This window comes from Papaver somniferum, chromosome 6 (genome assembly GCF_003573695.1).
Source record: "Papaver somniferum cultivar HN1 chromosome 6, ASM357369v1, whole genome shotgun sequence".
In the NCBI taxonomy this organism is placed as follows: domain Eukaryota; kingdom Viridiplantae; phylum Streptophyta; class Magnoliopsida; order Ranunculales; family Papaveraceae; genus Papaver; species Papaver somniferum.
In genome coordinates, this window is record NC_039363.1 from 50522913 (window position 1) to 50595001 (window position 72089).

General features: G+C 37.9%; 3 protein-coding genes across 3 annotated transcripts; all 3 read left to right on the forward strand.

Annotated features, from left to right (window-relative positions):
• Window positions 1–16725: 16725 nt before the first annotated feature.
• On the forward strand, window positions 16726–21322 carry LOC113287524 (acyl-coenzyme A oxidase 3, peroxisomal-like). Its single transcript, XM_026536303.1, has 12 exons — window positions 16726–17648; window positions 17891–18116; window positions 18209–18381; window positions 18461–18560; window positions 18719–18793; window positions 19136–19266; window positions 19565–19700; window positions 19780–19899; window positions 20050–20196; window positions 20277–20381; window positions 20467–20568; window positions 20866–21322. The coding sequence occupies exons 1-12, from the start codon at window positions 17152–17154 to the stop codon at window positions 21112–21114; spliced, it is 2061 nt and encodes a 686-aa protein (XP_026392088.1). The 5' UTR covers window positions 16726–17151; the 3' UTR covers window positions 21115–21322.
• A 10755-nt stretch (window positions 21323–32077) lies between these two features.
• LOC113285651 (RNA exonuclease 4-like) lies at window positions 32078–34908 on the forward strand. Its single transcript, XM_026534458.1, has 9 exons — window positions 32078–32236; window positions 32324–32399; window positions 32495–32609; window positions 32694–32778; window positions 33518–33626; window positions 33704–33792; window positions 33886–33950; window positions 34053–34131; window positions 34270–34908. The coding sequence occupies exons 1-9, from the start codon at window positions 32186–32188 to the stop codon at window positions 34393–34395; spliced, it is 795 nt and encodes a 264-aa protein (XP_026390243.1). The 5' UTR covers window positions 32078–32185; the 3' UTR covers window positions 34396–34908.
• An 836-nt stretch (window positions 34909–35744) lies between these two features.
• Window positions 35745–37592, forward strand: LOC113290796 (UDP-glycosyltransferase 79B30-like). The gene is made up of 3 exons (XM_026540385.1): window positions 35745–35954; window positions 36083–36554; window positions 36651–37592. Exons 2-3 carry the CDS (start codon window positions 36090–36092, stop codon window positions 37590–37592), a joined length of 1407 nt encoding a protein of 468 aa, XP_026396170.1. The 5' UTR covers window positions 35745–35954; window positions 36083–36089.
• The last annotated feature ends 34497 nt before the right edge of the window (window positions 37593–72089 follow it).

Consider the following 72089-nt stretch of genomic DNA (forward strand, 5'->3'; position numbering starts at 1 on the left):
TTACAGCCCTCAATCGTGTTATGTCGGGCAACCGACTTTTTCCTGTTACAGAAGCCACGCCAGGAGCCCAAGCTCTTTCAGGGAACGGTGCCGAAAAACACAACTGGGGACTGCTGATCAAGGCATATCTAAGAGGCGATGGGCTCGAAAACGCACTGATCGACGCGGCCTCTGACTTCAATATCGTTGCCATCAAGACTCTGAAAACTGCAAAAATTTTGAAGCAAGAGGCTACCCACTCCCCATCCGTGGTCAAGAATTCGGAAGGAGAAGCAATGAACGCATATGGCTACATTAACCTTGAGATCAAGGTGGAAGACGCTATTACACATAGAAAATTCCACATTGTCAAAGAACTAAGTTATGACATGATCCTGGGGCGCTCGTGGGTATTTGACAACAAAGCAAAATTGGGAGCATCCCCTATACCATTGTCGACACCCGAAAGAGTTTCCAAAAAGTCGTCCAACCTGCTTCCGTATCAAAAACTTACCAATGGAACTCGATCACCCGGAGAAAGCCCGTTGGCGCTCGCTCATAGATTCCAAACACAATCGAAGATGACGAGACCAAGAGTCAAGCGGTTACACGACGCCCAAAGTTTCAAATTGGAGACATGGTAGTCAAGGAAACCTCATTTCAAGTCGGAAATATAATGGTGAAGATATCTGTTCAAACTGATTCACCCGAAGAAATGGAAGACGAGCCATATGTGGTGGCAAATGTTCTTTTGGGAGGTTATTGCAAACTCATCAACACCAACAAGTTGGAAGGTGTAACGGTTCACTCGCGATGGCTCAATCCCTTCAATACCTAAATCACTGTGCTACTTCCTCCTCCAGCGTTCTTCCTTTAGTATTTTCTTCAGCAATTTCCCTTTCCACTCAATATTTGTATTCCCTCCAAGATGAATGCACCGCTTGCATTCTTAATTAGGTTTCCGATTTCTATTTAAAGCATACCTTTCCTTTCAAACGAGTTTTCCGGATCTCAAAGAAAAGAGAAAAAACACCAAATAAATCCCGAATCATCGTGAAACCACTACCCATCAAATCACGACCAGAAAAGCCGAAACCCTGCAAAAAATACCTTATTCGAAGCTCTGAAGGGAAGAATATACAAGAAACCATTAGACGACAGAAAAGATATGGAATGTCAAACAACTTATTCTGATGGAAGGATTGGATATTTCAAATAATAGGTTTTTTCATTCAAAGATGTGAAACCGTGGAAACTAGATGAAAAAAATACTACCTAGAGAAGCCCTGAATTTGCCATGAATACAAAAAAAAAAAAAATGAGTCTGTGAAACATCAAAACAGCTACACGCCAAAGAGAAAAAAACAAGAAAGAAACTGGTCATCGAAAGCAGATGCACGGATTGCCAATGCCTCTGTCAGAACCCTTTCAAGCACTTTCCCCAACAATCTCTTGGGTAGCAAATGTTCCATCCAAAATCCGCCTCAGCAACAACGACTCCAGCATCCCGTCCAGAAGCCGCCTCAGCAGCAGCAACCTCAGCATCCCACCCGGAAACCACCTCATTAGCAACAGTTTCCGTCTCCTGCCCGACATCCGCTTCAACAGACGTCCCAGCATATGCCACCATGACTTCTCCAATGCCACCGACAGCAGTTTCATCATCCACTCCAAAAGCTGCTTCAGTTTCATCAACCTCAGCGTCGTCTTCCTCGGAAGATTTTTCAGTAGCTTTTCGAGGATACCCCGGTTCATCCGCATCAGAATCAAGGATTATGACACCGTACTGGACAGGAAAATTAAGATGGCTCTTCCCTAGGAGATTCACAGACTTATTCTTCCGCCGTTTCAACCGAGAGGCGAATCGTTCAGCCCTAGCACTGTGTTGAGTAGAAGTTTCGTTTCCCTAAAATCTATCAACGCGCCGGGATGGTTCGTCACCTCCCCGCTTCTCCTCCATGCCCACCGAAGCCATGAAAGCCTGAGCACGCATCCGCACTCCGCATAGATAGGTGGAAGGCATGTCTTGAATGATTTCACCAGCCTCACGAAACAGAGAATCAATTCTGTCCAGTGCCTCCTCATGAGAAGAAAACTGGTTTTCGCCGATTACAAAGCTTCTCCTCGAAGAGTCAGAGGTGCGGTTGTCACTGGAAGATCCAATTATGTACTAAAAAATCAAAATATGGGATAAGTTTTTTCCCTATCTGCACCGGCAATCTACATGAACAAGAAAACAGAGTGAGAAACCAGGAGAAATCACGAGACGATACCTGTAAAGAGGATATACGTGATTTCAATACGATCTGTACGAACGAAGGATTCAAGATCGCCTCTTATATTCAGCAGAGAGATGAAATCCGAAAAAGGAAAACTTTATACTAGTCGTGATATCGGGTGGAAAAGATATTTGTCTATGCGAGTCAATTAGGGTTTGATAAAAATAAAAAAAAAGCGTAGAAATACGTGTTTGGAACATGCTGGCCTGCGTTATCGCTTCTTCTCTACTGCCATCCCCGGAACTTGGAAGCGAAACTGGTAGTATAACATGAGGAGGAGAGCTAACATCTTTCATATGGACGTGATACTTTTGGATATGAATAAGGAAAGGATTTCTTATCTGAGCCACGCATGGAAAGAGACAACCGGGCCTGCAAGCGACGCCAACAGTCCGCGTCACGCAAAGCCAAAAACCCGCGCCACGCCAAGCAAGCGCAGTGCCAAGCCAGCGCTCATCCCAAGCCAACCCAACGCTAACGGCTCCATTCCTAGCCGACCAACGCCAGCGGTTCCGTTTTAAAACACACCATGCCAACGGCTTGCCAAGCCAAGCAAGCAATGCCAACAACTCTGTGTTCCCCATCTTAGCTAAGCTGACGCCAATTGTTTGCATCCGGGAAAACAACCACCACTACCACTCCGCGGCCTAACTAGCAGCACCACGAGCAGAATATACGCAAAGCCACCAACACAAGAATCACGAATTCTCCTTACCTATCGAAAAGGTTAGACGGATCTTCCTGACCATCTTTTCATGACTTGCCATTTCGATTTTGTCCTTGTCTGTCACCATCTTATGCTTACCTCGCAATAATGCCCCTGTTCCGATCTAAGCAAGGGACTTAATATTGATGGTGGTTTTTAGCTTAGGGTTAAAATCATAAAACCTTAGTCAGACAGTGACGTCACACTTGAGTAATAATGTCGCCACTAGCACATTTATTAAACCATTCAACATGTCTGCGTAAAATTACCAGGGTACCTTTTTTTTATGTAAGTGCCATGCTCCACGGCAGAACCCTCGTTACTGACTGGCATCATCTCTATACATACCAGTCGCGCATGCTATCCGAACGTGCCAATCACGCGTGCCACATATTTTAAACTATGGTTTCGACACGCTAAACCCTAATAGCCGTATCTCCGCGCCAAAGGCATGCCAACCATGCCAGCCGCACCACTGTGCCAATGGCATGCCATGCCAGCCACATCTCCGCGCCAAAGGCATGCCAACCATGCCAGTCGCACCACCGTGCCAATGGCATGCCATGCCAGCCACATCTCCGCGCCAAAGGAATGCCAACCATGCCATCCACATCTCCGAGCAAAAGGCATACCAACCATGCCAGCCGCACCATAGTGCCAATGGCATGCCATGCCAGCATCATCTCCGCGCCAAAGGCATGCAAACCATGCCAGCCACACCACCTTTCCAATGGCATGCCATGCCAGCCACATCTCCGTGCCAAAGGCATGCCAACCATGCCAGCCGCATTACCGTGCCAACGACATGCCTTGCCAGCCACATCCCCACGCCAAAGGCATACCAACCATGCCAGCCACACCTCCGCACCAAAGCCATGCCTCCATGCCGCTGGCTACCAAATGAAGGGTTGCAACAATCAACGACCACACTTCTTTCTGAGATGCAAATCTCAGCCGTCCAAGTTCGCCACCAAACGTGTGGCAATTGTTGGCTCAATGCCAAGCCCTAGTTTTGGTCGTGCCTAAACTATGCCAAAACCCTAATTTTGGCCGCGCCTAAAACTATGCCAAAATCCTATCTTGGTCGCGCCCAAAACATGCCAAAGTCATGCCAGCCATGTCTCCTTGCCGCTGGCTGCCAAACGAAGGGTTGCAACAATCAACGGCCACCCTTCCTTCTGAGATGCAAATCTCAGCCGTACAAGTTCGCCACCAAGCGCGTGGCAAATTTTGGCCCAATGCCAAGCCCTAATTTTGGCCGCGCCTAAACTATGCCAAAACCCTAAATTTTGGTCGCGCCTAAAACTATGCCAAATTTCTAGTTTGGCCGCGCCTAAACCATGCCAAAGCTATGCCTGCCATGTCTCAATGCCGCTGGATGCCAAACGAAGGGTTGCAACAATCAACAACCACCTTTCCTTCTGAGAGGCAAATCTCAGCCGTACAAGTTCGTCACCAAACGCGTGGCAACTTTCGGCCCAATGCCAAGCCCTAATTTTGGTCGTGCCTAAACTATGCCAAAACCCTAATTTTGGCGCGCCTAAAACTATGCGAAAATCCTAGCTTGGCCGCGCCTAAAACATGCCAAAGCCATACCGACCATGAAACCATGCCGCTTGCTACCAAACGGAAGGTCGCAACAAACAATGGCTATCCTTCCTCCTGAGATGCAGATCTCAGCCGTACAAACTTGCCACCAAACGACTTGTGGCAATCTCTTGGCTATGGTGCCAAAACCCTAATTTGGCCACGGTGCCAAAGCCATGCCAACCATTCATGCATGTCGCTGGCTGCCAAACGGAAGGTTGAAACAATCAACGGCTATCCTTCCCCCTGAGATGCAGATCTCATCCATACAAACTTGCCACCAAACGACTTGTGGCAATCTTTGGTTGCACTGCCAACTCTTTGGCCACGACACACACTTAGTCATGCCAATTATTTGGTCAAGGAACCAAACCCTAATTAGCCACGCCAAGAGCATGCACAAGCCATGCCAGCACTGTGGCCACGCCACTGGCTACCAACGGAAGGTAACCACAATCAACGGCTAACCTTCCTATCAAGATGCAAAATCTCGGCCGTCGAAGGTCACCACCGAACCAGCAATCCTTTCAATCTTAACTTTCCAAACAATAGCAACATGCTACAAGTTTTCCAAGAAAACACTCGAGACATCAAAACATTTCACAAACTGGGGGATGCTCATCAGGGTATTGGTCTGGCGGTTTACAACGTGCGGCGTACACTACTCCCGTTACAAGAAAGTGTCATAAGAGTGAGGCGGTTAGTAAATACAAGGATTAATGGTGAAATATTTTCTTCATTATGGAAACATAAATTCCAGGCGTTACCCGTTACCGCTTTCTTCCATTTACTCAACCGTTTCCACTTCTTCCGAGACCAGGGTACATTTCTTGCGACTTGTATAAATGGGTCTCACCTATTTCCACCAAACACAAGTTTTTGGTCAGTAGAATACAACACTCAAAAATCACTTGTTATCTTTCCCATCTGTTAGCTTTCCACTTTCTAATACAAGTCGTCAAACAACTACTCTTCCCGAATTAACTATTCTGGTCTCAACACTCTCTTCGCTTCCCTCCCTAGACCAACCCTTCTCCTTTACTTTGTGACCGAAGCAAGTCTAGAACGACAATTTATTGGTTTAGGCCGGATTTGTACAGATTGATCTCTCTTGCAGGACATTGTTTAGGGTTTAGACTCGTTTCTCACCCACACACTCGAAATTACCAAAATCAGCAGAAACTGTTTTCGCCCTCAAACAGATACCAAGTGTGAACATCTATGGAAAAATTCGAGATAATACGGAAAATGATATTCACTTGATAATAGGATCAATATCAAGTGTGTTGGAGCATATCTCGGTCGAACCCACCAAGCGTTGTTATGTCAAGCTTGGTTATCATATTTTAGCGAATCAAAACTCATTTTAAGATCCGCTTGATTATGTACTAGAGTCAGCTTCTTATAGGTTAGCTTGAAAGTATTAGTATATGAGACATTACAAGTATTGCGAAGACTTGAAGAAGTAAGAAGTTACAACGACAACATCATCCTTCCACTTGATGTTAGTGATATTTGACTTGAATTGTTTCATTCCCTAACATATCTTTCAAGTCGTGCATATTGAAAACGAAACTGCGAAGCATGAACATTCTAGATAGACATAGAATTAAGGAATACAATATGAAGTTTATTGCTTAACCATTAAACTTTGTAGATAAGATATCGACATAATCGTTTAAATGTTATTGTGTTTATGTATGGGTATGAGGTGAGGATTTAATCCTAGGAAACAATGTTTTACATGTGTTTTAAGGAAGTAAGATCATAAACTTGTTTATGAATCGAAAATAAAATCGCCAGGCGTTATTGGGATTGTTATTCATTGCATATCTTGTGAACATCCAATATGTGTGATTTAGTATAACCGCTCACGACTTGTTTGTGTTCTTGGTAGAACTATTCACAAAGGCCTGACTTATGTATTGGTATGACTTTTATTAGTGAAACCGATCTTAAGTAATCAACTAAGATGGTATGATCGAGTTTGTGATTTGTTTGACCGAATATGGGTAAAGGGGAACCGATCCTATAAAGAGGTGCAACACATCACAAAGGGGAAGCGATCCTTGTATGAGGTGCAACAAGTTTGTAGCATAAAGGGGAACCGATCCTATGGACATGTGCAACACATATAACTTAGATATCATATATATGTGGGGAACCGATCCTAGTACCTAGTCAACCGAATTTTGGAAAGCTAGTGTGACTATGCAAAATACTCACATCCAGGTAGAACTGAAACTTGTTTTGGTAGAACCGTTAAACCCATGATTTGTGATTGATTGTTTCTTAATCAATCACATAGTTCTTGAAAGTCAGATGAACCAATTCTAAACTTGTCTGGAAGTGTGGCAAATCGGTTTCAAGGTTCTAAGTATGAAAGAGGACTTACAAAGTAAGGATGTCGACATACTTTGAACACGTAGAATAATGTTTATCTTTCATTTGTCAAAGTTATTCCTTAATAGCTACAGGAAGAAAATCCCAGGATCGAAATATAAATAAGTTAAGAATATTTTAATTAAGGTTGTTAATTTTATTTTAGGAAAATGAGAATTAGTAATGTGCATTTACTAGTTGAGATTTTCCAAAGAGATTTTCGGTCATTATTTTGGATAGAGCATTTCCAGGAATTATGGAAACCGAATTTGTAATATATTGAATATCTTTGAGAATATTTTCGGTTTTGGAAATTCCTTGGTGTCCAAACTTCCTTGTTTATAAATACTTAAAGTTTGCATTTCTAGCAAACTAATCCTTCGTGACAGCAAACTTCCTCGGTTGTGTTGTTACTGGTGTAGCCGCCTATTCGGAGAGGAGAGTAAGCTAATTAGGCGAAATCTCTTACGGCCGCGCAGTTTAAAGTCCTCTTTGGGATTGAGAAGCTCTACGAGTACCGTTGGTGGGAAACTAGATAATTTCGGTTTATCTTGTGTTTTCGATTGATTTGATTTACTAACGGTGGTTGAACTTTGATTGCACCTAGTTTGTTTATGCTTGAGAATCTTCTCTTCTGATATAAGATTCACTCAAACTAGATCAAAATTTTGACAGGGATCTTTAGACTGTTGTTAGTGCTAAAGACGATCTTGTGATAATCCATTGTTAACAGACTCCGTTCTATGCGTGATTGATCACAAGAGATTCAAGTTGTTGTGTGCAAGTGTTTATTGAAGATCTAAGACGATTTGAAGACAAAGAAGATATTGAAGATTTCTGATTTGGGGTTCATAATCTTTGGTGTGCACAATACTTGTTTCGGTATAAGAGGATCCAAATATAATCGGTTTATCCTTGTGGTAAATTGGATTGATTAGTTGTGTAGATCGGCATCAACACAATTATTTGAGATTAAAAATATTGTTTGCAAAATCTTAACAATTACCTTTGGTAGTTGAACATAAGATAGATCTAAGAACCTGACGAAGGAGTTTATGTTAAGATAAACAGAAGAGCCTTTGTTCGACTCACATCACTTGGTTGAAGAGAGTTGATACCAAACAGATTTGTTGTTCCTTTACTGTCTGGAATACGAACCAAATGAATTGTTCCAAGTACGTGACTTATTCATAAGTTGGGGGCATGGGAATACATACGGAACTAGGTGAACTATAGGTTTAGTTGCTTGGTCTCAACTATACGAAGTTGGTTTAATTTTGTGTAGCGGCTTAATCATGAGAGTATTCAATTCTGGACAAGATCCAAAGGTTTTTCTGCATTTGCGGTTTCCTCGTTAACAAAATATTGTTGTATCATTTACTTTATATTTCCGCATTATAATTGTTGTATTATAATTAAAGTAAATTACACAAACGTTTAATTCCTATTTACTTGATAAGAAATCCTATTGTGTTTGGTTAAGTCCGAACCTTTTTATCAAGTAAACATACTTCGTTGTTGTATTGTCTCGATCTCGTATAGACGATCACATGAAGTGTGAACCGATTAGTTGCATTGTCTCGACTCAGTCCATAGACAATCACTTTCGGAGAAAGAACTTATAGGTAGGAAAATTTTTAGCTTGAGGTATATTTGGGTACCCTCGCCTTTTTCAAAGTGATTAGGATTAACACACAATAATATTATTTACTTAATTATAATAATAATTATAATTCGGAAGTAAAGTAAATAACACACACAAGATTTTGTTAACGAGAAAACCGCAAATGCAGAAAAACTCTGGGGCCTAATCTAGTTTTGGATACTTTCAGAATTAAGTCGTTATATAAAGAACAAAATCCAACTTCATATAGTTGAGACCAAGTAAACTACCCCTAGTTACTTAGTTTCCTCATTATGTATGCATCTTCGACCTTTTGGTCAGCACGTGAATCTCAAGACAGAAATCACTATCTCAAGTTGATATATTTCTTTTGATCGTATTCCAAACAGCAAAGGAATGAATCTGTTTGGTAACCACTCTATTCAGTCTTTCGTAAAAGATCTGTTTTTGAGTTGTTAACAAAGGTTCTTCTGTTTAATTTAATAAACTCCTTTGTCTGTTTAGATCAATCCCAAAACTTGATTACCGAAATAATCAATTTTCGTATTTGCAATCAATCAATATAGAACTCAAAGAGTAACTATAAAGTGATGTCGATCTTACACAACTAGATAATCACGAGTCTATCAAAGATAAAGAAGATCTAGTTGGATCTCAGCCGATCAAAGTGTGTGCATAAAATTCACAATATACAAAAACTAACAAGAAAATGTTCTTCGTATTCAAATATCTAATTTCCTTCTTAATAACTTGCACAAGACAAACTTGAATCCTCTTGTGATTAATCACACAAAAAACGAAATCTGTTAGCAATGGATTATCACAAGATGTCTTTAGATGCGACAATGGTTTTAAAGATCCCCTCGATATTTTGATCTAGTTTGAGTGACCCTTATGTCAGAAGAGAAGGCTCTCAAGAATAATCAAACTAGGTACAATCAAAGTTTCAACAATTGTTAGTCAATCAAATCAATAATCGAAAACCAAAATAACAATGCAATTATCTAGTTTCCCACCAACGGTACTCGTAGAACTTGTTGATCCCACATGAGTCTTTAAACGAGCGGTCGTAAGAGATTTCGCCTAATTATGGTACTTTCCTCTCCAGATAGACGGCTCCACCAGAAACAACACGAACGAAGTTTTCCTGGCTCTTAGGATAGTTTGCACGAAATTCAAACTCAAGTATTTATAGACTACAAGGAAATTCCGAAACCGAAAATATTCTCAAGATATGCATTAAAGTACCTAATCCGGCTTCCTATTTCCAATTAAATGTCAAACAATATTTCCGAAATCTCTCTTAGAAAGTTTCTATTATTAGTTTAGCACATTAACTAATAAACCTTTTCCAGAGGATATGCTTTAATTGCTGGTAATTAAAACATATATATTTGAAAATTATAATTAAATGTTTTTCAAAATTTTGGTTCGGGATTACCTTGAGCATCAAGGAATATGTTTGAACAATTAATGATAAAAGTTCTACACATGTTCAAATAATGTCGACATCTAAAAGATTCCTATCTTAGCAAACCCTAATTCCAAAAATCACACAAAACATAAAGAGATATGTGAATATTGGAAACTCGGTTTTGCTCTTGGGACCATGACTCACAATATAAGTTGTGACTGGTTATACCATGCTTCCCAGTGTAGGTCGTGACCGGTTACACCTTACTTCCCAAAGTAGGTTGTGATCGGTTACACCTTGCTTCCCAATGTAGGTTGCGATTGGTTACACCTTGCTTACCAAAGCTAGTTAGGATCAGTTACACCTTGTTAAACAATATTGGCTATGACCGGTGACACCTTGATTCTCAACCTAAGTTAAGACCGGTTCTACCTTGTCATCTTGCATTGGACATCCAAATATTATTCAATGAAGAACCGGACTAACACACTTATGATTTCCCTTTCAATTATGAAACAAGTTCATACATCTACTTCTTTAAACCAATGTAATAATAGACAGTTTCCTAGGATGAAATCGCACCTATATCCTACACATAATCAAGTAACTAAATACATAGATTATGTTGATGCCGTATTTAGAAATTCAAAAGATAAGCGTTATACTTCGTAATTCAATATAATTACTTGATACTTTAATCACAATGCTATGACCAAGTCTAATCACTAGAGTATCTTAAATATAGCTTCGCATGTTACGTTTTCAATACAAAGCGACTTGAAAGATGTGTTAGGAATGAAAACAAGTCAAGTAAGTATTACTAACCTCGAGTGAAAGGATGATGTCTTCATTGGGGTCGTTACTTCTTCGCATTCTTCAAGTCTTCAGAGTAATACTTGTAAGTCTCAACATTCCTAGAGTTTCTAGTCTAACCTAAACGAAGTTGACTCTAGCAATTAATCAAGCGACTCTAGATGAGTTTTGATACTAAAATATGACAACCAAACTTGACATACCAACGCTTGGTGGGTTCAACCGAGCTAGCTCTAATAACATGGGGTTGCAAACCTACCCCTATTCCCGAGCTCAAATATAAAGGGTTTGCGAACCTCTATAGTTTGCAGAATTCAGACTGACTAGGTAATACTTACAAGTATTGTGCACCTTGGACAAAGCAGTTTCATATCTTTGATAATTAAATATGAGACTTTCCCAATTGCTAGTCGTAGACAATATGCACTATTGCTTGGAAAATTTTCAAATGATCAACTTGAAACAAAAAAAGTTTGTGAACAATAAATTGTTCTAACCAAGATTGCTAAGGGTCTATGAACATCCATTGCTTGAATCACATTTCTAGAGTTTAACCAGAACAAGCTTGAACCAAAAATTTCTTATTTGCAATATTAAATGTACTAAAATCGCACGACATAGTCTCATAAGATAAAAGGGTATATGCCATGAGTAAATAGGATAAGTCAGTCTTCACATACCTCTTTGTTGATGAAGTTTTCGCAAATATCTTCGGGTTTTTTCAGTCTTCAATCTTCGAGGGTTACTCAGTGATGTCTGATACTCAAGTACCATACTCTAATCCTAGTATGAGGCTTGGCTTTAGTAGACTAGAAATATGATATAGTTTTGTGCATCTACCATCAATAACAAGTTTGAAATAGAAAAACTTGCGAGTTCAACCGAACGATGCTCTAACCCAAAACTTCAAGTGCTATCCAAATTATTGCTACAAGCTCGGACAAATGCTGGATATATGGTTAACCATAGATATGCTTAAGGGTAAGCCATTAAAAATAAAACTATAGTGCTCTTTTCCTCGATTTAGTGGCCACATTTAGCCTATAACAACCATTATAACATAATAATATATATCTCAAATCTAGTTAGTTAGTTAAGTTTTGACTATCAAATGCTTAGATACGCAACATGCGTTAGCTAAGTCATGGCTTGCGGAAACCGGGTCTTCTGCCAATTATAATTGGACGAATAATATCCCACCAAACATATATTGTATTATTCTTTTAGGATGTCCGAGTTAAAATGTATCTACAGGATATTTGTTTCCAGTCAGTGATTATCCGAGCGAAAACTTACACCTTGTTTGTTTGCAGCTGACTCATCTGAGTCATCTGGATCTGAGTCGTCTGGATCTGAGTGAAATCACCTGACTCATCTGGATCTGACTCACTAAGGCCTGAGTCCGAAAATATGTTTGTTTTGTGAGTCAGACCTGACTCAGCTGACTGGATTTTTTTGGACAGAAAATTCCCTTGTGCACGTTTCAAACCATAACATTTATCACTACTGAAACATCACAAATTGTTCCATTCCAGTCTAAACAACTTCCCTTTTTGATGGAATTAAACATATTAAACATCATAAAACAATAAAATCTAAAGATTAAAGTCCTACAAACATAAAAGAAGAAACAAAATCTAAAGGAGACTAGCTATCTCGTCACGTAAGTTGTTCATATATATTTGCTCTTGTCGTCCAAACAGACGAGGTGCATTTTCTTCCGTTTCCGCTTCCACTTCGACTTCCACCTGTGTCTCATTCATATCAAATGTCTCATTCTCATATTCTTTAAATAGCCAATCATCCAATGCATTACGACGTAGAAATTTATGTATTGACATGCAAGCAATAACGATATATCTTTGAGTCTCAAATGAGTAAGAAGGCATTTTACTTAAGATGAGAAATCTTACTTTCAACACCCCGAATGCTCTCTCAATCACATTCCTCAATCGAGCATGGGCTTGATTAAACTTCTCCTCTTTTGCCGTTGGAGGTACTCTTCGGTAATCACCTATCCAATACCTTATGTTGCGATACGGACACATAAACCCTTGTGTATGAGAGTACGCAGCATCACATAGATAGTATTTGTCTGCAAATTTTCAACAAAAAAATTATGAAGTCATGCTGATGAAACTGCAGCAAGAGGTAACATACATGCTAGTCCAAAGTAAGGAAAGAAAAATGAAACTGAAGCGTAAATCAATAAGGTATGACAATGCGAATGACCAAAGTGTAAAACAAGAATCCCTGTCAACTATATTGAGCAATATTATGTGGCAAAAGAGGGGAACCAGGACTTCACACACTCATATTAACTTATTCATGGCATGGCCAATGTAATGTTTACTGAATTCAAACAATCCAATCTATGCCAAACCCAAAAAGAATGATCCTAATTCCTAAGTAGAGTTCGGTATTCATTTCACGAAGTTTGCTTCAAAGAAGTTCCAGAAAATCCATACTCAGTAGCTTGTGCCAAACACTGGTCAATAAATAGCCCTCTAAATTCTGGGACGCTCCTAAAAGTTATCTTATTTGCTTTCTCATCTTCCTTTTTCTCCATAGAGAACTAGCATAAAGTAAAACAAATACAAGATGTGGGTAATTTGAAACAAAAAGAGTGTGCTAACTTTTGAGAATTACCATACAAAGTAATTTACCAGTAGGCATGATCTTTATGCATTCAGGATATACGGGTTTAAAATGAAGATAAAATATTTGACAGCGAAAAGTAAAAGCAATGGTTGGCACCAGATCCTCATTACTGTCCTAATATCAAAAGAGAGATTCGCCAAAAGAATGCAACTAAAATCACAACTTCTGACCATTAACTCAGTTTTTCCTTCCTACTTTGACAGTATATGCCTACTGAAATCACTAGCTTGAAAATGTATGAAGAAACTGACATGACAGAAAGCAAAAAAGGTTTTAGCACACCTTTACCCAGCACCCTTTCTTAGATATCATTGACACAACAATTAGATGTTATATTGTGTTCATGCACGAAACCAAATACTATGTAGCAACAAATTAAAATGTTCTTTTATGTTACTGCGAAACACAAACATGTATATTTTAGAGTTTTTCACTCATTCAAGTCCATATACACCTGTATATCAACTAAATAATATAGCAAATACTACTCCAATTGCTTTTAACTTATAACTAGATATACAAATGTAACAAACCCAATAATGGAAGTCATAAAAAACGACATCAACAATTTCTGGGTAAAGCTAACTGATCTTGACTCAAAACTCTCAATAATCTTTGAAAGGTAGGACATGACATCAAAATCCATATAAGATGATATACTCTATCATGCATAATGATCAAGTAAAACAGTCCTCTCTTTGGCATTTTCACAAACAACAAAAAGCTAACAAAAACAACCATCAAATACTCAAATTAGGATATCAAAAAAGAAACCCAATATTCCAAAATCATCAAAAACCCATATGAAAATGATAGAAAGTATATGGATATCGAAATTATACCTGATGTCGATTCTTCTAAAACAAGTTGATGAGTTGAAAGTGATAAGTTGAGAAATTAGTTGCGAGTGATGAAGCAAACAATCAGTAAACGAGATCTGTTAAGAGAGGATGAAGAAGATAACTCTCTGAGAAGAAGATCTACGTTTTTCCACAATCCTCCATTTCTGCTCTCGAAGGAAAACCTTGACGGAAGAAACGAGAAAGAAAAGACGAGAAAAAATGAATATCTGATTTAAAGGAAAAATGAAATACTCAAATTAGGATATCAAAAAAGAAACCCAATATTCCAAAATCAAACCATATGAAAATGATAGAAAGTATATGGATGTCGAAATTATACCTGATGTTGATTCTTCTAAAACAAGTTGATGAGTTGAAAGTGATAAGTTGAGAAATTAGTTGCGAGTGATGAAGCAAACAGTAAACGAGATCTGTTAAGAGAGGATGGAGAAGATAACTCTCTGAGAAGGAGATCTACGTTTTTCCACAATCCTCCATTTCTTCTCTCGAAGGAAAACCACGAAAGAAACGAGAAAGAAAAGACGAGAAAAAATGAATCTCTGATTTAAAGGATCAAGGGTCTTTTTGTACATTCTTACGACTCAGTGGTTTGAGTGATTGAGTCAGTTGCCTCTTCACACCTGACTCTATAGGTCCCGAGTCAGGGGTTGGCAGCGAGTCATCTTGTGAGTCAGGAGTTATAGAAAATGCAAAACAAACAGTCTGACTGCTGACTCAGCGCGAGTCAGGGGTTGAATCAGACCCAGACGCCGAGTCAGCTGCAAACAAACAAGGTGTTAGTTTTCCGGCTAATAGCCAAGGCCCATAACACAAGCTTCGCTATCGGGAGTACTAGTTTATTTGAGAGTGTTCCAAATTTTAAATAAAAAAAAATATCCTTTATCTTTGGAGTGGCGGTGAAGGATCCAAGAGGAATGAAAATTTTCTTCTGGCCCGGGCTAATGGCTTTTGTCAAGGGCATTTTTTTCTTCTTTTTTTCTTTTAAGCTTGTGGATCTAGAGGTCAACCCAGACAAGTTATCCCTCTCGTAATTCTGCCCATATGGATTCGTGGTACATCCAAGCAATTTAAAACCCCGTCATCAGTTGCTGAATGTACATTGTTTCCCTAACCTTTAACTTAGCTAAGTCAAAAATCGACTCCGGATACACCATAATGCTTGCTCTTATTATACAACTCTTTTTTCAGGGGGTTGTCTGATCACCAAACACAACTTTGGTACCAAGGGGTTGTAATAAAAGCCCCGGTTTTGGGGGATACCTTTTTTTTTTTACAAAAATCCGAACAACGACGAATTCAAAGCTAATATTTTAGTATCATGTTACTCTTATAAAGCTCTACGTTCACACATAAAATGAGAGTTTTCCAAAATATGAAACTTTATCGTCCACAAATTTTCATTTCAACCTTTAATCTTCAAGGACTGATATTTAAAATGATACTTTTTGTTAATCAACCATTAGTATTTCATTCCATTAAGAAACGTTTACACGATGGTTTTCAAGAAAAATGAGTACATCATAAACATAAAAGAAATACAATAAAATATGCAAAACGTAAATAAATCGCGAAGAGAAAGAGCGATCTACAATGGTAGCACCCAATCTTGTACAGAGAGATTGAAGAAGGAATGGTACTCGAAATCACGGTTCGACCATGATGATTGATTTTCTTCTTAGAAAAGAGATACTCCGATTAGAGAGGAGTGATTTTCTCAAAAACTCATGTTTAGCGAGAAGCCCGAAAAACTCTAGATCTATTATTCTGTTGAAGAAGAACTTGATCTTGCCTCCGTCAAATCGCCCGATGTACTTGTATCTAAATCCCCGAATAACGAACAAATATACAGAAAGAAAAACTAGAAAAATGTAGATAAAATCGCTCTACTAGCGAGGAAAAAAATCGCCCCAATAACAAAAAAAATATTATTCAAAACGCAAAATAAAACTAAGAATAAAAAATCTTTGAATATGATAAAGTTTTCTTCATGGTTTGATTTATGAGAAGGGAAAGAGAAAGGAGAGAATATATATATTCAAAATGATAGGCAGGGAGAGAGAAAGAAGAGAATATATACATACAAAATGATAGACGGTAAGCTTATAGTCTCTCAATCACCCATTCTTTCTTGAAATATACAATTTTACACGAGGAATATATTGACAAAAAACTAACTTCAAACTTATCATCATTTGGTTTCCTTTTTTACGAAAAGTGATGTCAACATGGCATGATAATTTTCAACCATGTCATCCGATCTGCCCAAATAAAATAACTACACTACTGACTAACCTCGTGTGGTAAGTTAGGAGGCCTCGGCATCCTTAACATCATCCGTAAGACAGAAACAAACCAGCCTTCTAGATTGTCCAACTTGTCACGAACTTGTCAATATTCCACCGTAACAGTATGGCTGATCTCATCCAATTCAGTCAGGATAAACTTTGCACATTCCAAGAAATCAAGAATACATTTTATTAAAAAATTACTGTGTAATGAATCTTCACCAACTAATACAGTACTGATTAGGCATCGTTGTAACGATTTTCTCAATTTCTTCCTTAATAATAAGACAGTAACCAACTTTCCATTACACCCTTCTTGAATTTTTTCTCCTTACTTATCACCTCTTGTGATTTTAATAAAAAATGATAAATTAAAGCTATCACTGACAACGAAATTAATCCATCTTCAATTCAAACCCAATTTAGCATTCCAATATTTGACTCTCTACTTATCAAAAAAAAGATATATAACTTCAATTTCCCCCAAATCTCTATTCTCCCCCTTTCTTCACCTCCAGAATCAAATTCACAAACCACAAATTCTTGATTTGATCATTAATGGCTTTTTCATCGTCTTCATCAACTTCTTTAACAGATCAAGTAGCAAGGAGAGCTAGAATTTTAACAAGCCATCTCAATCAAATTACAACTTCTTATTCTTCACCCTCTCTTGAACGATCAGTTTGTTTAGAATACTCACCAACTGAAATTTCCGAAAAGATTAATTTCGATACAGCAGAAATGAGAAAATTATTAGATGATCATAATTTTGACGATAGAGATTGGTTATTTGGATTATTAATGCAAAGCAAACTATTCTGCCCTAAAACTTCTGGTGGTAAAGTATTTGTTACACCTGATTTCAATCAATCAAAGGAACAACAAAGAGAGGTGACTATGAAAAGGATTGAGTATTTGTTAGATCGTGGTGTTTTTAATGGTTGGTTAACCAAGACAGGAGTTGAAGCCGAGAAAAGGAAGTTTGCTTTGTTAGATGTCATTGGTATTTATGATCATTCTCTTGCCATTAAAGTTGGTGTTCATTTCTTTCTCTGGTATGCATATCGTTCCATTTGAAGTTTTCATTCTTTGATATCCACATGAAGGGTTTAATTGCACAAATTTTTACTTTTACCTCTATCATTTTATTTCAATTTCTAACAACAAGCATAAAGTAGTCTCACATCATATGAGGTCTTGGGCTTCTGCAGTTAATGCCTTGGGCAACCCTTCCCTTGTAATTTGCATTGCATATACATTGTTACTTAAAACATGCTATATTATGTTGTGGTTAAAGGGGAGGTGCTATCCAATTTTTCGGCACTAAGCGGCATCATGACAAGTGGTTGAAGGATACTGAAAACTATGTAGTTAAAGGTTGCTTTGCGATGACTGAGTTGGGACATGGAAGTAATGTTCGGGGGATTGAAACAATAACAACTTATGATAAAAATACTGGAGAATTCGTCATTAATACACCTTGTGAATCAGCACAGAAATATTGGATTGGTGGATTAGCCAATGTAAGGGAGCTAGACTATCAATGAAAATAGATCTCGTGCTGTCCTGTTCATGAGTTTATTCTGACATGTTCTTGTTCTTATGATTTTTATAGCACGCAACACACACAGTAGCCTTTTCACAGCTTTATATCGACGGGGTTAACCAAGGAGTTCATGCATTCATAGTCCAGGTCAGAGATGCAGATGGAAATGTATGCCCTAACATCCGGGTAGCTGACTGCGGCCATAAAATTGGGCTGAATGGTGTTGATAATGGCCGGATTTGGTAAATATTATAATTTTTAGCCTTCTTTTTGGTTGATGATGTGTAAGATATTGCTGTTGATGCTGACTTCTGTCCCTAGGTTTGACAATGTCCGGATCCCTCGAGAGAACTTGCTAAACTCTGTAGCAGATGTGTCCCCGGATGGACAGTATCTGAGTGCAATTAAAGACCCAGATCAGGTGATAATATTAACATTACATGTCACTTCTCCAATTCACAGTGTTTTCTGGTTGCTGTTGTTTCTTACCTGTTTTTGTCATTTGAAGCAGAACTTTTGTTTGGTTGGTTAACATTACCCCTGCTACAACATAGTAACACAAGTGTGTTTATGTTCCAGAGATTTGCTGCATTCCTTGCCCCACTGACCTCAGGCCGTGTAACCATTTCAGTTAGCTCAATATACCAATCGAAGGTATGTGTAACACCAAGCTCAATATGCTTATCTTGTCAAACCAAGCTTTTTACATATGGTAAAGGGCTTGGGTGCGAAGTATTTTGGATTTATGTGACACGTTTTCTTGAGGGTGCTCAGTGTTTCTGTAGCCCAGAGCCCATATTTTCTATCATATATATATACTTCTTTCCATTAATGAATTAATTTATTGATTGACCTAGCAAAAAAAAAAGAGAAAAGAAAATAAAGAACACACACCAAGTGTACGTCCTTTGGCTGATAGCTACGCCGTATATCCATGAGGATGACCTCATGTTTATACCAATCTCACTTTCTTTGTCTGTTCGTATTTCATTCCAGATTGGCTTAGCAATTGCCTTAAGGTACTCTTTGACAAGGAGGGCTTTCTCTGTTTCACCAAATGGGCCTGAAGTTCTATTGCTGGATTACCCTAGTCATCAACGACGTCTCCTACCTCTTCTTGCAAAAACGTAAGTTTCTTGCTTTTTCTACTTAACAGTTTTATTGAGCAGTAGCCTGAGCACACTTTAGAGGGTTAAAATTGATAATAAATTATTATGTCAATTATGCATAATGAGGTGTCATCCTTGTCTTTGTCGCCTCGTCAAGTTCCACTGTCAAGGGTTTTGACTGTTCTACTTTATATAAAACTCGCCTATAAAATCTGACACAATCTATCTGGCTGAACATGCTTTCGATATTTTGCAATATGGTGAAACTTATCTTTTTTAATCTAACATAACAAACCACATGATATATGTTTGGCAGATGTGCCATGAGTTTCGGAGCAAACTACTTGAAAAGGATGTACATTAATAGGACTCCACAAGCAAACAAAACCATTCACGTTGTTTCCAGCGCATTCAAGGCTGCTTTCACCTGGCATAACATGAGGACCCTTCAGGTGAAGTCAGAAACCAATCTATATTTGAATGTCCTCCAGCATGGAGATTTCTGATTCCATCTTATTGAACATGTATCAGGAGTGCCGTGAAGCTTGTGGAGGGCAAGGTCTGAAGACTGAAAATCGCATGGGTCATCTGAAAAGTGAATATGATGTGCAGTCTACCTTTGAAGGGGACAATCATGTTTTAATGCAACAGGTAGGATGAAATAAAATTGAGATGTTTGTATTGACCTGCATTACATCTTACAGGTGATGCAGACTTCTCATGATTCTTAATCATCTGGTTGATTTGATACTTTTAAGCTTAGCTGGTCCAGACTCTGAAGCAGTTGAATTTGTGTATCAGGTCAGCAAGGCCCTCATTGCAGAATATATAGCAGCTCAGAAAAGGAAGAAACCATTTAAAGGGCTAGGATTGGAACACATGAATGATCCCTGCCCTATTATTCCTGCAGAGCTCACAAGCTCCATTCTCAGGAGCATCAACTTCCAGGTACTAGTTATGTTCCTAGAATCCTGTTACAGCAGTTATTCCAATCAAATTTTATTGAAATAATCAATTAATTTCATCAGATGGATATATTCTTCTTGAGGGAGCGGGATTTGTTGCACCGTTTTTCTTCTGAAGTATCACAACTTCAAGCGCAAGGTGAAAGCAAAGAGAACGCGTTCATGCTTGTAAGCGCACATCTCTCTCTCTGGCACACAACATTCACATACTCATATCATAACATTTTCATCTGCTTTATTTGTGCTACACCAGACCTACCAGACGGCAGAGGACTTGGCAAAAGCTTTCACGGAAAGATCAGTACTACAAACCTTTGTGGAGGCTGAAGTTGCTGTGAGTGATGGTGCGCTTAAGGTAGGACTTGTTCATATAGTGTTAATCCATTTATAAAAATAAAATCCATCTAGGCTGACCTAGATGTCCTTTCATCTTCTATAAAGCCACAAACTATATATAATATAAAGACAAAACGCAGTTCCTACTGGAATCCCAACTAGCAACCGTAAATAGGTCCATGATTATGGTACCATCAACAAATAAACCATAACTGGGAGACCGAGGAGTTTTTGAGGAAGCAGAGGCCCTGCTTTACAAGGAACACAAGTTATGTACTTACCCTATTCATTTCATTTCATTTTGTTTGTTGTGCAGAGTGTGTTTGGTCTTTTGAGGTCAATGTACGCCTTAATCAGCATAGAAGAGGACATATCATTCCTCAGATATGGCTATTTGTCACCAGATAAGGACGCCGCTGTAAGGAAAGAAGTGACAAAGCTATGCAGTGAATTGCGACCCCATACTCTTTCGGTGGTAAAATCGCTTGGTATTCCCGATGCTTTTCTCAGTCCAATAGCTTTTGATTGGGTTGCTGCAAATACTTGGTCTCCTGCACAACAGTAAACCTGAAGGGCAGGGCTCCAATTTGGTTCCAAGTATCTTTGCTGTTGCTTGAAGCTTTGTGTTGGTAATAGAAACATGCCTAAATTATGCAAGTCCCAATAATGTTAGCAAATTGATGCCTTAATATTCTCCATTTTACTTATAAATTGACATCAGCACATTGTAATTCTTAAATGTCAAGAAATAAAATTTACCCGTGTTACAACAATACGCCTAAAATAAAAAACCAGCCGTATCGATACGTATTTACACGGATACATGTACTAATACTCCCAATATTTCAAGATACAACTCAGTTAGAAAACTTTGACTAAATATTAGAAAATTTAGATATTTTACTAGATTCTATGAAAAGTTTTAACTATAGTGACAAAATATTAGTTCCGAATCTGTTCAGTGATCTTGCTCTAGACTTTCTTCCTTCTTATCGAAACTTTTTCTCTCTTCAGTGAGGTTAATCATACAAATTATATTTTAATCATGCACACGTGTATGTATTTTGTTAAGTTTCTATCTTATATATAATATATTTATGTTTAACTATTCATCAATGTTGAGTATGCCGTATCGTTGTATTTTAGTTTTTCAAGTTGGTGTATCATAGTAGCGTATTGGTATCTTGTATCCGGTACCGTATCCGTATAGTTGCAACACAGAAATTTACTGGTTTCTACTCATTGATCATATTTGTAGGGAATATAGATTAACTTTGCTGTCTACTGGAGTTTGTCCGATTAGCAGTTCCATAAAAATTAATTCTATTAAATTAAGCTCCTCTTAACAGTTTCTCCTCTACCCGATATAACTGAATTATGGCAGGGAAGTGAAACATAAGATTTGTTTACAGGAAATGGGCTATATAGCCAAAAACACAAGTTTTCTGGGCCATATGGACTGGTAGAAGTTTCGTCTGGGTAAAATGGACAGTTCAACTTTTTAATTGAAACTGACCCAATTACCCTTTTGTAACTGCACGTTCTCCGTCTCCTCAACAAAACCACGTTCTCCTTCTCTCTTCAGATGAAAACCGCCAACATCCTTCTTCTTCATCTTTTCACAAACTATAAGAGGAACAAATTCGTCCACTGTTTCCCTAAACCAAAAACCATCAGAAATCGATTTCCTCCACCGTCTCCTAACCATCAACAGTAGCAGATTCATCAGAAACCATCCGAAAATCAGTTTCCTGCAATACTTGTTATGCATAACTGCTTATGCAGTAAAAGCAACTATGCATAACTGCGTAGCTTATTATGCATAACTGCTTATGCAGTAAAAGCAAACATGGTGAACTGCATAACTTATTATCTATCCTGCATGTTGCTTGTCATGCATATCTATCCTGCATGTTGCTTCAGAAAAAAAATTCTTACTCATAATTAAAATATCAAATCAACAACAGCAAAGACCAAATTTAAAAAATCAAGTCATATCTATCCTGCATAACATCTTAGGCATTGTTTAGAGTATCTGCATAACTTGTTATGCATAAATGGTTATGCAGTAAAAACAGCTATGCATAACGTTATGCATAACTTCTTATGCAGTAAGAGCAGCTATGCATAACTGCGTAACTTGTTATGCATAACTGGTTATGCAGTAAAAGCAACTATGCATAACTGCGTAGCTTATTATGCATAACTGCTTATGCAGTAAAAGCAACCATAACTGCGTAGCTTGTTATGCAGATCCAAAATTAACTGCATGATTTGTTATGCATTGTTTAGAGTATCTGCATAACTTGTTATGCATAACTGGTTATGCAGTAAAAACAGCTATGCATAACGTTATGCATAACTGCTTATGCAGTAAGAGCAGCTATGCATAACTGGGTAACTTGTTATGCATAACTGGTTATGCAGTAAAAGCAACCATAACTGCGTAGCTTGTTATGCAGATCCAAAATTAACTGCATGATTTGTTATGCATTGTTTAGAGTATCTGCATAACTTGTTATGCATAACTGGTTATGCAGTAAAAACAGCTATGCATAACGTTATGCATAACTGCTTATGCAGTAAGAGCAGCTATGCATAACTGCGTAACTTGTTATGCATAACTGGTTATGCAGTAAAAACAGCTATGCATAACGTTATGCATAACTGCTTATGCAGTAAGAGCAGCTATGCATAACTGCGTAACTTGTTATGCATAACTGGTTATGCAGTAAAAGCAACTATGCATAACTGCGTAGCTTATTATGCATAACTGCTTATGAAGTAAAAGCAACCATAACTGCGTAGCTTGTTATGCAGATCCAAAATTAACTGCATGATTTGTTATGCATTGTTTAGAGTATCTGCATAACTTGTTATGCAGTAAAAACAGCTATGCATAACGTTATGCAGTAAGAGCAGCTACGCATAACTGCGTAACTTGTTATGCATAACTGGTTATGCAGTAAAAGCAACTATGCATAACTGCGTAGCTTATTATGCATAACTGCTTTTGCATAACCCTGTATATTCCAAATCAAAAACTAAAATAAAAAATTAACAAAGATTAATCTTCAAATTCATAAAAAATCATCAACAACTAAAAATTACTTCAAAATCGACAGAGAAACTTCAATTGGACAAAAACCAAATCAAAATTATTTCAATTGAAATTTACCGTTCGACGCTATTAGATGAAACTTCGATTCAACAGTTGAAACTCCAATTGAAAACTTCGATTCAACAGACTATTCAACAATCATTAATCACCATGATTGATCAACCAGATCTGAAAAAGACACGAGCTCTGAAACTTTGATCGAATTCTGCAGGTGAGGAATAAACGAGCTCTGCAGGGACGGGGAGGTTTTGAAAAGAGAAATAAATTCTTTTTGAAAAGAAGAGTTTAGAAGGTTAGGGGTATTTAAGGTAAGACATATTTTTTTATTTTAATTTTCCTGGGCCAAATATCCAAATTGGCTATATAAACAGTATATTTCTGATGTTTGGCTATATAAACAGTATCAAAAGCTAAGAATCTATTTCACCTAGGAATTTTGTGTTTTGGTCTTTTTGACCAATTTTGTGATTTGTTTAATGGTTGTCTACTTGTCTTCCTTCCTGTAAAAGGGAAAAGATAACTAGAAGTGAGAAGAATACGCCAGCGAGAATAGAATGGAAGATCAAGGACAGTTTACATCCGCCTCCCAATTACAACGGTTGAATAGATTTCTTGCAAGGACTAACTGTTTGTAATAGTAACTTGACACGAGTAACGCTATTAAACATTTCATCTTCATTCTTAGCTGTTCTACCCATTGGAAGGCTGTTTCAGCCTCCCTCCCTTGCTAACTCTCCTAGGTTTGTATTAGGGTTCGAAACTAAAAGTGAAACGTGAATTGTATGAACAAAAGCGGAGAAAAGTATGAATAGAGTTATTAACAAGAAAATAATTAAACTGATTTAGTTGTATTTTGATCAATGTCCAAGTGATTATAGAACTTGAGTATCTATAATTCACGTAACTTGATAAACAAATTATGTATTAACTAAATAAAGAAACTAAATACTAAAATAGGGCAAACCCTAATAAGGGAATTAAGTGTGTCGCAAAGTTGGTGTCCTAACATCCCACGCGCCTGAAAAATGGCTTGTCCTCAAGCCTGGAATTCTGAAAATCGAGCAAGAATAGTATCAACATCCTCCCAAGTTGCTTATTCATTGGGATGATCTTTCCATTTCACTAACCACTTTGTTGCAGCTGCATTGCCTTTCTTAAACATTTTGTGCCCCAGAACTGAATCAGGTTCCCAAGTTGTATAGTCCACGGTAGTAGGAAATTGTCCTCAAATTGATCGCCATAACTCATCACAGAAACATCATTAGATTCTGCAACGGCTAACTAAGGTGACTTCCATAATCTTGATAAGCTCGACTTGCGCAAAGAAATTAATTTCAAGCATGAATACTTCCAATCCGGTAAGTGCCAAGGTGGCTTCCATATCTGGACTGCAATTATATACCACATCTTCAAAGCAAAGGTATTAAATAAAGCAATAATGGAGTTATTATCTATGCAAAATCCTCGTGAAGCAAGATTTACCAAGCTAACTGCTTTACTAATGTTGGAATATAAGTTGTCAACTTGATGTATGTCTACACTGGCGAGACCCACTATTGCTTGTTTGCTGAAACAGTACATGCCATCATGCAGTTCCTTGAGAAACTCATTGCCACTACCAATAATTAAATGTTTTCCCATAACAATGGCAAACTGGTCTATACGTGTGGCCAGTATCCAGCACGCATTGCTGAACTCCTTCCAAGTAATTCTGGATTTCTTGCCCCTGTCAAACGATAATCGTCTATGATCAAAACAGAGATTAGAGAAGTCCTTACGTTTCTTGTGGACATCATTAATTTTGTCTCCACTTGTCTGAACTGGACGTTTGCATCAGCTTCAAAAATTTCGTTGGACTGCAAATTGATACTAACGACAGCAAACAATTCATCCTTATCAATTTCTTCCTCAGTTTCGAAACAGGCATCACAATTTATTTGAGTATCTGCATCTTGTCCATAAAAACTTTCTTGTTTACTGGAATCACAGTGAGAGAATATAACAGGCTTTCCGTTCGCACTACAACTACCATGAAGATGTTCTGGAATGCCAGAACTTATCACATTCAATCAATGTTACTACCCTCTTGCAATGCTTTCACTTTCTGCAGGTTGCTGTATGTGTTGTTCGAAGCGAGATCCAAATAAACCAATCTTGTTGTGACAACAGGTTCCAAGATTTTCAAAAATGCCAAAACTGCATCCCACCAGCATTTCATAAAGTACCCGTTAATCACATTTTTAGCCTCAATCGCTGTCAAAACAATTACGCAATCCAAAGATCTCTTGCCGGTAGCAGATTCCTTGTCTTCCTCGATAGCAATAACAAAACATTTACCATCAGGTGGCCATGCAATACAAAAGAAATTGTATTTATGGTTCTTATAAGTGTACGATGGCATTGGACTAGTAGGATTCCATATAAGCACAAACTTATTACCCTGTTGTCTTCCATGAGTGCTGCTGAATGGAAATAACCTCTTGGGCAGCTCTTATTATTCCGTAGTATGAGTCCATAATAACCTTCGAAGAAGCAAGGTAGAATTTAGAAATTATAGTAAGGGCACCTGCTAATAACAATCCGTGTAATGATTAACACCTCAACGAGCTCGCAATACCCTGGATCTTGGTGGTTATAACAGTTAATATAAGCATAGTCAAGAGAAAAATTCAAGAACTCCAGAACTTCAATCATATGATCTTGCATAATCACACGACTAAATCTGTCCTTCCTCGATATACTATCTGCAAGTAACGCTTTCATCAAGGGATAATTGGAAAAATGCTCCATATTTCGATTCCCCGTTGGGAAACTGCCCCATGGAAAAAAAGTTATAGGAAAATACCCCACCCAATGTAGTCAATATCGTCCGTATCGGCCGATATATCAGGGATATTTCGGATATCGGCCTTGGAGCGGTAGGATAAGCATTATATCGGCGATACGATATCTTGACGATATTATCGTCCAATGTAGTCAATATCGGCCGTATATCAGGGATATTTCAAGATATTCTTGATGGAACTTTGGATGATTTGCAAGATATTCTTGGTGAAGAAAGTAGACCAGTTGGTAGTATAGGTGCATGTAGCTCTCGAAGTAAGTCTACTTACCCAACCGACTCTGAGTATGATGAATATGATACTGATCAATTGATGTTAGAAACTGATTATGGACTACTTGATGAGCCAATGGAGTTACTGAAAATGATGATATTTATAGTGTCTCGTATGATTTTGAATAAGATTGTAATATCCTTGTTTGATTACCATTTTAGGTAGTACACTTTAAAGTTGTTGAAGTTACTCTTGTGTTTCTAGTTTGAACTTTGTACTTGTTTAATTACCATTTTAGGCAGTAAACTTTAAAGTTGTTGAAGTTACTCTCCTATTTCTAGTTTGATCTTGCTTATTTATCATTTTAGGTAATAAACTTTAAATTTATTGAAGTTACTCTTGTGTTTTTGATAAAATTGATGGTAGCTATAAAATTATAGTCTCTAAATTTGGAACCGATATTTGAACGATAATATCCCCGATATAAAGTCGTACCAGTTTATCGGTCTTGGCCGAAATAAACCGATATCCGATATTAACTACATTGGCCCCACCGTCACTTTTCCATCGAAATAGTCAAACTCGCCCCATTGACTTGTCAATATCTACTCTGGCGAGATATATTCGATACAGTAAATTACTTATGTGACTTTAATATATATCTCCTCCTTCTCACGTATCTTCTTATTCCTTAACTTTACATCCAGATGCAAAATATTATCATCTGCCATCAATCGTAGCGACCACATAACAGATTCATTGTGAAGAAAAAATTATTCCAAGTTCCATTTTAACTTGTCTTGAGAACCCTTAAACCATAGCTCACAAACCATGTCTTGACTGTCCAAATCCCGAAAACCAAACCTTCAAATCCACTAATTAGGGTTATTACATCCACCACAAAGATTTAATAACTTCAATTACATGATTACACAGTAAAAACCCTAAATTCTATGAACCTTAAAAATCAAATATTTTCCAAAAATCAATGAACCCTAATTTCTGATTTCATGTTTCAAAACCAAATTGAAATTGAAATTTCTTCGAAACAAGACAGAATTGACATGGGTTTCATGAACTTATTGATTTCCACTAACTATAGCTCTGTCCTCCCTTTTACTTCAACTTTCTTATATATTCCTCTGAATTTGAACTACGAGAACTCTTCGATTGTTTTCCTGGATTAATCAATTCAAAAACACGCAAAACCATAAACGTTCATCCTTCTCGTACCGTGAAGAGATAATTCCAATTGGCTCCTCACTAAAACTCGATTTGCGTCTCTCTGTATTTTTTTATTTTGTTGTAATGTAAATGGAGAAGATGGGCAGAAATACGTAGGAGAAAGAAATATTTAGGGTGTATATGTCTTTTTCCGACACATGAAACTCACACATGTGGCGTCATTGACCAGTTAACACAGTTTGGACAGAAATAGCAACGGTGGGGCATTTTTCCATAACTTTTTTTCTATGGGGCAGTTTCCGAACGAGTATCGAAATATGGGAAAGTTTTCCAATTATCCCTTTCATGAAAGTCGTGTGAGTTAATTTCCATACATTCTCCCATATGTATCTCTGAAAATCACAAAACGTAGGTACATTACCCTAAACCAAATCCAGAAAAGTAAAACTGGACACTCCAGTGGAGATGCTGGAAATAATTTAAGCTTTTCGAAGTCAACGTATGATGCAGGCAACTTTTTCAAAATATTAATGCCATAAAATGGCGTTTGCCACAAAACAATCCAAGGTGGCCTCTCTTGCGCCAAATGGCACATTCCTCAAAGATTGTTCAACGACATTCCGAAAATTATACTCCAACTCTTCTTCCATAAACACATCAAAACCGCAAAGCCTGGACTCTCCCCTGGATGCATGGCCATCGCCAGTACCTCTTAGTTTGTTGTTGAGAAACACCTTGGAATTTGCAAGTTGTTTATAACACCTTCGACTAACCATATGAAGCATTGTACCAGACATCTGACAAACAGTGCTAGAAACACCACTCATAGTGAACAGACAAGAAATTTTATTACCGGATGAATCTTACCAGTAACCATGGCTATAAATCAAGTTCTGAACGTCTTCTTCATATAAATTTTCCAAAAATTTCAAAGGCTCATAAAAAACATAACACAACACACAATCACACATAGCAAAACACGAATTCCTTATAATAAGTTTGAACTCTTTCCCTCGGTCGAATATGCTACGAGAAGAATTGAGATTGATGGTAAAATATTCACCAATTCTGTGATTTGGGGTTAATAATAATATCTGCAAGCGCACAAGTTTCTCGTATCCATCCTTGCTAGCACTAACAAGATGCTTATCGCCAGTAGTAAAATCCAATAGTTGCACAAACTTATTAATGAAATTTTCTCCACAAAAATTCGATGATATGACTACGGACTTCCGACGATCAAACAATATTCGAGAATAATCATAAAAAGGATAAAAAGAATCATTACCACTAAATTTGTACTAGAGTGAATTCTTGCATTTAGCTAGTTGTTTGTAGCCCATATCAGAACCAAAATCTGATTGACACCCAAATTTAGAAATTAATCGAAGAATCAATTCCCCACGAGAATTCGATGGCACAGCTGCATACTTCCCACGATCAAACAACTTATGATATAGTGAATATGATGATGAAAAATATTCTCACTAGGAAGCATGTGGTTAACAACGATTAATGCTTTGTTGATCGGCAGTTGATAATGTTCTTTAGCAGTTGTAGATTGATTCAGCTTGGAGGACGTTTGTATAATTGATTCCAACTCATTGGCGTTAATAATGTTGGATTGACTTCAACATAGAAGTCACTAACAAGCTGGTTAGGACAAGATTAGGGAATTGATGTAATCCTAAGGGAATTAGAAGTCATCTAGTTCTAAGGAAATGAAAGACATGTAATAAGGTAATAGGACTAGGAAAATGAATTCATAGTTCTATACATATATGATCATCAAAGTTGTGGTTGATCATATGAGCAAGATTAGAGCTTGTGTTTAGTTTTGAGAGATTTTCCAAACATCAATAAAGAGAGTTGTCTTTATATAAGCTAAGTTTCATCTTGCAGTTTCCATTAAATAAGCTTGTTAATAAGTGTTGGAACGATTCCCATACTTGATATGAGATATGGTCTTAGCGGATCAGTCCAATCAAAATTAGGAGCAAAACCCGATAACCCCATCCAATCAAAATTTATGTTCAAGTCATCAGCCTCATGATAGCTCCATGATGCCTTGAAATAATCTTGGGTGCAAGCACTTTCACGAGAAAATTTCAACTCCATACGGTTTGAACCTAACTCAACATTTGTTTGATTTTTTTTTTTTGACTCTTAAAAGGTTAAAATTTTATTAAAAATGAAAAAAGAAATACAAGATGAGAGGCGTCTAAGCGCAACAAGAGAAGGCAAAAAGCCGCCTCAACACACAAGTCGCGAAAAACAAAAGCATAACAACTGCTTACCAACATATATAAGTGCCAAACTAACTGAACCCTATAGTTTCTTCTTTGGTATGGGGGTTCTTTTCCCTTTACCCAAATCATCATTGCTTGGACCCAAATCCTTGATTGGTTTCGAGGAATGGAAAGTATCTACAATGCCTCCAAGGATTTTCTTAACCACAACTTTGTTACCTCCACTAGTAAGACCAAGTGATGAACTAAATGTCTTAAGTTTCTCCATGTTTTGTTATTTAGTCATTAGTTTCCACCGAGAGACCTCTTCAACTGATTTTACTTTTGCGACATCCACCACATCATTGTCTGTCTCGTATTCAGACTCTTCGTTAGAGTCTTCACCTGTATCTATTTCAGGAGCTTCAATATCTTGTTCTTAAGGATTACAAGTGGCGTGCCTGACATCTTCCGAAATTTTGGACAGATTTTCACTAATTGTAGCATCTCCACCATCAGTGTGTGACTCCGAGATATTGAAAAGGTTCAAGAGACTAATTGTAGCATCTCCATCATCAGTGTGTGACTCCAATATTTGTTTGAATTGAATCATTCACTGCATCTTGGATAATAATTTCTTCCAGTGAAGCTGGTAACGCAGAAGGTGTAGCTCTGATTTCTCTAGTTAAACGCCGAAAATATTCTAATGCAACAGCTAAGCGCGACCAGCGTGTTGGAGTCAAGTTATCTTCTTTGTTGATGTGCTTCTCGGATAAAACACCTCCGAAACAGAACCATCACCAACCTTTATGCTTAAATTCTCTTTACCATGTCCTCTTACTTCTATTTTAACAACATACTGAAAACGTAGGGATTTGGTCCTTGTTTGCGCAATTGCAGAAACAGTGTTACATGAGTCGATATGCTTGCGAGATCCGAATCGAGAACGAAGTTCAGAACAAAATTCTTCGCATGTTGGCTTAGTAAGAGACTTTTTTACGGATCGATACAAATAAATGTCATCCCATTTGAGATTAGCAACAACCCTTAGCATTTTAAAACTTTTTGTACCATGTAAGCTGAAATATTGATCAGCTTGAAGAATCCAGCCCTCAGGATCAACTCCATCAAAAGTTGGAAACGTCATGATAAATAGCGAAAGCGAAGAAAAAAAATCGATGAAATTTGAGTGAAAATCTAACCTGCTCTGATGACAGATATTAGGGTTCGAAACTAAAAGTGACAGAATAATGTGAATTGGATGAACAAAAGCGGAGAAAAGTATGAACAAAATTATTAACAAGAAAATAATTAAACTGATTTAATTGTATTTTGATTAATGTCTAAGTGATTACAGAACGTGAGTATTTATAACTCACGTAACTTGATAAACAAATTATCTATTACCTAAATAAAGAAACTAAATACTAAACTGAGCAAGCCCTAATAAGGGAATTAAGTGTGCCGCAAGGTTGGTGTCCTAACAGTTTGTGAAGGTAATTGCGCTCCTCTAGCTCCCTTGCAGTTTCCTGCATAGTCAGAAAAGACCGGATTGATTCTTGCAATGTTACAACTTACAACTTACAAGTATAAGTGTAGAACTATAAGAGGAGATTGTAACTAGGCCCAAGGAAGCCTAGAGGATTTCAGTCATTTTTGTAAATAGTTCTACTGTTTAAGAAAAGTCACTGGGTGACGAAACCAGCGACATGAATTTGAAAACCTCTAGCACCAAATATTTTTCGAAACCTCTATTTCTTGCCTGCTCACCCTGATAATGTACAAAATTTATGACAGCCCACATCCAACCCTATGTGTGGATAACACCTACAAAGGCTACAAGCCTACCATGATACAAACCAGTGTTACCAGTCCGGGTATTCGTAACATAACCGACCCGATTTATGCCCTAGTTCCCGCAAAGTCAAAGAGTTTTCTCAGGTTTTAGGATCCCATTAAAAATCTTCGAAGTTGAGAGAGAAAACTGAAAACGGGAGAGAAGTTGTCTGCAAATAAACAAAGCTTCAGTTTTCAAGGATTCTGAGTATGAAACCTAAGAAACAGCATGTTAATCCAAACTGGCTTCAGCTACAAGAAGTAAATCGCCACCACTTTCTCCCTCTCTTTCTTTCTCTATATAGCTTTCTGTTTGTTTGACTGATATTTGTTTGTTTTATCTTGCAGAAACTTAAAAGTCAGGTTCCTAGGGCACCAAAACCATCTGTCGGTTCACAAAATGAATTCAAAAGAAGTGTTTTAGGTAATAGATTAATGGAAGAAATTACCCCAAAATGTGTTCTTTTGTTCCTTCTTTCTTTTTACTAAATAGTTTCTCCTGTTTATCTTTTCGATTAGGGAAACGCAAAGAAAGATATGATGATGATGATGATGATGATGATGATGATGAAGAAGAAGAGAGTGATGATGATTCTCCAGCATCTATTTTAATTCCAACCAACTCAAATTGCAGGTATTTGTCTTCTTCTTAATTTAAGCTGAAAGAAGTTCAGCTGTGTTGCAGACTTGGAGTTTAAAAATTGACCTGCTTTGACAGCTTAACGAATGAAATTGCTATGGATTGTGAAATGGTTGGTGTCGGCTCTCAAGGAAACAAAAGTGCTCTAGGACGTGTTACCCTGGTACTTAACTCATGTTGTTTTGTTTCTGTAACTTCAGTTTTTCGGAGTAGAAATTATCTTAGGGTTCTCCATTTGCACTAGAATGTACATTATGTTTTTATCTTGAAATTCTCATCTCATTATCGTTCTAAAGCATTCAGTTTATAATGCCTTCCATGAGAAAATGTAATCATACTTGTATTCATTAACATAAATTATAGTTGCTTAAAGTTGTAACTGTCAATTATTTAGAAGTTATCTGGTCAATATTCTCGTAAAGATTTTTGTCATGTTGAACCTAGATGCTATAGCTAGATAGGTTCAACTAACTACCAAGGAGGAAGTTTACTACTTTTTGTCATGTTGCATCCAGGTCCAGGTTACCACCTACTGATGTATATAGTTTGTGTCATGATATTTCTCTCTGCATAACCATGTGCATATCTGAAAGGATAGCAAACTAGATAGATTCCATTCTTTGTTAAGACAAGTCTGGGGAAATAATTGAAGAAGTGTCCGATTGCAAATAAATGAACTTGCTTCACTATTGTTATGTGGCTGTAAACTCTTAGACGTGCCCATGTTTTGGTGATCTTGGAAGCAGTTGCCTCACTTTTGCTGATTTGCTTGTCACACATATGGAGCAATAAAACGTGAAATCCTTGGAGTCTAGCAGGCACCTTGAGAAAGAAAATACATAAAATTTGAAACTTGCTGACGGTTGAAAGCGTTTCGTCATTGTGGTAAATTTTCATTGCAGGTGAATACACGGGGGAATGTAATATACGATGAGTTTGTACGCCCAGTGGAGCGTGTTGTAGACTTTCGTACTGAAGTTAGTGGAATCAGACCCCGTGATATGAGGAAAGGTTGGTGTCCCACTACCCCCTCTTGTATTCTTAGAATCTAATTTTTGGAGGTTGCCTGATTGATAAATATTTTGCAGCAAAGGACTTTCAGGATGTTCAAATGAAAGTGGTGGAGCTGATCAATGGACGGGTTCTTGTGGGCCATGCCTTGCACAATGATCTTAAGGTTGGAAAATTGTTTCCTCCATTTTTTATTTTGATTTGTTGATTTAAATGGGTGGTGATTTAAACTGGGGTTCGTTTGGTTTTGGATCAACAGGCATTGCTGTTAAGTCATCCAAAAAAGGATATCCGGGACACCTCAGAATATCAACCTTTTTTGAAGTATGGTGACCTCTTGGTTTTGGAATCAGGTTTCGCTGCTCTTGTAGTTATATGCTTCACTTCAGTGACTATTCTGTTAACAGTGTATCTCTGATGAATCAGGGAGGGCCGTAAGAGGGCACTTCGAGTTCTTGCAGATGAATTTCTCGGTGTAAAGATCCAAGATGGAGAGCACTGCCCTGTAAGATCTTCAATTAACTATTATTATAGTTTTCAATTGTGACAGCTATATTTGATTGAACGGAGTATTTTTATTTCCTATATATTGTTGAATATAAAGCTGTCAAACTCCTAACTTACAGATCACGTGTTGTTTCAGATTGAAGATGCCCGAGCTGCCATGCTATTATATCAGAGAAACAAAAGGGTATGGGAAAAGAGTATTAAAGATCACTTCAAGTTCAATGTAAAGCGGAAGAAATTTAACCGGAAAAGGAAGCCATGATGTGGAGCAGTAGCAAATGCTGATGCCAATTGAACTGTTTCTGCTCTGGAACTTTCCCAAGTGAGTCATCAACCGTCCTGATGGCACTAGAGCTGGCAGTGTCATCTGTCAGTGAATTTTCCTTGAAGACACATTTACATGATCAGTGGAAGAAAAGGATCAATCATGATTGTGGTTATCTTCTCCCAAAGTGTGCCAAACATGATATTCCCTACGGTGAAAATTTTGTATTCAATTTAATGCTCGTTGTGCCGGGGGGGGGGGGGGGGTCACCAACTACACATTGTATCATTAGGCAGCTCTGCACATTGTATCGTTAGGCAGCTCTGCAGTCAATTGGATTATCATTGATGAATTAAGTATGTTGTGCACCGTTTTTGAAAGAAAGTCCATAAATACACGGCAAAAGTTAATCGTTGATTTCAGATGAAAACAGGATCACGGAATTCGGAAGAATTATTACGGTATTGTATTGATATACCTACATAAGATCTTAGAAAGCAGAATGCTATACATCTGTTTCATGCAAGACAGAAAGAAGGTTTTTCCTTTCTGAACTAAACCTGTTGAACTTCTCCCAGTTCTCATTCAATTTGAACACACAATTCTCTGAGAGAGTTGTGCAATTATGCGGTAACGCCCCAAAAAACCAGCCTAGTAGCCTGTTGTGTGGTTGAGGTTTACAACCCTAACTTATTGGGCTGGTTTCCTTGCCACTTGATCATAAGATGGGGACTTCTATATTTTTTTGGGTTTTAAATGTACTGCAAGAAAAACGTATAGGCCTGCTGACCATCTCTTGCTAAGACAGCAATGGTTCCACGGAGAGCTGGAACACAGTTACTCCAGGCTCTGGATTAGGCTAGATGTGCTTAATCCTACATTTGACAGATCTACTAGTCCATTATAACAAAGTTTAACGCGAATTAGAGCTATCGAGGAGGCAAAAAGAATATCGAGTTGTGTGCTTTTCAATCTATCCCCTTTGAACGATCAAAAAAAAAAAAAAACACTATCGAGTTGGATTCAGTCAAAAAGCACCGCTCAGGCTCACCCCAAGTCTAACATAGTAAAACCAGAGAGGATAGCTCATGCAATTACTATGAAATGAGTCTGTATAGGACCAAAATATACATCAAGGAGATCTTCTTTGCTGATGCACTATCCTATTTATGTAAAATCTTCTACAGACCTGTCTTGGGAAAAAATGACACTTTCCGTTGAAAAAAATGCTTGTGAATAAAATTCATGATTTTGAAATGGTCCACTTTATTTTATTTAGTCTCTCCTACATTCAGTGTGGTGGTTATTATAGCAATCACACCGATGGATGCCATGTGTAACTGAGAGCTAACTCTTCTTCCTTGTCTTTCATACTCTTGAGAAATAATCACTGAAGAAAATTTCTGTTCTACTAGATCGGTCTTCAGCTCTCATTTTCTCTCATTTTTGGTTAGTACGTAACACCATTATTTGGTGGAGATCAAAGCCGGGAATCCTCATAGCGCCAGTACTGCGGGGGGAATAGATCTTGAGGAGTGTAAATATTCATTTTGAAGGTTACAGAGCTTTTACTCTTTGCTTTGTCTGTTTGTTAACTGCATAATTAAACACCCTTGTTAGTTATTCATATAAAGCTCGATATATCCTCATAAAATTGATATTCTTCATCTCTTTCTCTAACTAGATCAAATATGGACGATGACCAACCAAGCTGCTTGCATATCGCTATGTATCCATGGTTTGCATATGGCCACCTGAGTCCATTTCTCAGCCTCTCCAACAAACTTGCAGAAAGAGGTCACAGAATTAGTTTCCTGTTACCAGATAAAACACAATCAAAGTTGGACCTTCTAAACTTCCACCCAAATCTAATCGAATTCATCCCACTTATTTTACCCGCTATCGAAGGTCTCCCACCTGGTTCTGAAACTACTGCGGAAATCCCTGTCGAGTTACATCATCTCCTAATGGCTGCCATGGATGCCACCAAACCTCAAGTTAAAACTGCTCTTTCTAGACTTAAACCTGATTACATATTCTATGATTTCACTCATTGGCTTCCTCGAATGGCAAGCAAGTTTTGCGTCAAATCCGTTCATTATTGTACCACAAGTATGGCAGCCATCTCATATCTCTTAGTTCCGGTAACCAATAAGGTACATATAATTCGTAATTCGAACCAGCTGTAACCATAAATATTACTCCATTTTCGTGTTATTTTAGAAACTACTCATATGCGTTAATATATACAGATTGAAAAAGGAATAGATACTCAAATCACAGAAGATGAATGGATGCAACAACCCCCTGGTTTCCCGCCATCATCTATCAGACTCCACCGGCATGAAGCAAAAGCTATGAACTTCATCACGTACCGAGACTACGGCAATATTTCATTTCACGAGCGTCTCAATTTAAGTTTTAAGAATGCTGATGCACTTAGTTTTAGATCGTCTAGAAAACTGGAAGGTCGTTTCGTCGACTTCATTGGAGACCGATACGGGAAGCAAGTTTTACTGTCGGGGCCGCTTTTGCCGAAGCCACCAAGTTTTAAATTGGAAAAAAAATGGGACAAATGGTTGAACCAATTCGAGCCTCGTTCTGTTATTTTTTGTTCTTTTGGGAGTGAATGCCATATGGAAAAAGATCAATTTCAGGAACTACTTCTGGGTTTCGAGTTAACAGATATGCCATTCTTTCTTGCGTTGAAAACACCCTTAGGAGCTTTGACAATGGATGAAGCACTACCTCGAGGTTATAAAGAAAGAATAGAAGATAGAGGAATGCTTGAAAATGGATGGGTTCAACAACAACTGATTATAGCTCATCCTTCAGTTGGATGTTTTGTTAGTCATTGTGGTTTATCTTCAGTTACTGAAACTTTAGTGAACAACCCACAATTGGTTCTACTTCCTAATGCAGGTGACCAATATATCATTGCTAGGCTACTAGCTGAAGATCTGAAAGTCGGGGTTGAAGTTGAAAAGAGAGAAGATAATGGATGGTTTACAAAGGAAAGCATTTGTAAAGCAATTTTTACGGTAATGGATGACGATAATGAGATTGGGAAGGTAGTTAGAGAAAACAGATTAAAAATGAAGGAACTTTTGGTGAGAGACGGCTTTGAGGATGACTATATTACTGATTTCATAGAGCAGCTTAGAGATGTCGATGAAGATCCGTTCCGCGATTAGTTTTTACTTTACAGCATTTTTTATTAATTTTTTAGAATTTGTCGTACTAGTATTTTTGTTATTTTCTTTGAACTGGTAAAAAATTTGATGTTGACCACCTGGTCTATCGTATCATCATCCAATGACTTCACCGACTATAACAGCATCTACTATAAGAACTAATATTACGTGAATATGTCTTTTGTAAGCTAATAAACCGCTAACTAAAACACTTCTTTCCGTTAAGTTGTTACCGTTAGAATTGTAATAATTAAATACTGTACATAATTATGAACAAAAATCACAAAAATAAAATAAAATGAAATGAATTAGTTGTAAATCTAATAACACAAGGAGGATAGAATCACTTGATCATTAAACGGTCCTTAACATAATTATGCACAAATATACCTAAAAAATGAATGATGTTAATATCTCCACCGTGCGGTTGTTGCATCTAGGATAAAACTGTCAGTCAGCTGCAATGGCTGTCGTAGATGTTGAAAAATAAAGAGGGGCAAAAGAGATAAAGGTTTGTAGAGTTTATGATGAGCGCGGAATATTTATTGAGTTTTCAATAAGGTTCAACTACTTCCTCCGTTTCAGAATAATAGGCTGGTAATTTTATGTGTAATTTGCACATGAAATTACCTACCTATTATTTTGAAACGAAGGGAATAATAGCATCACATTATGGTATCTATTAAAACGGGAATCCAAAGTTGTATGTTTCATGTTCACTTGTATACAACACTGGACTTCATCTTTAGCTTTTTGTAGTCCCTTATAAAGTTCTACAATGTTTTTTTTTTTTTTTTTTCATACTGTAGATCATTTAGTTTTACTTTTAATAAGATTAGTTATTTGAAAAAAAAAAACTAGCTCCACAATGTATCATTCTGAACGCGCAATTGGGGGATATGGAGACTAATTGGGGATACGAATTACTTCCCCCAACCAAAGGTGTCTGCTAAGGGGTGTTTTTTGGGCCGAAAATACTAAAACACCCTTAGATTAATTAAAAAAACATTATGAAAGACTGTTATACCCTTTCAACTAAAACATAAAATCAAATATCCCCCATTTCTACACTATCAGTTCCGGCATTCTCAGTTAGGTTAGGTTTCGAAAAAAAAATTCTTCATCTTCTTCATCGTCGATTAATCGTTAATTCAAAAATTTCTTCGTCGATTAAAACCAACCCATAAGAATGCCTCCACGAAAGAAATCAGATGCCCAATCGAAATCAAAATCGATTGTTCAACAGAAATTAGAGAAAAGGCTTGCTTTGATTGCTCAAGAGCAAGAACACGAAGAACAAGAGTTATCGGACGATCAACTACTCAGAAATATGGCTTCCGTGAGAAGGTAAATCATTTAAAACTGTTTAATTAGTGTTTCAATCGATTTGTAGCTATGGGTTTAGGTCAAAATCGCGAAACCCTAACTGAAACAGTTGAGTTTCAGTAGTTCCGGCACTCAATTTCGTATGAATACCACACCGGAAACCAGTACCGGCATTCAATCTAGGATGAAGACCACACCGGTAGTCAGTTCCGGCATCTAATTTAGGTTGAAGACCGCACCGGAACTTAGTTTCATCATTGTATTTAGGATGAACACCACTTCTGAACCTAGTACCGGCGTTGATTTGAACTTTTACGAGTACTCCGGTAGTAAGCTTTTAATAAACAGAAAACCCTATGATTTTGTTATTTGTACCGGCGTACATTTTAGGTTAGATTCCATGCCGGTACTTGAGTTTTGGAATCCAGAAACTTTAGAACTACTACGGGCATCCTCGACTTTTTTTTTCAATGCCGGTACTGTGTTCCGACATTTATTTTTATTTTACGTAGCTTCCGGTACTGGTGTTTTATTATCCAGGAATTTCCTATAATGTACCGACATCCTAATAATTTATTTGTCAATGCCGGTAGTTACTCCCGGCATGTAATCATTTGAATTTACAATGCCGGTATTAGCTCCCGGCATGTTCGATATCTTTTTCAGGATGCCAGTAGTGATGATTCTATGCCGTAATGTGGTGTATCTATGCCGGTATTAGAAATAAAAGTTAGTTGTCTTATATTTATTTCGTGCTTCTTTTGAAATAGATCTAAATCAAAAGAAGCTAAAGCAAAGGAGGCTAACAAAGGAAAATCTAAAAATGTTGTCACTAAGAAAAGAAGGAAGGATGGTCTTGATACTCCTCAGTCTCTGCCTCCTCGAGGGAAAAACAAAAAGCGTCTGGGTGCTAATACAAGAGGAGCAATTTGGGAGAGTGGTCGTGATCGTAGTAAAATCGTAATCCGTGAATGTATCGGAGCTGTTGAGGAGGAAGATGAGCAAGATGAAGAGGAAAGTGAGGAGGAAGATAATGAGATTGATCCAACTCAACTAGCAAACCAAATCCAAGGAGTAGTGGAAGAAGGTGGTCCAAGTCAACAACCCACACAAGGCAAGGGGAAAGGCAAAGGAAAAGTAAAAGTTAAAGGTTCGCACCTTCCTCATGTTGATGACATGATATCCGACCTTGATCGTGGTAAAATTTGGGGCGCAACTTTTCATGATCCGGGGTATCTATTTGGCTACAAGGACTCGTGGGCTCGTACTATATATCAAACCTATGTAAGAATTTATATCTCGTGCATATGTATTGTTTTGTATTTATACAAAATCTCTTAATCGTATTATCTCCTAATTGTAGGATCATACGAATGTTGTGCGTGTTTGCCGAAACCAAGCCGCGGCTCATTGGGATTTGTCTAAGGAGCATGAAGAGGTTCAAGCAATAGTCAAGGATTCTGGTCTATATCCTTTCGTTGAAAATTATGTGAAGCCAGATATTGTGACAATCAATTGATTCGTCGAAAGGTATCATGGTGAATCAGATACCATGCACTTCCCATTTGGCGAGATGACCTTGATCCCTGATGATGCTCAGAACATTCTAGGCTTGAGTGTTACTGTCAAATCAATTGCAGAAGGAGATAGTCATTCTTTTGAGATAGAATGGATGAAGTTGCACGAGCTTACTAAAAAGTTGCTTGGTTGGGACTACAAAACTTCTGTGGAAAGCTTCTATGTATCTAAGATTAGTAGGACAAAGACCATCAAGCTGACCCTGCTTAAGGAGAAGTTTCAAAACTCAAAGGAAAGAAGTTTGAAGAATGGATGGGACCCCGCACAGATTCGTTATACAGTTGTTGCGTACATGTTATTCATCTTGGGCACTAGGGTATTCCCTGACACTACTAGCAACAGGGTTAGTGCAAACTACCTTCAATACTTGGATCCGTTGGAAGATGTCTTTAGCTATTCTTGGGGCACCGTGGTAATGGTACATTTGATGACGAAGATGAGAAGGGCCTCTAAGGCGGTTACAAACCAATTTGTCGGGAATTTCACTCTACTCCAGGTAATTTTGTTTTTAAACTTATGTTCTTATTTATATTGTTCACATGTACCCTTTTCATGAACTTAGAAACAAAATTTTATGATTTTTATATGTATCATTTCACATTTTTATAGGTGTGGGCTTATGAACATTTCCCAACATTTTTCAAGGACAACCCCTTCTTGAAGTTTAATCCCGTTGATGATCCCGAGGAGCCTAGATCCAAGAGATACGAGTTCAACAGCCATCCGAAGCCCGGTAACGATCATCGACTGATAAAAATGTGATTGGCTCTGGACGCGATGACTACCAAAGATGTTGTGTTCGACCCTTACAAGGAGGCTAAAGAAAACCGCCAATATTTGAGGTTTTATAACGTTGCATTTTACAATGGGCCTTTGTTCCACCCAAAGGGATACGTTATGGCTGATCCTCGAAGTGTGATGCGGTAACTTGGATACAAGCAATTACCCTCCTTCATGACATCCAAAGGTATCATCTTGACCTTTCTGTGTCCATGAAAAGTTCCACAAGGTTGAGGGTAGAGTATGATCCAATTCCAGAACCAACACATTGGAGGGATAGAAAACCGCGTCGTTTGGTAGATACTAGTAATTGGGAGATTGCGATCAACGGTGATGAAGCCGATCCCGCCTATATTGGTAATTACTTGGAATGGTCACATCTTTTTGTCGTGCGCCCGGAAGACTTCGAAGTTCCACCCCAGAAAAACCCTCCCGTTCCAACCCCTATAGAGGCACCACCTACGATGACCCAACTTAATAAGACCGTTGGATTGCTAGTAAGTATTGTTAATTGCTTAAACGTTTAATGTACACATAATTTTATATTAGCATATATATACTAATTATGTGTTGTATATATGAAACTAGCAGCGTCGGCTTGGCAAGTTGAAGAAGATGTTAGGTTGCAAGTACGAGGAAGGAGAGGTGCTATCCCTTGAATAAATGAAGGAAGTCGTGGAAAAGCTTGATAAAATTGAAGACCCAAGTGAAAGAACCTTGTTTGTAGAAAGAAGGAAGGTGCCCGTTTCCAAGAAGCAAAAGACCAAGTGATGAACTCTATAGTTGTGTTTCGTTATTTGGATGGTGGTTGTTATGTTTTGAACAATTTCTAACATTGTTGAACTCTATAGTTATGTTTTTGGTTGAACTCTTTATTTGTTTGGTTTACTTTTGGTTTATGATACTTTGATGAAGAACATTTAAGCACGATTCAGTTGTTTGGTTTATGTTGAACATGTTTAGATTTCTAGTAAAAGGTTGTCTCCGTAAGTTTTCTTTACACGAGAAGCGCCGGCATTCAATTGTTTAAATTCCACAGCACCGGTGTAGGTTCCGTCATAAAAATCAATTTAAATTCTATGTCGCCATTTGTACCGGCACGGAACAATTTACTCCAAAACCCTGCGGGGAACAATGGATGAAAATGACCAAGTTTCCGTGTAGATTATGGGTAGTTCCGGTATTTAAAAAATTATAGAATCTACGCCGGAATTCTGATTTTCTTACTCTTGCATAATTCCGGCATTGGATTTTGATAAATATACTATGCCGGTATTGTTTATAAATAGGTTACGAATGCTCTATTTATTTCATTGCTAGATAATCTATTACATTAGATTTCAAACTTTAAATCAAAACATACTAAAACATGGTAATGGAGCACTTTTGGTTTAAGATGATCTCCTATTTAGTAAGCCATCCCTTTTCAACAATTGCGGAACCTTTGAGCCTTTCGCAAATCTCTTCGAAGACATCGCCCGGAAGGGGGGTGTCAAGGACCAGCTTCATTGGTTTTTCTTATCTTTCAACATATTCCTTTCTCTTCATATAACACCCATCACACCCATCGATAGGCTTGCATTGGCCCTTGTGGTTTTCTCTTGATTCTGCTAGTTCAAGCTTAAAGGGGAAAGCAACCTTCCTCGTACGAGTCTTGTATACCCTATTAATCTTCTTTGGATATACATAACCCTTTCTCTTATGGCTATCCTTCTTATTGTATTTCCCACTTATCTCTCAAACCATCTCAAAACGATAATCTGAACGTTGGGTATTCCTCACCAACACACACATGTGTTTAAGTGCCGTCTGTTTTGCCCAAGCAGTTTCTTCCTCTAGAGATTTTATTCCCTACATTAGGAAAACAATGGAAGATTATAAAGTTCATTACAAGCAATCCCCACATAAAGTTTTAAAGACTATGTGAAAAGTATTGTTTGGTAACATACTTGAGGTATTTTATAGTATTCGGACGTATCCAAACCAAGCAGTTTGGAATTTGTTGGATCAATATAGGGAAAAATCTAAGGAATGAATGAAAAGAAAATTGAATTATTTCACAAAATAAATAAATTACAATACTAGTTCCGACATGTTCGACGACACTTCCGTCAAAATAACCAAAGCAGGAAGCAAGTGCCGGCCTTCAAGAATAATGTTCCGGCATTTCGTAAATAAACTTGAAAAAGAGGACCTAATAACCCTTTCTCTTATGTCTATCCTTCTTATTGTATTTCCCACTTCTCTCGCAAACCATCTCAAAACGATAATCTGAACGTTGAGTATTCCTCACCAACACACACATGTGTTTAAGTGCCGTCTCTTTTTCCTAAGCAGTTGCTTCCTCTAGAGATTTTATTCCCTACATGAGGAAAACAATGGAAGATTATAAGGTTCATTACAAGCAATCCCCATATAAAGTTTTAAAGACTAGGTGAAAAATATTGTTTGGTAACATATCGGAGGTATTTTATATTATTCGGACGTATCCGGACCAAGCAGTTTGGAATTTGTTGGATCAATGTAGGGAACAATCTAAGGAATGAATGAAAAGAAAATTGAATTAGTTCACAAAAAAATTAAATTACTATACTAGTTCTGGCATGCTCGACGACACTTCCGCCAAAATAACCAAAGCCGGAAACAAGTGCCAGCCTTCAAGAATAATGTTCCGGCATTTCGTAAATAAACTTGAAAAAGAGGACCTAATTTTAAAAACTACAGGAATTGTATTTTCATGAATATTAATGCCGGAAATGATAATACCGGCATGCACGATCCACAAGGATTGAAGCCGGAACATGGCGCTGGCATGCTCGATAAATTTAACACCAAGCCGGAAAACTACTACTAAAGTGACTAATTTCTGGATGTTTTTTTAGTGGTACCGACATTCTTGAATATGTAAGGTCCCAAGGCGGTAGCCATTTCCGATGTGGTACTTAATTTTCAAACCATGCCGGGATTTAGTGTCGGCGTGCTCGATAACTTTTATACCACGCCGGTACCTATGTTCAGAATTCAATTAACTCCTGGATGTTTTTCTTGTGGTACCGGCATGGAAAGTTAGGAGAGAACCATGCCAGTTTGAATATTCCAGGGAATATTCGGTGGTAGGTAAAAGTTTAACTGCGTGCCGACATGGTTTTTTTGGTTGAAGACAATGCCGGAAATTGTTTCAAAATGGGGGATAACATGCTTCGGCATGCAAATAGTATGAATACCATGCCGGTTTTGGGAGTTCCGACGTAGTATTCATACTACGTGTATGTCGGCACCAAGCTTTTTCAGAGAAAAAATGGAGGTTTCAAAAAAAAAATATTCAAATTTTCGACCTCTTAACAGCATTACCTGTGTGTTGGGTTTTCTTGTATGTTGAACACGTTTACTTTCTTGGGTTGGTTCTTCAAAAAACACTTCATGCTCATGAAAATCATGATCCAAAGGTGTTGGTTCATCATATAACTCCAATTGTGAGTTGTTATCATTAACCGAAGATTGAAGATATGATTGTTGTTGTAGTTGTGCTAAAGATTCAGTAGCTGCAATTCTCTCCTCACAATCATCTTCCATTTTCACAAAATAATGTCCACCCGAAAATAACTTTCCCTCCTTCTACTCTCACCTCACTCACACAAATTCAAATAAAAATACACACTAATCTATCCCCCAAATACTTAAGATTCTATTAATTATTATTAACCACTAAACCTGATTAGTGAGGGCTAGATTAGGAATTAAAAAAGTAATTACATAAGGGGTGACCCAGATTTGATATTAGGATCCCTATTTTGTCATGTAGCTATATCCCCCAATTAGTTTCCATATCCCCCAATTCCGCGTTCATCATTCTCTGGTTCCTCTTTTTGGGATTTGATATGCCACCCCTAAGAATCTCTTTGTGTGCCGAAATTTATTGAGAGATAGTCTACCAAAATGTGAGCATTATTTTATTACTATATCTTAGCTCCTTGATTATCAATCCAAATTCTTTAATGTCTTTATCTTTAACTACTTGTGGAAAATGATCCATATACTTATTAATTTTTAATTTTTTTAATATTATTATGAAATATTTCAATATATAATAACTTATTAATTTATCGATAAATTAATTCTTTGTTAAATTCATAAAATTTAACTATCCTAAAGCTATTAATTTATCGAAGTTTTATTGTAGTGAAAATACGCTATTGACCTTAACGGCACATAGGTCCCAGGGTCAAAGCATGCCAAGAATATTTTTTTTAAAAGAAACCTATAATCTCTAGCAACTATAACTCATTTGCACATGATATTATACAATCCAACATGATAATATTTTGTCAAAAACTTTCATGTATGTAGGATGCATCTACTTATAGAAAAACAGTTGGGAAAATCTTCACTTAGTTGACATCCACGATATGTATAGATTTTACACCATGTAGGTGATGGCAACATGTATGATAAAAAGTTACAAATATCTATACAATAACATATATACTAAAAAGGAGAGATTATATACACCACCAAATGTTCCGCTTGAAAATCTGTATGGAAAAACTTGTTACAATAGGTGTATAGATCAACATTAAATATCTAATACCTGATTTTAAACATGTTTACTTTGACGATCTCAATTTTTGTCTTTCCAAGAAGCAATTTAGTATGTATGTATGTATGTATGTATGTATGTATGTATGTATACGAACAGAATTCCAACAAGATCAAGTCTTGTAATCCGTTTTCCAAGACATGAATTCACAAGAACAAGTGTTGTATATAATGTACAGTTTAAGCTTAAAAACTATGTAGGTTGTTTAATGCACTACTTATAATGTTTCCATTAAAAAAGATTAACGATATAATGTGGAAAAGAAATAGCACGAGACACCAGAAGTTCTATTCACATGCAAAACTGCAATGTGCAGAAAAACCTTGAGACCTAGTCCAGTCTTGAACATTGCACTGTATTAAGTTGTTACATACACTAGCATACTATTAGTCTTCAGTCTGAAATGCGATTGAGACAGAATCGACCCTTCAATCAATTTATATTCAGTCCTGCTACTTATATTTCTTGGATCTTGCAAGACCCTACACACTTGGTTCCCCTAGATGACGTCCTTTAAAGCTCCGGGAGTTGCTTCAACCTAGGTGAAGGCTTTTAACTAATCTTCCTTTAACATGTTGCTTAGTGATTCCCATTAGATATGTAGTGACCCCACCCTTCATCGATATTGTTCCCACTTAGCTACTGCGGTTATCCGACGATAGTTCTTGACGGGAAATGTTGCGGTCATCCAACAACAACTTCCCGGGAGGTCATCCATCCGAGGATTGCTCTGCCAAAGTAGCTTAACTGTAGAGCTTTTTTCCAACTCTGGTACTATTTCTGCTGAAAAGGCCTTAGAGTTAGGAAAAGACAAACTATTATCTATATTTATTTCGGCGAACTACCTTCTGAATCGCGATATTATAATACCACCACCTTAAACTGGAGCCGTCCTCGGTTCCATAATATATTCAAGACTAGATTTACGGCGTTCCCTATTCCTAATAATACAAGCATCTGTCCCAACCTCATCCAGCGTACCTTCCCATCCTCGACAGGTGACCTTCGTCTGCTCTGATGACCCGACCTTTATCGATACCATCCCCACTTAGCCATCGCGGTCATCCACCTTTGTGGGGTTTTCAACGGGAACCTTTATATTCATCCAACAACAGCTTCCAAGGAGGTCATCCATCCCAAAAAAAATTCTCCCGAACACGCTTAACTGGAGAGATTTTTGCCAATTCAGGAGCCAATTGTGCTAAAAGGGTCTCAGTGTTGTGAAAGTATAAACCACTACCTACATTCAATCCGGCAAACCCTACCTCTCGAATCATGGTATTACAAGATATGTTTCAGTTAAGGCCTGGATATATTTGCGATTGAACAAATTCTAGATACCTCAAGGATATGAAACACTTACACTCTTATAAAAGAGAAGCGTACATTACTACCACCTCTAAATCAAAGAAGACTTTAGATATCTATCTTTTAGAGTCACAAAATATGAGTCAAATAGTACTTTATAAATTGCACCTATCTTTTTCCTGATCTATAGTTCGTGAAGTATAATAATCAATAAGAACAAGATCCGGATATCAAGAACTATAAGGTAAAAGTTAACCTGACCGGAATTCACAGATCTCTTAATGAGTACTTTAAAAGTCGAAACCTAATATAATTTCACGAGGAAACCTAAGTCTTTATAGGTCGAATCTAGCCGCAACTGGGAAATAAAATTCCCAGGATTGATATTCACAGAGAGTCCTCTATTTATAATGATGAACAAAGTTATATAGCTTACAAACAAAGCTGAGTTCGTAAACTTGTTTCCATGTTCACGAATTACTGTGGTACCAAGCAAGCTTACCTTCTCCATATAAAATCATCATGTAAGCATGTGAGAAGTTTTCCTTGAATTATAAATAAGAATGTTCAACCGCATATTAGTCGAAATAAATGTTGTACAAAGTAATTAACCTAAGAATAACGACTAAGTTGTTCATGAAACTTAAAGTATAAAGTTGGAGTTCATAACACTCAAGACCAAAAATATTCGTGAACTATCCAAAAAAGTTTGTGAACATTTTTTCATCTCGAAGTTCATATGCCTTTTGTATTGATAAATTCACAAACTATCCAAATCAGTCTGTATACTCAAGTTACAAAAAGTATCGAAAACCAATGAAAATCAATCAGTTCGCGAATTGACCAAATCAGTTCATGTTCTAGAGAATTAAAAAATATCCGGTAACATCTCAAACTCAACCAGTTCGCGAATTGACTAAATCAGTTGTGTACGCGAGTTACTTAGGGAATATTCATCAAGTCTTATTATTTATAAGTTCCAAGTTCGCATATTGAACAAATCATTTCGTGAACCAAAAAACTAACTTGACGAATCCTTATGAACTTAATATGAAAATTGTGATTGCTCTCAATTTATTATGCGATAAGTTCGATATTGCTTGAATTTAAGATTCGATTTTTACCAAATAAGAGTTTGTACTCGAGATTATTAAAGTCGTATGACATATCTCAATAAATAAAATGGTAGATAATATAAGTAAAATAGGATAGTCAGTCGATCAAGTTTCAATAGTTATTTTCACTTTTCTTCAGCGCTCAATCCTCAAGGTCAACAGGTGAATTCGGATAATCAACTATCGTGCTATAATCCAATTCATAAACTGAGCCTAACGGGCTAAATAAAGATGCAGTTTTGATCAACTAAATTTGACGACAAGATTGACATACCAAAAATTGTGAGTTTGACCGAGCGATGCTCTAGTATATATAGGTGAACGAAGTTTAAAACCCGCACGGTGTTTGGAATTGCAAGCTAATCGAAATGATTAACATGCAGAGATGAAATTTATCTTATGGATAAACAGTGTAACATCGCCTGACTCGAGGAAAAGTTTGAAACACCTCCCAAACTCATGAAGATGAGGTATAAACTCTGCAAATTATATACGACATTGTCTCACATTGTAATTTGTCCCCTATATACTATAATGGTATGCTAAATTTAGGTTATACCATACCATTTTAGCATTATATATATGGTTTATGGTATCCGTCGATATGTACCTCTATCAATTGGCATTGTCCCAAGATTCTTAGTTTATCCACATTCTCAATATCCGTTGAAAAACGACCAATAAAGGTTTATCAATGCCGTATCGGTTAGTACATGCGGGATCCAACCCAATACAGAGTAAAAAAAGGCATGTGAACATTAGGATTTGCACACTTTTCTACACTGATTTAGAATTCTGATTTTTTATTTATTTTCAACATTCCCGTTTGGTTATTTTTTTAAAAGAAGAACTTATTAGTTTGAAGTATGATAATATGCGACGTATATTTTTGCCGCAAAATTAATAGAATTTCAATTTTCAACATTCAGTGTATGAGTGTGGATTTATCTAGTTCCTAAAAGAGGATCAGCTAAAGGGGCAAAATCAACCATTATCTTCAACTCAAACTTTAATTTTTTTTTACATTATCATTATGATCAGCAAATATGATGAGAAATTTTATTAAACTTATTTGTTACACATAAAAGTGTATTAACTTTATCCAATATCAGTGTTGATAGTAGTTTTTGACAATGGCGAACTTGTAAACTTTCCTCTGAGCATGTATCAGAGACATATCTATGAATATGTATGTGCAAGGGCTTCACTCAATTGAACTCTCAATATTATATATATGGAGTACTTATACCGTGAAAAACAGAGGGTACAAAGTACACCACCAACTTTTTCGTTCGACAACTTGTATGGACAAACCTGATACAATAGCAAGTAGACCAACTTAATGATCCTTGAATAATATGTACATAGAACTCTTTCTCTTCACAGTCAGAAAGTCAAGACAACAAAGTCCATGAACCTGATTGTATAGAAGAGTATTCAGACGATCTCAAAAATCGATATCCAAGATCAATCGAGTCGTATCCAAATAATTGAATCTGAATTCTGCCAAGTATGAAACTTGTTATCTATCTTTCAAGATATAAATTCTATAAGAGTGAGCCTCGTAATTGATCACAATTAACATGAACTTATCTACTAGAATTGATTACGTACCACTTGTGTTATTCCAATTATAACGATAAAATAATATAGTGTGGAAAAGGAAAAACATAAGATAGCCAGAAGTTTTGTTGACGAGGAAAACTGCAACTGCAGAAAAATCTAGGGAACTCATCCAGATTTGAACTACTGAACTGTATTAAGCCGCTACAAACACTAGCCTACTATATCAGACTCCGGACTGGAATATAGTTAAAACTGAATTCACCCTCCAAGTAATTTAGCTCCAGTCGTACTCCTTACCACTCTTGAAACTCGCAAGGTTCTACACAATTTATTCCCTTAGTTTGACGTCCTTTATATCCTAAAAGTTTCTTCAGCCTAAGTGAAGACTTTTGATACCAATCTGCCTCTAACACATAAGCCTATTTGATTTTCCTTTAGATCAATAGATCAAGTCTTGGAAATCTGTTTGTAATAGTAAAATCTTGCATACCCTACAAATCTGGATTATAAACCAACTCTCAAGAACAATCTTAAACCGATCAATAAAGAAGAGCTTTAAATATCTATCTTGAGGAATCACAAATTCTGAGACGAAGAGAATTATGATTTCTATCTCGCTCCTGAAAGAGATTACTAAAACCTCGATAACATAATGAACAGGATCATAATACACGAAATATTAAGGTAAAGATAGTCAGACCTGGCTTCACGAATCCCTAAGTGAAGTTTTAAGTCATAAACCTAATTATGTTTCTCAGAGGAAACCTAGGTATATATAGGATAACTCTTACAACCAACTAGGACACATAAGTGTCAGGGGTTGAATTTCCTGGTTGTTTCAGTCTCTCTATTTATAGACTTTCAAGACTAGGGTTTTTTTAAATTCAAGCTAAGATAACTTGAGATTCAAGCAAACATTTTATTTGTTTAGATGAAACTATTGCTAGGATTTCAAGTAAACATTTGATAAATTTTTCTTTAAATTACATCGAAGAATGTACATCATGATCCGGGTACCAGAACCATGTATAATGATTTTCCATGGCAAATATGCGTGTATAATGATATTTCATGGAAAATATGCCTTGAGTACTAATAAGCAGTATCGTGTTCATTTAAATAATTAAGAATTTAATCATGATGCACACAAGGTGTTTTAGTGATCAAAGATGTATTAGAGGTGTCCACGAGAGTTGTAGCAATGCCAAACGTATTTATGAAATACTTTATGAGCATCAGCTAATTCGCACTGGATATGTGTTCAACGGTACGCGTACCTACGAACCAGTTCGTGAGTATACCTAAAATAAATTCACAAACTCAGACTCTTGAAGTACGCGCACTGGGTATGCATACCTCCTTCCATTCACAATACCATGGCACGCATACTGGGTATGGGTACCCACCTATATTCCAGAAACTCAAATATCTATGGTACACAAACTGGATATGGGTACTTACCATGAGTCTAGATTTCAGTAGCTCTGAAAACTCTTTTTTTGATGCTCGAAACATTCTCATCGCTTGGGAAATTTCCAAATGATCCATAAACATAGTTCTTAAACAATAAATTGTTTTAAACTAAGATTTTTAAGGACCTATGAACATCCATTTCTTAAATCATATTTAATGTTTAATAAGAAAAGCTTGACTGTAAACTTCTTCTTTGGAATATCTACTAGAAGTCATACGGTGTAGTATCATATAAATAGAATGGTTCAGTCTTCACATACCTCTTTGGTGATGAAGTTTTCCAATATCTTCGTTTGATCTTCAGTCTTTAATCTTTTAGGGTTGTTCAGTGATGTCTGATGCTGAACTACTATTATCTAATCCTAGTTTGATACTTGAGTTAAGTGGACTAGAAATAAAGATATAGTTTTATGCATCTAACATTGACAACAAGCTTGAGATAGCAAAACTTCGATTTCGACCGAGAAGTGCTCTAATATACTGTACTCACCTTTTTATTGGATATACACTTATTGGACAACTCTTAGATGAATTGGCCACTAGTATAAAGCAATTTTTTTCCTCAGAATATCACTGGTGCTGGTTACAATTCCTCTCTAGGTGTTCTCTGACTATATAAAATATACGTTTAGAACATACTCTTGTTCCAACGGACACCAATATTGAACCTAAGTTATAATAATTCCACAAATCAATTCCTTAAACTCGTTTCGTACATTAATACTTGTACTCCCATAAAATAATATTTAATTTATCTCGAGAGGTAGAACTTCCACAGCTGAATTTCTTGAAAATGTTATACATACACTTGACACTTTTTTTTTGTAAATTAACAATAAAGAGTTGTATTATAAATAGAAAAAGCGCTTACAGAATGTTGGTGGGAAGCCTAGCGAAAAGCTGGGCTCCAACACCTTTTTTAATAGCTACACTAACTCTATGGAAAAGAAAGGTAATCTAGTGTTAGCATCATGACTAGCCAAACAATTTTTCAATCTCTTCAAGAAGGCGACCGTGTCTTCGCCAAGTTCTCCAAGAGTAGTAAAACCCAAAATACCAAAACCATATCCATGGGAAGTACAATTGTCAAGATACTTATTACGTTTCCGAAGGATAACATTGGATATAGCGCATCCCGAGTCCAAAGGCACCACCACCTGCGAAAGGCGATACATCCGTGACATCGAAATACGTATGCGGACCATTCTCCCAGTTGTAGACCAGGATGTCTGCGGGCTGCAGTGAAGTATCGTTGTTAGAAAGAAAGCCCAATTGAACCTCTTTTCTAGTTGCAACTATGGCTTTATAGCAAATGTCTGCAAAAACATCTCTAAACAAATCATAACGAAACTTAAACCCAATATCTTTTGCTCAATGTAAGGCATGATCACCAAAAATATCAATTTCCCGGTTGCAACTCCAACAAAGACTGTCATGATCGAAAAGAGGTATACCAAGCCTATAAGAAAGAATTGAGCTAAATTGTCTTGGACCAATGGTCTGCTGAAGGCCACTAATGGGAATAGATAATAAATAATCTTGAGCATTCTTTATTCTGTTGCATTGTAGCAGCGGACAGTCACGGGAAGTCATCTGAAACTTGTTAGAAATCTCATTCTTTAAAACGTCGAAGTACATAACTGCCAAGTATCTCATGGGATGTGGGGAAGTTTCGTGAACATTGAAATAAAATTTGAGATGTTACAAACCTGCAAGTACTTGTTGAGGGCATTCTGGTGATTAGTACAAGGTGCAGAGATGACAAATGTGATGAGTGCTAAAAAGTGCATATTTCTATATATTTTTCTTGGCATTTAACTCATCTTTTGTGCATTAATTCTACATTTTATCCCATATTCTGTGTTCTCGTTGTTTTCAAGAATAAATACTTTTATTAATTAATTTTGCATTTTTAGGTACTAAATAAAGTCTGGTTATCTCACGGAGCGAAAAGAGCAAAGAAACGGCAAAGACTCTCGCTAGGAGGAAGGGAAGAATGATGTTTGCAAGAGCCGGATCAACGAGAAGTGGGCTTGAAGAGGAAGAATTGTTCTTAAAGAAGTGGGCTTGGCATACCCAAGGCCCAAAACCCTAACCCAAACCCATTTTCTATAACCAAAACCGCCTCCATTTTCAGCCGTCAGATCGAAGCATTTCAGCATCCTACGGTCGCTCCATCATCGCACATCAAACTCCGAAGCCTCCGCTTTACATCGCAACGCCCATCTCCATCTTGGGTCGTCCGTTTTGCTACATCCCTTCATCCGACGGTCGCTCCACGCTTACCTCCGTATCGCCGTTGGATCCACCTACCATCTTCCCATCCATCGCTCCTTGTCGCAGATCATCAAACCCCGCTGCACCTGACCAACACCTAAACATCAAATATCTTCACCTTCAGCCAAACACTTCCTTTCCCCAAAACTATCGTTCTCCCCGACCATTGCAGAGCTCTGCAACTCCATCTCTTCACCCATCACCCTCTGCGCCACCATCTACATACCCTGTCCATCACCAAAAACCCCATAAGCCCATTCCCTAGTTGCCTCTCTTTCTCGTTCTTAGCACCCACACACCCTAGGTGCTACAATCAAGAGAGAGATGAAACTAGGGTTTCATCACAGTTGAAGAGGAGACCCAAATTGAGGAGTTGATCGAGCAGACAATAGCAGAAAAGACATGGGTTCGACAGAGGAGACAAATTCAGGGCATGGGTAAGTTGAGTAACCCAAAAAAAAATTGTCTACTGCTACTTTTTGTGTAACCCTAATTTTTCTTTTGGGTATAAATTGAAGAACTGTAACAACTTTGAGTCATCTCTGGGCTAGCCAGTGAACAATATTTGCAATCAATTTTCATTTTCCAAATTCCATTTTAGCTACAGTTGATTGTGTGCAACCTGTGTTCATGTTGTATTTTAATTTAGCTTATTTGATGAATGCTGTTGTTATACACATGTTTAGCATGAGCTAAACTGCATTAGGCTGAGGCTCAGTTGAAGCCTTATGCACTGTCAAATGACAAGTTGCTAGGATAGTTAACTCCTTGCCCTGTTTTGCTTGAGCATTGGGAGGATATTAATGCTCATAGTGCCTGTGATTGATTGTTCTGTCAAAAGATAGTCAATGCTAGGGGCAAACTAGGGAGCAAATTAGTTTTCCTCCCATTCTAGATGTATGCATAGGATTTTCAACTCAACCTAGAAATATGTTGTTTGATTAGGACACAAGGTGGATACTAATCCTTAGCTTAGCCACAATCCCATTTCAGTCACTTACAATTTCAGTTCTGTTTTGGTTCCCTGCTAAATTTACCTTCACTGTTTTTCTTGCATTTTGAAGTTGTTGTGCACTGAAATCAGTGCACAAACTCCCCCTGCCCTTGGCTTACAGCCTTGGTTCCCTGCTATTGTTACTTTATATCCTCTGCCATTTAATCTTTGATGTGCTGCCATTGTGTGTTAACTGCTTTGCTTTGTTAACTGTTTTAGTTCTTTGCATCTGCCTTCATCCATCACTGCTCACTGCCATAGTGCCTTGTCTCCATTGCTAGCTTAGGAAAACTTCTTGTATGCTCCTACTCCCTGTGGACTAACCCCTACTCATCCCTATACTATAAAACTTGACCTTGTATACTTGCAAGTTTTGTGTGCAACCCCATTTCCACACCAAGTTTTTGGCGCCGCTGCCGGGGAGCTGGCTGCCATATTTTTGAAGTTTTCATTGATGTTCTGTGGCCTTGTTGTGCTTGAAGCTGTTGTGGCCTTGCTGTGCTTGAAGTTGTCTGAGATCATTGCAATCTTGTTCACTTGCAGGTGCTGTTGGAGCTGGTGCTAGGAGAAGCTGCCTGACCCTGGTGCAGCTTCTGTTGCTGGAGCTGTGCTGTATTTTTGTTGTTGCTGTTGCTGTACTGAGTTGCTGCTGCTGCTGCTGTTGCTGGAGCTGGTGAACCAAGCCTGATGCTGCCAAGCCAAAGCAACTGGGCTGCCAACTGAAGCTGCTGGGCTCTGCCTTCTACTGGTGGGCTTGTACTTCTCTGAACTGGGCTTCACCAACTCCAACTGAGGTGGGCTTCGTTGCTGTTGCTGCTGCTGGGCTCTGTTCCACCTGTTGTTGCTGGGCTTGAGCGTGAGCTGCTTAGGACGATCCTAAAGCTCAACTGGGTTGTGCAACTAAAAGGGGACCAAAAGCCTATTTTGGGGCTTCCCTCCAAAAATCAAGTAAGCCTAACCCATGAGTTAACCCACTTGGGCCTCATTTAAATTCAAATCCGGGCTTGTAATAATTAATTTAATTATTTATTTGGGATTGTAATAATTTTTATTTTCCTTTATTTTCTTTTTCTTTTTTTTATTTGGGATTGTAATTATTTTTTGTCTTTATTTTTCTTTTATTTTTTTCTTTTTCTTTTTCATTTTCTTTTATGGGCTTGTCTTAATTATTATTATTGTTTTTATTTTCTTTTATGGGTTGTGCTAATTTATGCTAGGTTTAGTTCAAAAAATTTTCCAAAGCCCAACTTTAAACCAAAAAACCAAAATCCCTTGTTAGTCCAACACCCATTCAAAATCAAATCTTAGTAACCCTTGTGGGCCAAATTGTTTCCGATTGCTCTGTCTGACGAACATGTTAGTTGAGGTACCTACAAGGACATGATTGTGACCTATAGAGACCAAACAAACAGACTTGTTAGAATTAATCAAGAAGAACCTATCGAAATTCTGAGTTCTGAGGTAGACAGCCCAGATCAAACCGAAACAATGGGAGAACCCCGTACCCTCAAGGATTATATGTACCCAACTAGAGCCAGTCAACCTTCTTGTATTGTGCTACCCGAGGCTAATGGCCATTATGAGCTGAAATCAAGCACAATACAGATGCTTCCTATTTTTAGAGGTGTTGAGAATGAAAACCCGTACCACCACGTGAGAGAATTCGAGGAAATTTGTGGAACTCTGCGTTTCACTCAAATGTCCGACGAAACCCTAAAGTTAAGGATCTTTCCTTTCTCCCTGAAAGATAAGGCAAAGGCTTGGCTTTATGCTTTACAGCCTCAATCCATCATGACATGGGATGACCTCATAAAGGAGTTTTTCAAAAAGTTTTTCCCAAATCACAAGACTGCGACAATTCGTCAAAGTCTAAATAGCTTTGTACAATTAGAGGGTGAGACCTTAGCTAGATACCTGGAGAGATTCAATGAATTATTGCTCCAATGTCCCCATCATGGTTTTGAAAAATGGAGACTTGTGCAAATTTTGTATGAAGGTCTAGATGTGTCCACCCGAACAACGGTTGAGTCAATGTGTAATGGTCTATTCGTAGACAAAACTGCTGATGCGTCTTGGGACTTCTTGATTGAAGTAGCTGAAAAGACGCAACAGTGAGAATCCATCTGTGAACCCAGAAAGACTACATCAGAAGCTAAGGCTTTTAGGATTGAAGCAGATTTCGAGGGAAAAGCAAACATGGCATCAATAGTTAGGAGATTAGAAGAGTTAGAACTACATAAAAATTCAAAACCTTCCACCACTACTCTCCGAGAACATGTCGCTTCGTCTGTATGTGCCGCTTGTAACGATCCCAACCATCAATTCCAAAATTGCCCTGATTTGCTTGCAGTCCAGGAATCTAGGCTTGAACAGGCACATGCCATGTTTCAAAAACAAGAGCATAACCCCTATTCACAGACCTACAATCCAGGATGGAGAAACCACCCTAACTTTTCATGGTCCAAAGGACCCACTCAGGGAGGACCATCTCAACCCAACCAAAGCTATCAAAACAATCAGGGATCTCAGAACAATCAAGGTTATCAATACCCTAGGAACCCTAAACAACAATCAAACCCTCCACAACAATCATATCCCAACACAATACCGACAAGAGATTATCCAACATAGAGGAGATTGTCCAGAGTCTGGTACAAGGTCAGAAAAATCTTGATCAAAAGATGGGTCAACTCTGCGATTCCATGAGCGAGAGAGAAAAGGGTACACTTCCTAGCCAACCCCAACAAAATCCAAAGAGGATATTTCAAACAGGCACAACATCCTGCAATGAAACCTCACCCGATCAAGTCCATGCCATTACCACCCTCCGAAGTGGTAAAGTCATCGAGAACAACGTGGGCGAACCTAATGAATCTGATACAAATTCCACGCTGTCTCCACAACCCCAGAAAACCAAAGAATCTGAGCAAGTTGGAAAGCCTGACAATTCTACTGCTGTGAATGTCCCTTTGCCAACTCATTCTCCTGTTGCCCCATTTCCTCAAAGATTGATCTATCAACAGAAAAGTACCCATTATAATGAGATGTTAGATCTGTTCAAGAGAGTCAACATCAACATTCCTTTTCTTGAAGCAATAGCAAATCCCTGCATATGCTAAATTCCTCAAAGACTTGTGTACTCAAAAGCGCAAGCTTAATGTGCACAAACGTGCTTTCTTAGCTGAACAGGTGAGTTCCATCATTCTGAACAAAACTCCACCCAAGTTTAGGGATCCAGGATGTCCAACAATTTCTTGCACTATAGGAGAACACACGGTCGATAAAGCATTATTAGACCTAGGTGCAAGTGTTAACCTTCTGCCATATTCTGTTTATGAGCAGTTAGGTCTTGGGGAGTTGAAGCCAACATCTATCACTCTACAACTGGCAGACCGATCTGTCAAGATTCCTCGTGGAGTGGTCGAAGACGTTTTGATCAAGGTTGACAAATTCTATTTTCCCGTAGACTTCATTGTCTTAGACACTCAACCTGTACAAAACCCAGACTGTCACATTCCTGTCATCTTAGGACGTCCTTTCTTGGCTACGTCCAACGCATCATTAATTGTCGTAATGGAGTGTTGAAACTGTCTTTTGGCAACATGACGGTAGAATTGAATGTGTTCGATATTAGTCAACAACCTGTGAATCTTGATGATGATGTGCATGAAGTTAATATGATTGAAGGATTAATACAAGATTCGTTGACTAACATTCTATCCGTCGACCCCTTTCAAGCATGTATGGAGAACTTTAACTCAGATTCCTATGATGATGCATACTGTAGTGACGTCCTATCTCTGCTCGAATCTGTACCTCAAATGGACGTCACTGAAAGAAGATATGAAGTGGAACCACCCTTACTCTCTGATTCCAAGCTTTCCATCCATTGTTGAGCCACCCAAGCTTGAATTGAAAACATTGCCTAGTACGTTGAAGTACGCATTCCTAGGTTCTTCTGATACTTTACCTGTCATTATTTCATCATGTTTAGACACGGAACAGGAAAGTAAGCTTTTAGAAGTACTTAAGGAACACAAAGAGGCCTTAGGATGGACCATCTCAGACCTCAAAGGAATAAGCCCCACCATTTGCATGCACCACATTAATCTCGAAGAGAATGCCAAACCATCTAGGGAAATGCAAAGGAGACTTAATCCTAACATGAGAGATGTAGTCAAAGGAGAAATCCTGAAACTACTTGATGCGGGTATCATATACCCAATACCAGATAGTAAATGGGTTAGTCCCATTCAAGTTGTGCCTAAGAAGTCAGGCATTACTGTAGTTCAGAACGACAAGAATGAGTTAGTCCCTTCACGTACAACCACAGGATGGCGAGTATGTATCGACTACAGAAAGTTGAACACAGTAACTAGGAAGGATCACTTCCCGCTCCCTTTCATAGACCAAATGCTAGAACGTGTGTCTGGACACAGTCACTACTGTTTTCTAGATGGCTTTTCCGGTTATAACCAAATTCACATTGCACCAGAAGATCAGGAAAAAACTACGTTCACGTGTCCCTTTGGGACATTTGCTTATAGACGCATGCCCTTTGGGTTGTGTAATGCACCTGCTACTTTTCAGCGATGCATGATGAGCATTTTTTCTGACATGATAGATAGTTTTCTCGAGATCTTCATGGATGATTTCTCCGTGTTCGGTTCTTCGTTTGATAAATGTTTAAGACATCTTACCCTTGTGTCCAGATGTAAGAAAAGGAACCTTGTTCTAAATTGGGAAAAGTGCCATTTTATGGTGAATTCAGGAATAGTTCTAGGACACATCATCTCGGAAAAAGGCATTGAAGTAGATAAAGCTAAAGTAGACCTCATCCGACATTTACCAAAACCCCGCTCTGTGAGGGAAATTCGATCATTTTTAGGTCATGCTGGTTTTTACCGGCGATTCATCAAAGACTTTAGCAAAATCTCAAGACCTCTGTGTAGTCTACTCGCCAAAGATGTTACCTTCAATTTCGATGATGCTTGTGTGAAAGCTTGGGAGGAATTAAAAACTCTTCTCACCGCCGCTCCTATAGTCCGACCACCCAACTGGGAACTACCGTTTGAACTCATGTGTGATGCCTCTGATTATGCTGTTGGTGCTGTTTTAGGACAGCGTGTTGATAGACTACCATACGTGATATACTACGCTAGCAAAACCCTTAATGATACTCAACTCAATTACACAACTACCGAGAAGGAATTGCTTGCTGTCGTTTTCGCATTAGACAAGTTTAGATCTTATCTCATAGGATCTAAGATCATCATATACACTGACCATGCGGCTTTGAAGTATCTTCTTTCCAAGAAGGATGCTAAAGCTCGCCTTATTCGATGGATACTCTTATTACAGGAATTCGATCTCGAAATCCGTGATAAGAAAGGTTGTGAGAATGTGGTTGCTGATCATTTGTCTAGATTAACCATTGAGTCTATTGATGAGTCCATGCTAATCAGAGAATCATTTCCTGATGAGCAATTGATGTCTGTGTCAACCTCCTTGGTTTGCCGACATCGTTAACTACCTTGCTGCAGGTAGGATGCCCTCACGGTCGAGACAAGACCGCTATAAGTTCTTGGCTGAAGTTAAACATTTCCTTTGGGATGACCCATATTTGTTTAAGTACTGCCCGGACCAAATCATTAGGAGATGTGTCCCCAACACTGAACAGAAAGATGTGATATCTTTCTGTCATGACCAAGCATGTGGAGGCCATTTCAGTGCCAAGAAAACCGCTGCAAAGATCTTGCAGTGTGGATTCTATTGGCCATCATTGTTCAAGGATTGCCATGATTATTGTGTTGCTTGTGAACGCTGTCAAAAGCTAGGAAGCATTTCGAGGAGAAACATGATGCCATTGAACCCCATTTTGATTGTGGAGATTTTTGATGTTTGGGGGATCGACTTCATGGGTCCATTCCCTATTTCTGACGGTAGATTGTACATCCTAGTCGCAGTTGATTACGTTTCTAAGTGGGTAGAAGCCATAGCAACCAGAACAAATGACCACAAGGTGGTACTTTCATTTCTAAAGGAAAACATATTTGCACGTTTTGGTACCCCTAGAGCTATCATCAGTGACGGCGGTTCACATTTTCGTAACAAGTACTTTGAGTCTTTAGTACGCAAGTATGGCATAACTCACAAGGTTGCTACTCCGTACCACCCTCACGAGTGGACAAGTAGAAGTTTCTAATAGGGAAATTAAGCACATTCTCGAGAAGACAGTTAACCCGTCTAGGAAAGATTGGTCATTAAGATTGAATGATGCTTTGTGGGCCTATAGAACAGCTTATAAGACACCAATTGGCATGTCCCCCTATCGTCTAGTGTATGGAAAGCCGTGCCATCTACCTGTGGAATTAGAACATCGTGCCTACTGGGCAATCAAAGAGCTGAACTTCTCTCTGGACGAAGCTGGAATTCAAAGGAAACTTCAACTCAACGAGTTGGAAGAATTGAGAAATGAGGCTTATGATAGTGCCAAGTTATATAAGCAGAAGATGAAGATGTTTCATGATAAGCGTATTCTGCGCAAATCCTTCACTCCTGGTCAGAAAGTTTTGCTGTATGACTCCCGGTTACATCTTTTTCCGGGAAAACTGCGTTCCAGATGGAAGGGTCCGTTCCTAGTACGCACAGTTTACCCTCATGGAGCTGTGGAGCTAGAAGATGTCTCCAACAAGAACATTTTCAAAATCAATGGGCAGAGATTGAAGCCATTCCTTGAGCCATTCCCACCCGACATTGAAACAACCAACCTGGAGGACCCGGTCTATGTGGACTAAACTGGTCCACTCTTTCCCTAAATAACCAAAAAGTTTTCCAAATGTTTCCCTAAGAACCAAAAATTTTCTTTTTCCCATCAAAACCAAATGTTTTTCTCCCATAAAAACCAAAGTTTTCCAAATGTTTCCCTAAAAACCAAAATTTTTTTTTTCCCATCAAAACCAAATGTCTCCCGACAAACCACAAATGTTTCCCAAAAAGTCCAATCCCATTAAAACCAAATTTTCTTGTAGTAATGTGTTAGTTAATATTTTATTTCCTTTGTATATTTGCTAATCCAATATGATCTCGGCTGACATATGTTGGATTCTTCCTTGAATAACGGAGTTCTAATATTGCTTTCGCCGAAATCGTGGTATTCTCTTTCCTTTTTCCTACTCAACATGATCCTCTTCATATGTTTTGTATTAATTTTGTTCATATTTTGAAACATTGAGGACAATGTTTAGTTTTAGGTTTGGGGGTGAAAAGTAGATACTTTGATAATATGCCATAATTGAAAACAAGAACTCCATCTTTTTGAAAAAAATGAAAAATTCCAAAAAAATTGAAAAAAAAATCAAAAAAAAAAAAAAATTAAAAAAAAAACAAAAATGGAGCTCATTTACCTTGGAAATGTTGACTCTTGTTCAAATATGTAATTATTAGGAGTCTTAGTCTAGATATTTAGGCACCCTGATTCTAGCACAATTCACTAGTGATAAGAAATTTGCACGCGCACGATCTACCAATACATGTATAGCCTCGATCTTCAAGGTGTTTGATAGGAAGTCACGATTGCCAATCACTTTAGAATACTGAACGAAACTTGACTAGCTTGTTCTTTGGTTGGTTGGGATAGAAGGTGGAGGTTACATAATAAAAGAAAGACAACCATCGAATTTAACTGGGTGCATCAAAAAGGGCTACCTCTTGCAAGTGTCATGTAATTTTTTTTGTTTCTTTTTTTGTGTATCAAAAGAGCTACCATATGTAAAAATCAATTTCAAGTTCTTTCAAAAAAAAAAAAAAAAAAAAAAAAAAAAAAAAAACGATGTATATTCAGAAAAAAAATATATATATCAGAAAAATACAAAAAAAAAAAAAATCATCAAGTATTTATCAATTCCATTCTCTCTTGTTCCAAAAATAAAAGAGAGTAGTCAATGTAAATAAGAGTCATGTAAAGAGTCATCTTTTGTGTTTTATTGTAATAAGCAAGGAAGGGTGTATGCCATTGATGTACAACGCGAGTAATTGTGAAATACCTCCAACTCATTCACAATTCTCGTAAAGTCCGGACAGCTAGCTAGATTTCGACCTTGGTTCTTAGCCTGAGAAACTATCTCTTGGTGATTAGTAGTCATAACATCCAATCTTTCTTTACACATGTGTAGATACACTTTACACTCTTATCACATGTCTTTATTTGTTATCAGTGCTAGGATCGTGCCTTGATAGCTAGATTGACATCTCCATTTTGCTGTGAGCTTAAACTGACTTGCACATGTCACATTTGATGGAATCTGAGCTTATATTTTGACCTAGAACTTTGTAGGTACGTTCTAAGCAAACCTTCACGAGACTTCAACTCGTCCACTAGGGACACTTAGTGGTTTAAAAGGCTTAGTGCATACGCTAAATGCATTCGAGAGACCAGCGACAGTGGTATAGGTAGGATTTCCTTAGTTTTGTTTTACTTGAGGACAAGTAAAATTCAGGTTTGGGGGTATTTGATGAGTGCTAAAAAGTGCATATTTCTATATATTTTTCTTGGCATTTAACTTATCTTTTGTGCATTAATTCTACATTTTATCCCATATTTTGTGTTCTCGTTGTTTTCAAGAATAAATACTTTTCTTAATTAATTTTGCATTTTTAGGTACTAAATAAAGTCTGGTTATCTCACGGAGCGAAAAGAGCAAAGAAACGGCAAAGACTCTCGCTAGGAGGAAAGGAAGAATGATGTTTGCAAGAGCCGGATCAACGAGAAGTGGGCTTGAAGAGGAAGAATTGTTCTTAAAGAAGTGGGCTTGGCATACCCAAGGCCCAAAACCCTCACCCAAACCCATTTTCTATAACCAAAACCGCCTCCATTTTCAGCCGTCAGATCGAAGCATTTCAGCATCCTACGGTCGCTCCATCATCGCACATCAAACTCCGAATCCTCCGCTTTACATCGCAACGCCCATCTCCATCTTGGGTCGTCCGTTTTGCTACATCCCTTCATCCGACGGTCGCTCCACGCTTACCTCCGTATCGCCGTTGGATCCACCTACCATCTTCTCATCCATCGCTCCTTGTCGCAGATCATGAAACCCCGCTGCACCTGACCAACACCTAAACATCAAATATCTTCACCTTCAGCCAAACACTTCCTTTCCCCAAAACTATCGTTCTCCCCGACCATTGCGGAGCTCTGCAACTCCATCTCTTCACCCATCACCCTCTGCGCCACCATCTCCATACCCTGTCCATCACCAAAAACCCCATAAACCCATTCCCTAGTTGCCTCTATTTCTCTTTCTTAGCACCCACACACCCTAGGTGCTACAATCAAGAGAGAGATGAAACTAGGGTTTCATCACAGTTGAAGAGGAGACCCAAATCGAGGAGTTGATCGAGCAGACAATAGCAGAAGAGAGATGGGTTCGACAGAGGAGATAAATTCAGGGCATGGGTAAGTTGAGTAACCCAAAAAAAATTGTCTACTGCTACTTTTTGTGTAACCCTAATTTTTCTTTTGGGTATAAATTGAAGAACTGTAACAACTTTGAGTCATCTCTGGGCTAGCCAGTGAACAATATTTGCAATCAATTTTCATTTTCCAAATTCCATTTTAGCTACAGTTGATTGTGTGCAACATGTGTTCATGTTGTATTTTAATTTAGCTTATTTGATGAATGCTGTTGTTATACACATGTTTAGCATGAGCTAAACAGCATTAGGCTGAGGCTCAGTTGAAGCCTTATGCACTGTCAAATGACAAGTTGCTAGGATAGTTAACTCCTTGCCCTGTTTTGCTTGAGCATTGGGAGGAGATTAATGCTCATAGTGCCTGTGATTGATTGTTCTGTCAAAAGACAGTCAATGCTAGGGGCAAACTAGGGAGCAAATTAGTTTTCCTCCCATTCTAGATGTATGCATAGGATTTTCAACTCAACCTAGAAATATGTTGTTTGATTAGGACACAAGGTGGATACTAAGCCTTAGCTTAGCCACAATCCCATTTCAGTCACTTACAATTTCAGTTCTGTTTTGGTTCCCTGCTAAATTTACCTTCACTGTTTTTCTTGCATTTTGAATTTGTTGTGCACTGAAATCAGTGCACAAACTCCCCCTGCCCTTGGCTTACAGCCTTGGTTCCCTGCTATTGTTACTTTATATCCTCTGCCATTTAATCTTTGATGTGCTGCCATTGTGTGTTAACTGCTTTGCTTTGTTAACTGTTTTAGTTCTTTGCATCTGCCTTCATCCATCACTGCTCACTGCCATAGTGCCTTGTCTCCATTGCTAGCTTAGGAAAACTTCTTGTATGCTCCTACTCCCTGTGGACTAACCCCTACTCATCCCTATACTATAAAACTTGACCTTGTATACTTGCAAGTTTTGTGTGCAACCCCATTTCCACACCAAAATGATAAGAGAATAACATCTTGTAGTGGCTTGGTATATATAAATGATGACAGGTAACAATAGTTATACTAGTGTCCAACATTGTGTATATGCCTAATCCACCGTCCTTAATGGGTAACAAGGAAATACGTTGTTTAAGGGGTCCAAAACCAGCTCCATCACCGGTTATGAGTTTTCTCAGACGCTGAAAGAGATGAAGATCGAAGTATGATTTAGCATGCTGCAATGCCATGGGATTGGCTGTATGCATGGTGAAGTAAAGCCGAGACCCATTGACACAATTGCGAAGCAACAAGAGATCACTTTGAGGATATTTTAATTTTCTAATAACATGCATTAATCCTTTGCATAACCATATCACTGCAGAATTGAAGATCTAAACTAACTGGACCCCCAAGTAATTTCACACCTGCAGAAGGTCTCCCAATGTTTGTGGGAAAAAAACTGTCCTTATGCATTTACCCTTATGCATTAACTGTATAGTCTTGTTAACCCTTTGCATAACCATATCACTGTAGAATTGAAGATCTAAACTAACTGGACCCCCAAGTAATTTCACACCTGCAGAAGGTCTCCCAATGTTTGTGGGGAGAACACCATCTATATTTACACGAGGGTCGATGTTATGCCAAAAAATGTCAGTTTTGGTGATATTAAGAAATAATCGTCTATCTTTCCCCTCCACTTGAATAATATGTAATGCTTTTGAGACTTGCATTGTGTCTCCAATAATGTTGCCATCATCGAGGTACCACGCATCCAAGTTCAGGGTACATACTAAGGCTATTTTGAGCACTAGAGGGTGAAGGGTTAATGAAAACAACAATGGGCCAAGAGGATCACCCTGTTGAATTCCTTGAGCAGAAGAGAGGACATGTTCTCTGTAATAAAGTCTAGCAGGATTGGAATATCATAACTCAACCCACTTAGAGATTGCAGGACATTTACTTATAACATCCTTGATAAGCACAGTTCTATCAACAAGGTTGAAATCATTGGAAAAATCAATGAGTAACATCGAGATACTGTTATTATAACCTTGTAGTTCAATTAACCTGTTGACAGAGTGTATAATAATCCCTTCTCCACCACCTGAAATACCAACCCCAAATTAGTAATCACCTAGATAGCTAGCCATATCCTTACCAACATCAATTGCAGCAAGTTTATAGACTAATATTCTCCAAATAGTCGCAACAACAATAGGCCGTAAACCACCGCCAGGTTTAACAAGTGATGTAATAGGAGCACTAGCAATGAATTCACCTAAAGAAGTAGGGCACTTATCAGCCAATAATAAGTTAACTACACCAGCAATTAAAGTCAACAATTCTTCAAAAACAACTGCAACAGCACCACTCAGAGCATTAAGCAGGTGTTTAGCCCTTAAACCATCTCTCCCACATGATGTACCTTTTTGGAAGCTTTTTATAGCATTCAACACAAAGTTGGTAGAGACAGTGATGGCTGCAGTATCAATTGTATCAGGTGGAATGGAGGGTTGAGGTAGGTGGGTGTTTCTGTTGCAACTCAAATAAGGTGGCTTCATTAGGTAGAGCAATGCCATTGGGATAGACCATAAATGAGTTTTTTACGACAAGCATCGATGTTAAATTTTTCAGAATTCTTCTTTTTACGGTTCTTACCAGCCTGATTTTTATTAGATAACTCAAGAAGCTTGGAAGTCAAAAGACTGCAACCTAATGGCTCCTTCCACTTTAATAGTGCTTGATTGATGGATGCTCTTTGTAGCCGATTCCTTATACCCGATCTCTCTTCTAATGAGCATTTAGGAAAGTATAGGTTGAAGGTGCATACTAGAAGAAGTAACAATTTTACCCATGATGAAAATGTGGAGACCCGCAAGCACGTCAACGCTATTAGACCAGTCAAGTGACGAACTAACCGATAATAACTCGGTTAGTTAATGTAGTTTTTAATTAATAGAAATTAATCTAGCAACGATCTAGATACGAAAAATAGTACCGTGAAATAGATCTCGAAAAGTTATGCGAAATAGACTACTCGAACGTGTCAATCAGATACCGGATGAAAAAGATATCATCGGATAAGTATTAATATTTTGCCTTAGACCGACCCGGGCTTCCGATATCCAAATGTTGGGTTCCATAGTAAATCCATTTGGTTTTATCCGAAACGTGTCGAAGAGAAAACTCATTTTCTCTTTTCTTCTTCTCTTTCCTTCTTCTTCATTCTTTTTCTCAGTTTTCCTCTCGTTCTCTCTGTCGAACTCAGTTCAGATGAATTGGGTTATTTTCTGTGTGAGTTTTTCATAGAAACTTAGTTAGTTTGATGAATCGAAGAAGATGAAGTTATAATTGAGGTTATTTGAGCCCCAGAAGAAGAAGAAGGTGTTGTTGATGTTGATTTGAAGTTAGGGCTTCTGAAATTAGAGTTCGTGTAGAACGGATGATGCATAGTGTTGTTAATGGATGAAGAATTGAGGGGTTATTACTTAATGGATAAGATGAAGCTATTCCGTTGAAGAATCTCAGGCAAGGTAATTTAGGGTTTCTAATTTAATGAAATTCCTTTATGAAAAATTGTTATGATTTGATTAATTATAGAATGGATTTGTCTTTAATTTATGGTGGAGTCAATTGCATGGAGTTAATTTGAGTTTCTTTAAGAATTAGAAATTAGGGTTTTCCCTGTTCTTCCCCAAATCGAGAAATTGGGGTTTTGTTCATCTTAGAAAGACAGAATTAAATTGTAAGGACTGGGTATAAAATGAATTAGAGGGAGATTGTTGTTGTTCTACTCAATGGCTTGTATTGGTGATATTCAGGGAGTTAATGTTCGTGAAGATTGATTAATATGAATGAGTTAAAGTTGTAGGATTATATTGTGGTTGGAATGAAGAGTACTTCAATTGAAGTTATAAATAAGGTTTGAGTTAGTGTTGCTGTAAAGGATCAGCTGAGGATGAACTTAGATGAAAGTTAGGTAGTGGCATGGATGGATGTTGATGTTGCTGGTTGTAATGAAGTTGTTGTGTTAGCTTTGAAGATGCTTACAGTTCTGTAATTGTGATGCTGAGAGTGTTTCATTTGGATTGTAATTGCTGAAGCGGATATTTTGATTCAACTGAACTGGTGTGCTGGTGGTGTTGATTAGGAGGTGTTGTATCTAGAGATGGAAAGTGTGGTGAACTGATGATGGCAGTGGAGTTGAACTGTGGGTTGATAGACGCATTTATGTGTCTAATATGTCTCAATTGTATGTATTGTTAGTGCTCGATTTTATATTTATTTTGTTATTTTCTGTCTTTGTCGGTATTTATAGAGAAATAAGCTCTTGCGGCAAAATTGGCTCGAAAAGTGGTGTTTTACACCCCATGATAAAGTACTAAAGGCACCCCAGAAATGGACCGGAAGCACCCCAAAAATGTGCCGGAGAAACCCCAGAAAAATTATTATTTACGCCCAAAAATTACTATTTGCACCCCATAAGGCAAGTGCTAAAGGGAAACCCGTACAGGATTAGGGGGAGGACATCTTCTTCTCAAATTCAAAAAAAACAATTTTGGCGGGAAAACATTTCACTTCATTGGCAGAATTTCGATCGAATGTTTGGAGGAGTTTTTGTGTGATTCAATCGCTAAAACTTCATGGGTAGTTGTGATATGTCCTAACAGAGCTAGTATGGGTGTTTGTTTCGATCAAATTTGGTTGGATAACTTGGTTTAATCCAAACAGGGAGTTGGAGGAAAAACATGAGCTTGCACGAGTTGTGAGGAATTTAAACGTGTACTGCACGTGCTTGGAAGAGTTGATCGATATCCTGGAGCGTGAAGAAGGTATAAAAGGAAAGAAATACAGCTGCAGACGCGTAGGAAAACGATTTTTGGAAACAATATATTTTCGAGAATAAAAGAAATAATGGGATTAAATAAAGAGATTTTGGGAGATTCAATGTCGCAATGATGTATAAATAGGTTCCTAGGATCACATAGAAGGGGACGGAGAGTTTGGGGTCGAGAGGAGAGCTCAGGAGGCGTGAATCAAGAGTTTCAGAACTCTGTTTCTGCTGCTGCACCAAGAACACGAAGAACAAAAGACCACCAGAGGCAGTCGTTCATGCTACAGTGACAACGACAGCCACGAGGGTCGCAGAGATACAACAACAACAGTTCTTTTTTATCGTTCTTTGTAACAGTGTTTTGCAACAATTATAAACGTTGCAAACACCCGATTTTCATTATTTTCTCTCCATTTCATCTTTGTAAACAAATTTTGAGCATGAATCAATATTTTGAGCAAGTTTACACAATGATGAGCTAAACCCATCCTCTGGGGCGACGGAGGAAGCTATTTCGCCAATGAAATGTGGTAATCTCTATTTTATTTAATTTATGCAATTATTATATGATTATTTGCCTTGATAAATAAATAGATAAAATGGTTTTTGTTAAACAATTGTTATTTCAATTGATGGAGCATGCTAGCCTAGGGTTTTGATGTCCCATACTTTCGATTTACAATTGTTATTTCTAAAAAATCAACTTTTGCAATATTAAGAATCAATTTGAATGAAGGATTTGCATAATTATAATTAGAGAATATAAATCACTTTGATATTGGTAATTAGTGGAATCCATAGCCCCAGTCTTCTCCATATTTTTCATATCACTTTTATTTAAGTTTCCTATATTTTTATTTAAAATTAAGTCTAAAATCTGCTTTCACAAGTCTTGAACGAATCTTATTACTACAACAACTTTGAAAACATCAATTTTTGGCGCCGCCGACGCGGACTTGTCTTTAGGCTAGAGTTTTTAGATTTTTTTTTTTAGGTTTTTATTTTATTTGTTCTTCTTTACGTTTTTGGGTTTTTGTCTTTTTCTTACAGAATTCGGAATTTGGAGCGAAAGAAAATTTTGCCAAAGCTTTTGGTGAACTTAAAGACTTCGAGTAAAAGGCAAAGCGAAAGGAGCGAAAGAAGAAGATTTTTTTTTTTAAAAAAAAAAAAGAGACATTTTTATTTTTTTGACTTTCTTTTTTTTTGCACTTTATATTTTTGGACTTTGGACTTTAAATTTTGGGACATTATTTTTAAACCCTACGGAAGGGTAGTTTAAATATAAACTGTTTGCAGAGAAGGACGGTGATTACGATATCACCTCGGCCCCTCGGGTTCGTACATGACATAGGAGTCGTGGCCCGAGTCGACTACAAAGGTTCATCCCCCGTCTGGTACGGGAGGTAAGTTTGTCGAAACACTCGCGAATCCCCTGTCAGCGAGTTACTGTCTTCCTTCGTATGCATATATGTTGAGGACTTGAAAACGGCTGCTTTAATTTCCTAGTAAAGGGCAAGGACTGGCCATACAAGATAAGGGTTCGGATTTCATCACCGTTCTCTTCTTGCCCGCCTTAGGAAAACGACACCAAACGCGAACCTAAGCCTAAAATTTTGACTAGAACGAGACCGATAGGGTAACGAGCTTAACAGGAAAGTCATTCGAAAAATATTGGTTACTCTTTTAAGCATACTTCGAAGTTCTTGACGGTTTCTGTAAGTTGAATGCGTGACTGCGCCGCCTTGTAATACCGGTGAGGCCTTGGGTATCAAAGCTCCACCGAGCTTCCCTCGCCTCTATTCAACTTACTTTAACTCGGATTGATTCCAGAGGGGTTTGCTTAAATTGTAACGAATTCCCGTTCGAAGGATTAGAAGCTGGTCTAGAAACAATCTAAGTGGAGCCATCATGCTTTTTGTTTGCTAGAAATCAGTAGGTTTGCTGTGGTGGAGTCAGCCTTGTTTGTGTTTGCATAGAACATCCCTTCCTTTTTAGGACTTTTCTTTTTGATTTTGTTTTTCTAGTGTATGCCCGAAGTTTTTAAACGGGCTTGGAAAAGAAACACTCTAGGTCGTTTGATTAGTGACAAACCTAGTAGTTCTTCTTGTGAAGGCGGGGAGCTCGAAGACTCTTCTTTTGAGAGCCCCGTTTTTGGAAACTTCAGTTTTGAGAATCTGTCTCTTCGTGAGGAAAGTACCCCTAGTACTCCTAGTCCTTTGGTAGTGCCAGAAATGGCAACTTTGAAAGCTTTGCTAAACCCAACTAGGACCTCTCGTCCGTCTTGTATCAAGTTAGCTGAAACCGAGGCAAATTATGAACTGAAACCTGGGACTTTACAGATGCTCCCAATGTTTTTAGGGAAGGAGAATGAGAACCCCTATTTTCATGTTAGGGAATTTGAGGAAGTTTGTAGTACTCTGAAAATTAAAAACCTAAGTGATGATGCGTTGAAACTTAGGTTATTCCCCTTTTCCTTAAAAGATAAAGCCAAATCTTGGTTGTATAGTTTGGACTCTGAGTCAATTGAAACCTATGACCAACTTACTTCTGCCTTTATACATAAGTTTTTCCCAAGGCATAAAACATCGTCTATTAGGACACAAATATGTACTTTTGCCCAACAAGAGGGAGAATCTTTATATAGGTACTTAGAAAGGTTCAATGACTTGATATCTCAATGTCCTCATCATGGTTTGGAGAAGGTTAGGTTAGTTCAGATCCTCTACGAGGGTTTAGATTATTCAACAACAACCATGGTTGAGTCCTTATGCACAGGTGGGTTTGAGAATAAAACTGTTGATGAAGCGATGACATTTTTGAATGAAATCGCCGATAAGACCCAACAATGGGAAAATAGTAGGGAACCCCAGAAAACAATTCTTCTAAGTAGAGGAAATGTTAATAGGGTAGAAGGATCTATGAGTCAGATGCCAAAATAGCAGCTATAGCCAAAAGGTTAGAAGCCTTAGAATTAGGTCATTCTAGTGGTAGTAGTGGAAGAAATGAGCCTTTTTGGGAAGGCCATGCTGTTGAAGAGCAAGCCAATGCTCTTTATAACAACACTAGGTTTGATAACCGACAGAAGTTTGACCCATATTCAGAAACCTATAACCCTGGCTGGAGAAACCATCCAAACCTTTCTTGGTCCAAGGGCCAGAATCAAGGTCAGTCTAGTAATGCTCAGGTTCCCCCAGGTTTTGGCTATACTAAGAATCCTTCAGCTCCGGCACAGTTTCAGAACCCTTCGG

Coding starts and splice junctions, on each gene's coding strand:
- LOC113287524 (XM_026536303.1), top strand. CDS start 17,152: ATGGCTTTTTCATCGTCTTCATCAACTTCTTTAACAGATCAAGTAGCA. Junction 19,900..20,049: donor ATCATGTTTTAATGCAACAG/GTAGGATGAAAT, acceptor TTTGTGTATCAG/GTCAGCAAGGCCCTCATTGC. Junction 20,382..20,466: donor AAGAGAACGCGTTCATGCTT/GTAAGCGCACAT, acceptor GTGCTACACCAG/ACCTACCAGACGGCAGAGGA.
- LOC113285651 (XM_026534458.1), top strand. CDS start 32,186: ATGAAACCTAAGAAACAGCATGTTAATCCAAACTGGCTTCAGCTACAA. Junction 33,793..33,885: donor CCTTGCACAATGATCTTAAG/GTTGGAAAATTG, acceptor TTGGATCAACAG/GCATTGCTGTTAAGTCATCC. Junction 34,132..34,269: donor AAGATGGAGAGCACTGCCCT/GTAAGATCTTCA, acceptor GTGTTGTTTCAG/ATTGAAGATGCCCGAGCTGC.
- LOC113290796 (XM_026540385.1), top strand. CDS start 36,090: ATGGACGATGACCAACCAAGCTGCTTGCATATCGCTATGTATCCATGG. Junction 36,555..36,650: donor TAGTTCCGGTAACCAATAAG/GTACATATAATT, acceptor TAATATATACAG/ATTGAAAAAGGAATAGATAC.